The following is a 72089-nucleotide window of genomic DNA, read 5'->3' as shown; positions in this document are numbered from 1 at the left end:
AAAAAATCCTATCCTAAGTTAAAATCCTAATTTAAATAGACAAGTAGTTTTAAACTAAATAAAATTTTATTTGCTAATAAATTTTATAAATTTTAATAAAATGCAATTAAGTTACAAATTTAATTGTACAACTGTGCACCTTAAAAAAATAAAAAGAAATCCTATCCTAAGTTAACATGTTAATTCAAATAAACAAGTGATTTTAAACCAAATAAAATTCTATTTATAATAATAAATTTTATCAATTTAAATTTAGATGATATCATATCTATTAGCTCAAGGAGTAATAAGGACGAGTCCGCCTCTCAGGAGAAATAAGGATGCCGTGTTTTTAGGCTTGAGTAAAGGAGTGATAAGGTGAATTCTGTAAATATTGTATATTTGAATGAGTCTTTGTGGTTGAGATTCTTTGGGTAATTCGTTCCCTTCCAAGTGATAGTCTTCATTATTTTTCTCCTCCTTTTCAGCAACCTCTGTTATTATTCTTTTTATTTAAGCTGAATGTATACTGTCAATTGGATTAATTGAGGTTTCACATTAATAAAATTACATCTTCTTCACTTTGTTATCTTGGTATCAGAGCCTCAACGATCTGCTCACCATGGCTTCTTCTCTGAATGTAGCCAATTTTGTTACCTTAAAGCTCAAACAATCAAACTATCCTCTGTGGAGAGAACAACTTTTGAGTTTAGCTGAAAGTCAGGAATTGTCGGATCATTTGGTTAATGGCTTTCCTGAAGATCAGAAATTCGTTACCCCTCCCAATCCAATTCCAAACTATCAACCACAAACATCTTCAAGGCGTGGCAAAAGTCCGATAGATTACTTCGTGGGTGGATCTATGGCACCCTTAGTGAGGAATCACTCGGACTTGTCATCGGACTAGAAAGCAGTTCATCGTTTGGAGTGCATTAAAAGATGCATATGCACAAGATTCTCAAGAGAGGGAATTTACCCTCGGCAGATGAATTGACCTATTTTCGCAAAGATGAAAATCGGTCCATCAAACATCTGCGTTTGTTTAAAGAACTCGCGACAGTTTAGCCGCTATCGGAAAAAAGTACCCGATGAAGAAAAAGTCTTTTGTCTCCTTACGACCGGGACCCCAAGAAACGTTTACTACGACGATGCTTAAACCACCGCGACCCAATTTTAATGAACTGGTCTCTCAACTTAAGAATTTAGACCAGCGACGAGTGTGGTTTTCCACACGTAACGAATCGGTCTTGATCAAATTTCGCATGTGGCTTTTTATGGAAATCAACAAAATTCATCCAAGAATTCCTCGGCGCCCTAGATTTAATTCCCAAGGCGTGATTTTCAAGCCCAACGCAAAACCCTTTTCCAAACAAAGAGTCGTATTCTTCCTAACGGCGACCTCCCTCGTAGAAGAATGACACCACCAACGAGATAAGAACGGCGTGTCAATCTTTCAACAGAGATGGTCACATCGCGAAGATTTGCCGTGGATTCCACAAGAAAAACAAAGCGACTCGCCAAGCTCTTTCGGCACTCACATTGGATACCGATGTTGTAGATGTGCATCGAATCATATGACAGGTAACAAAAATCTATTCCATAAACTTACTGACTATTATGGACCTGATTCCATAACCATCGGCGATGGAACGTTTCTATCCATCGATGGTGTTGGAATGACGTCTATAGAACATAAGCAAAAATTATCACTTTCAAATGTCCTTTCTGTTCCTGCTCTAAAAAAGAATTTACTTTCTGTAGGCCAATTAACAGATGATTATCCTGTGAATTGTGAATTTTCTAATGTTTCTATTTAAGGATCGAGGGTCACGGAAAAATAACCTTTATATCTTGTCGTGAATCCAAAGCATATTTTTCCAATCGATTTAGGTCCGGAGCGGACATATGGCATCAACGATTAGGACACCCTCAACCTTCTGCGATTTCTATTTTGTTCAATAAGAACCTTATTGATGTTAAAGGTTCCTTGCATTCTAAATTTTTATGTGATAGCTGCCAATTAGGCAAATTGAGCAAATTTCCATTTAGTTTGTCTTCCAATAAAAGTACCCGTATTTGAAAAAGTTTATTGTGATTTATGGGGACCACTGCTTTATCTTTTGCCAAATTTAAATATTATGCTTGCTTGGTAGATGACTATTCTAAATACTCTTGGCTTATACCACTAAAGAAAAAAACGGATTTCTTTGTTGCTTATAAAGCTTTTGAACAGTTTGTGCTAAGATAATTTGGGAAGACCATCAAGGTTTTCCATTCCGATGGAGGAGGTGAGTTTTTGAATAATGCTTTATCTTCACATTTTCTTTCACAAGGTATTAAACATCAAGTGTCGTGTCCTCATACACACCGAGCAAGCAGTCTTTGTCGAGCAGCGACAGTTTTATTCGTGAATTAGGATTGTGATGATGTATCATAGTCATGTGCCATTGTCTATGTGGGTCGATGCTTTTCAAATCTGTTTTTTTAATAAATAGGTTGCCTACTTCTGTGCTAGGGAATGAAACACCATATTTTAAATTGCATGGAACTCATTTTGATTATAGCTCCCTACGTGTCTTTGGTTCTAAGTGTTTTCCATATATATGGGACACAAGAGGTCATAAGTTTGATCCTAAGTCTTGTTTATGTGTTTTTATAGGGTATAGTGAAAAACACAAAGGTTACAAATGTTTCAATCCCAAAACTAAGAAAATAATAATATCTCGACATGTGAGCTTTGATGAAAATGTTTTTCGTATAAATCTGCATCTCCTAATAAAATGTTTGTTGACAAGCTTATGGATTCTTGGTTACCATCTCTTGAGATTACGATTTTCCACTAAGTTCTCAAGAAAGTGCAGTCCGGATGTATTACGGTTCCTATACCAACACATGACAATCGGACTATAGGAGATCATGAAACAGAATCGATCCTACAAGTGAGTCTCCACTAGCAGCTCATCATTCACACTCGATCTTGTTCAAGATGACGGATGCATCTAGAACAGTGAGCAGGCATGTCTCCACCTCCATTGTTTTTGTCAAATAGAGTTGAAGACAGTTCAAAATTCCTTAGCAAGAGAGGCGTTGTTGGTAAACAAGTTGCTGCAATTGAATCGAACTGTTTTTGTCATCTCCAACTAATACTCATGTACGTACTTCTATGATTGATGGAATCAGTCTACCAACAGTTCATACGGATCAAGAAGAGTTGCTTCACGAAATCATTCATCATCTTTGGCTGAAATATCACCGAACAAGTTCAGGACGAAGCATTGCAGCCTCGACATTCGATGGTCACCAGGTCACAGTCCGGAATAGTTAAGCCAAACCCAAAGTATGCTTTACATGTGTCTATATCTCCTGATATACCTCCTGAGCCTAAAACTGTTAAGAGTGCTCTTGCACATCCAGGTTGGAAATATGATAGAGGAGTATCAAGCTTTACTCAAACCACACTTGGGAACTTGTTCCTAGACCAGCGCATGTAAATATAATAGGGTGTAAGTGGGTTTTTAAAGCTAAAATAAATTCTGATGGGCATTTGGATAGATTGAAAGCTAGACTAGTTGCCAAGGGGTTTCATCAACTAGATGGTGTTGATTACACCGAAACCTACTCCCCTGTTATTAAACCAGGAACCATACGCTTAGTTCTTTCTGTGGCTTTAGTGAAAAATTGGCCAATTCGCCAATTAGACGTGAAAAATGCATTTTTGCATGGATTTATAACAGAAGATTTATATATGGATCAGCCACCTGGAATGAAAGATCCTAATTATCCTAATCATGTTTGCAAATTACAGCGAGCATTGTATGGTTTAAAACAGGCTCCGAGAGCCTGGTTTAATAGGTTGAGTATGTTTTTAATTGATTATGGTTTTTTTTGCAGTTTAGCTGATCCATCCTTGTTTGTCATGCATACATCGACAGGTGTATTGGTTTTATTAATTTACGTGGATGATATGTTGTTAACAGGATCGTCTATGGCTCTAGTTCAGAATTTTTGCGTCTTAAGCAAGGAGTTTTCCATGAAATACCTTGGACCATTGCATCATTTTATATGGATTCTAATTCAATCGTCTGACTCTGGGTTACTATTTAATCAAACCCTTTATGCCTTTTAATTTTTGTAAAGATCTCATTTGGTGGTTTGTCAACCTATTCCCACTCCACTTGTTCATCGAAACGATGTCTGACCCGACACCGATGGGATCCCACCTGCTGTCGAGGGCTTGTGGGTTCGTTACAGTATTTGACACTAACCCGACCGGATTTGTCCTATAGTGTCAACTATATTTCTCAATTCATGCACAGTCCAACTTTGTCTCACTTAAAATATGTTCGTCGTATATTACGATATCTCAAAGGAACAATACATTTTGGCTTATTTTTTAAAAAAGATACCTCACTTGTTCTTAGTGCATTTTCTGATGGATGTCCAACCACACGACGGTCTACTACAAAGCACTTTTCTTGGTTGCAATATCATTTCTGGTGTGCCAAGAAACAACACAGCGTTCTAGCACCGAGGCGAGTATCGTTCCATGGCTCACATCGCCGAGCTTACTTGGCTTGGATATCTCTTACAGGACTTGCAAATCTATCCCAAGCGCCTATTTTATATGGTGATAATCTTAGTGCACTACATTTAATACCAATCCGATTACATTCACGCAGAAGCATGTTGCTCTTGACTATCACTATGTTAGAGAGCGTGTTGCTCAAGGGGTTTTGATCACAAGATACATTCCTCAAAGATATCAAATCGATATATTTTCGAAGTCCATGACAAAGGCTCGCCTAGCACAATTTCGACGCAAACTATGTCTCCACCCTGGACATAGTTTGAGGGGGGATATTAGCTCAAGGAGTAATAAGGACGAGTCCGCCTCTCAGGAGAAATAAGGATGCCGTGTTTTTAGGCTTGAGTAAAGGAGTGATAAGGTGAATTCTGTAAATATTGTATATTTGAATGAGTCTTTGTGGTTGAGATTCTTTGGGTAATTCGTTCCCTTCCAAGTGATAGTCTTCATTATTTTTCTCCTCCTTTTCAGCAACCTCTGTTATTATTCTTTTTATTTAAGCTGAATGTATACTGTCAATTGGATTAATTGAGGTTTCACATTAATAAAATTACATCTTCTTCACTTTGTTATCTATATCCATCTATAATGTATGATTTATCTATTTATATCTATAATTTATATAATATATAAAGGTAAGAGGGGATATTAGGTTTGACCTAAATACCCATAGTAATTTACCATAATGACTATAAAAAATTAAATTTAATTGGTTATTAAAAATTAATATATTTCAAGTTTTATTATTTAAATTGATTTTAAAGTTTGTATGAATTCAAAATTTGAAGTCCTACTTATATTTAAATTTTAGAATTTTTTCACAATAATTGCACTTATATGAGAATTCTATTATAATTTTTATATAATAATTTTATCTTTTATTAATTAATTTTATATATCGAATTGTTTTAATCTTCAAATTAACGTGCCAAAGAATTGTTTTCCCATGACTAGAATGCCATCCTCCTCTCTCCTTTGTTAATGATTGGTTTTGAGCCCAGTATTTCTACCAGCGGCGATGGCTATTTCTTTGTTTGTGCGTTTCTTTTATGTCCTTTAAAGGTCCTGCTCAAGCTAGTAAGACTTTGACAGAAGAAACCCTCCTTTCTGGTCTTCGGTGACCTCTTCCAGTTGATCTTAGTAGTGGCGGCTCGGTAAGGTCAGGCCTCATGGTTTTGGCTCTCTTAGGGTTCAGGGTTAGGGTTGGTTGTTTAGGTTATGAGCTCTAAGGGAGGGCCTGCAATTCAAAAAAAAAAAACAGTATCATAGCACTTACTGGAGAGGCGAAAACTATGCTTCAGGCTATCCAATTGGCAACAAGTATGGGAGCCACTTCCATTGTCCTTGAATCTGATTCAACAATCGTTATCTTTGCTCTTAAGAGAATTGAGAGTGATTGTAACTAGGAATAGGAAATACAAGCTACTGTCAAAGCCATTAAAGACCTAGCATCCTATTTTGCTTATGTTGAATTCTCTTATGTAAGCAAAGGCAAATTTAGCGGCTTACCAATCAACCAAGCTTTGTTTTAGGAATTAGTTACCTTGTAATTGGTTAGTAGCGAGTCTTAATTTCCATGATCTTATCTGTAATCTTAATGTCTATAGAGCCTTGTAATGCATTTGTAATTAAAAAAAAAAAAAAAAAAAAAAAAAAACACAAAACCTTCTAAGAAAATTTTTTCCCTCTTTTTTCATTCGCATGTTTATTTCTTTAATCTCTTTATTTTCTTATAACAAATTGTTATTTTTCTGAGTAAAGTGACTAATTTGGAAGATTTTCTTCCATTAGTATCCAAATGAAATGGTTTGTAACTAATTGTTTGAGTTCTAAAAGAATAATTTGACTAGAAAACAAGAAAATATTAGAAATTCAATACTTGCAAATTCCTTTTAACAATAATAATAATAATAATAATAATAAATCAATTAAAAGAAAAAAAATGATGAAAGAAGGGCGTAGATGCATTTTGTTCTTTCTCATTTTCAACTAATTAATAATTAAAGAGAGAATGGACAATTTATTCAACGGGGAAAATTATAAAATACAAGAGAAAAAATGCCACACGCTGCTCTATAACACAAGGACGTGGGTGCACACTTATGTGCACTGTTAAGCTGGTGGACATGATGGATTCCACAATAATTCACCAACAATAATTCATTGGTGAAATGATATTGATAAGGATGATAATGGGTAGGGTACAGATGATAATTTTTTTATTTAAATTTAAATTTAATTAATATTTTTAATATTTTAATTTATTTTAAATTAAAAATGATAATAAATTGAGTATTTTTTGATATTTAATAGGATATGTCTCGCCTGAAAAAATAATGCTCAAATTGAGTTTGAATTTTATATATTAAATGTTTATTATTTAAATTTATTTATATAAATAATTAATTATATATATATATTTTTTAATAATATTTATAAGTATTTTTATGTGTTATATTTTAAATAAATAAAATTTAAATATTTTATAAAGTTATTAAATTTTAAAATATAAATTATTATTAAAATATATTATTAATTAAAATATATAAAGTGAAATGGGTTTGATATTAATAATCGAATTTGAAATAAGTTTAAGTATCTTAGACTTAAATTTTAATCAAGATTTAGGTAATAAAAATAATAATCGAGTTTGAATTTAGGTACAGTGATTTTTATAGATACTATCTCTATTCCAAACACAATTAAAATTCATTTTATACTATCCATATCAATTTAATTTAGTTTTTAATTTTATTTTTTTAATTTATTCAATTTATTTTTTATTAATTTTAGAAATTTTTAATTTATCATTTCAATTTAGTTATTAAAATCAAAATAATCGAAATAGGAGAGGACTGAATTTTATTTTGCTATATACATTGGTTATGCCGTACCCAAGGCCACGACCGAAATCCCTAAAGGCCTAAATGCAATTTCCATTCTTCATTTTGTGCTCTATTCTCCGGACGCAGCCTCAGTGAATCGCTGAGATCCCAAGTCCGAAGCCTCTCCCTCGACCTCGACTTTCTGTTGTGCTCCTCCCTTGCCCTTGATGTGCAACCTGCGGTCATCCCTCACCTTACCTGGGACTCATGGCCTTCTTTCTCCATAGGCAACAGCCGCGGTAGTGAGCTCACAACTTCAAATTTGAAAAATGTATTGGAAGATCAAGTGAATGCGAGTCGATTGAATATATTTTTTACAAATTTTATAAATTTATTTGCAGGTGAAGGTGAGACTCATTTGTTTGGATCTGGTTTTATTCAATTAAGAGATTTTGAATATTAGGGATATTTGGCCAGCAGCGAACTCTAAATAATATACTTGAGAAAGAGCAAGAAACCATCATTTGTTGCACCACCAAGGAAAAAACTTAGTAACCTTTTAAAGTCACCGAGAATACAAGCCTACTGGACTGGGATCAACGTTCCAATGAAAACCAAGACCAAGATATGCACAAGAGATATCCTTTCCTCTTTCACTTAGCAAGAACTCAAAATACAAATTAATCTGGTTCCAGTAAAAATAATTAGACCTGGTCTATAAATTCAGTTCAATTGCATTTAAGGAGTAATATGGAAGTCCCACGCGGTCAATTATAATAATTGAAAGAAATTATATAATAAGAGAGCCAAACTAAAAATTGAAGCCATTTTTATGTAAGCAAGCTCGATAATTACACTTTACCAATACTTTTTACTTTTCAGTACTCTCCAAATAAGAAAAATTTTTGTTTTCACAAGGAACCCAAGTTTTTCCTCTCTCTAAAACCATGCAAATGTGGCCACTTAATTAATCCTCATGTAGAGATCACACACTGAACACCATTATGCCTCTTTTGTGTTGTATCACTTTCTTAGGTGGTTTTCTTACCAACTTTTGATATTGATGGCCACCTTTCATGCAGAATGCGGGGGCATTTCACGTTAAGTTGGTGGACTCGTAGGATCCTACAATGATTCTCGCGTGAAATGCTGTTGATAGGAATGATAGCAAATAGATATATACTGAGAAATTCTATAGTTATTTGATTTTATATAAAATATAATTATTTTGTTATAAAAAATAAGATAATTTATATAAATTTACCACTCATTTTATTATATTATCATAAAATGATTCTTTTACTATAAATTAGTTAATTATGAAAATTTTATTAATTTAATAAAAAAATAAAATTTCCTTAAATAAAAAAGCACATATAACATTTTAAAAAAAAATCTAAGAGATGAATTATGTATAGTAAATTTTGTTAAAAAATTATAGGAACAAGGTTAGGTTTATTAAATATTATTTATTAGATTTTTAAAAAATATTATAAGTGTTTTTTTATATGAAGAAGATTTTTTTTTTTTTAAGTTAACAAAATTTCCATGGAAAAAATAATCATTCTATAAAAATTTAATAATATAAATTGTAAATTTATGTAAAATTATCTTATTTTTTGTAACAAAATAATTATACTTTTTATGAAATCAAGTCACCATAGAAAGCACCATACTCATAAAAATCATTTTATTTAAACTTAAATTTAATTAAATTGTTTTAATTTATGAATTTTTTAAAATTATTCTTAATTATTTAAATTTATTTCAAATTCAAATACCCTTAACTATTTAATTTTACATATTCTAATTAATAATTTATATAGAAATATATTTTTATTAATATTTATATTTTAAAATTTAATAATTCTATAAAATATTTAAATTCTTCTTTAAATATAATATATAAAAATTATGAATATTAATTATTTATATAAATATATTTAAATAATAGATACCAAACACATAAAATTTAAATTCAACACGAATATTATTTTTTAAATCTAAATCCATCATAAACTCAATCATATGTTATTTAAATTAATTTCAATTGGGTCTAGTAAGAACACATACCTTAAAATATTTGACTCTTTGTTATTCTTAATATTCATATTTGGCATGGATTAGAGTGAGTAAAATTTGAAATTTTAAATTAAATTAATTTAAGCTATTTTTATTATTTTTTTAAATTTTAAATTTTGTTTAGTCATAAAGATCAAAATAATCAAAATAACCGATCACCAATTTTATTTTGCTATTAACATGGGCTCTGTCGCTTTTAATAGATGAGGCCCAATCCAAGAGCCAAGAGGCTCAAGACCAAAATGATTAATGCTATGTTTGGATTGTGAGCTTTTGATTTTATGAATTTGAATTTAAATTAAATATATTATTTGAATATTTTAAATAAAAATATATATTCATAATAAATTTAAAAGCTAAATATTTAAAATAAGTATTTTTACCTTGTTATTTTAAATTTATTTCACTATAATTAAATGTATTAATTTTGACTCCATTTATTTCACAGAAAATAATTTATGTATGAAAAATATATTCTATAAAAATATCTTTCATTATTTAGTTATAATATTAAATTAATAATATGTGTTTATATCATATATGTATAAATATTTTCACTTTTTAATAAAATTATCAAAATTTAAAAAATAACTTAAAAAAAAAGTTATTTTTCTTTAAAATGACTTATTTTTCACCTTGATCATAAAAATATTTTTTTATTAATTCATTTTTTTTAATATTTCAAATACTAAATAAATACAAAAATATTTATCGTGAAACAAATAAAGTCTAAATAATGTTATAATTTATATGCATTTTCATGCAAATTCCTTTTATTAATCAAATAAAAGATTTTTTTAATTTATGAATTTTAAATTATACATTTTAAATTTGATATTTAGATTTTAAATCCAAATCGTAGAATCCAAACCCTAAAGTCGAACAAAACTTAGCAACCCTTTAAAGCCAACAAGCCTGAAACATTACAAGGTATATCCTTTCCTCTTTCACTTAGCAAGAACTCATCAGAAAGCGGATTATTGGCCACAAAATTGGCAGCTCGCGAAAACCACCAGAGAAGAGTTTCCTCTCTCTAAAACCATAAAAATGTGCCCTCTCAATCCACACGTAGAGATCACACACTAAGCCCCATTATGCCTTTTTGTTTTGTATCAGTTTCTTGGTTAGTTGTCTAACCAACTTTTGATATTGATGGCCACCTTTCAGGGGAAGGGAGTGACTCCCACGTCCTGCAGCCAGCATCGGTAGGGAAGGTTACTTCCCCCTACACCAGCAGCTAGATGGGTTCTCCGCATGAGGCTTGGGTCTAAACCCAACATGGGTGGACCCGACCATTTCCTTTAGTGCGAAATGGTGATGCGGCAAAGTATATTAGACCCAAACTGAAAAATGAATCCAATCAAAATTATCAATTTTTATTTGGTTAAATTTAATTAAAATTTTATATTCTATTCAGTTTAATAGTAATATTTAAAAATTTTAATTTTTTAATTAATTAATTATTTATTTATTTTAATTAATTTAATTTAAATTAATTTAAAACTAAACCGATTGAATATTCAATCATTAATAGCTCCATATCGCAAGTATTGTGATTTATTTTTTATTTAAAATAATTATATATTTTAAAAATATGAAAAATTATGTAATTCAGTATATGATTATTGAATTTTTTAATATAACTATTTCTGCAAAACTATAATATAATAAATATTGGAATTTTTTAAAAAATATTTAAAAAAAAAAACAATTTAATCAACTTCAGCAAAACGTTTAAAAAACTCTAAGGTTGTCTAAGAAATTAACATATCTCTTCAGAGTCTAAAAGAAGCAATAAAAAATTAGTTTAAGTATAAATTAGACAAGTTGATTAAATATTAAAAAGACATATTTATGATGTAAAAATTAATATACTAAAACTAATTTATTTAATTTAATATTAATATATTAATATTAATTTATAAAATTACATAATATAAAATTAATATTTATTAAATAATATTCAGAATATATAGTATACTAGTTCAATTTGAATTTTTTGGTTTGAATAAAGGATAAATTATGAAATGAATATAATTTTTAAAATAGAAAAGTGTATATTAATTCTTCCCAACTTAATTTGCGAGCATAATGCAATTACTTATTGTCTAACCAAGTTTAAGCGCACCTCATGATTAATCTATTATTTAGAAATTGTTTTTTAGCATAATTTTTAGTAATAACTTTAATATTAATTTATCAGGTGAGTGATACAGACTAAACCTTTAACATTCAATTTAAGAGTTAAACCCTAATCAATAAAATAGGAAAATATTTGTTGCCAAAATTAATTTAATTTAAAATTATATTCTTAAATAAAATAAATAATTTTATTTAAAATTAATCATCTTATTTAAAATATTATAATAAAATTATTTTCTCATACTATCAATAACAATTTGAAATTGTTTTAAATTTCATTGTTTCGATAACATCATATCATTTTTATAGATGATATATTCATATTTCAAATTTGCAATAGATATTAAAGCATTTTAAGAGTTTAAATCCACATCTATTGCATAATAGAATGACTTTAAAAAAGTGCACCTAATTTTAGAAGATATCATTAAATAAGGATTAGTATTCAATTAATTAAATCAAATTTTTTTATTAACTTTAAAAATACTAATAAATTTGAATTAAAATCGAGTAAAAAAATTAAATTTAATTAAAATTAAAAAATATTTCATTATCGATTATAATTAAATTAATAAAAAAATATTTTATATTATTAATTAATTAATTATATTTATAATATTTTTTATAAAAATAACAAATATAATTTTTTGTTAATAACATAATACTAAAAAAAAAATGTCATCGAGGATGGTCTGATTTGTCCTCTTTCATTTTTAGGGTGTAAGAAGTTAAAATATCAGAATTCGAGATTTTTCAATTATCTATTATAAAATAATTTATTTTTATTGTAAAAGAAAAATGATTATCTCCCATTATATAATTCATCCATTATTATTCAATTCATTAGATCTTTATTAAATCTTAAAAAAAAACTCTTATAAAGATAATAAAGTCTTACTAAACAAGATAAAATAAATAATAAATAATACAAGAATCAGACAAATTAAGTATAGAAATACCATATTTTATTAAGAAAAATAAAAGAAAAATGAGTTTATTCCAGAGAAAATGATGGGGACAGTCTTACAAAATTTTGAAAAAAAGGCAGAAAAGAAAAAAAAGAGAGGCCGCCAAGCATAATCTTTTACTGGAAAGGAGCCTTGGGATTCCGTTCAATGAACTTGAAGCATCTCAACTTGCCACCTTCTGGAATAATAATAATATCAATAATCCTAAGAGCAAAAACTGACAGGATTAATAAATACGTTGGCACCTTTCCAGAATGTTGAAAACTGAGAAAATCGTGAACGCTAGCAAGGAAAGTTCAAGGAAAGCACGTATGCGCTGACTCGAGGCCTCGCCATATTTACTGCTCTACTGCAACGGATGCTACGGTGAACTCTGTTTTGGTCATCACATTTCAAATCATCCAGGGCTATCTATCTTATGCTTACAAGGAAGTGACAGGCAAAGACTCTCCTATCACAATTCATATTTATATGATCCCTGCCATTGTCACCAGTTTTTTTTATTTCTTTCTTTCGATTAATTCATCATTAAGAAAACCTAAATTTCTTTGTGATTAATTTTATAATTATAGTATTTAATATATATATATAATAAAAAAAACTCGGTTTTAAAGCAATTTGAATATTATTATTCAAACTGACTATTCTATGAAGCCAAGTTGTAAATGCATGTGGATCTTCTTCAATCAACATCATGAATTACAAGGATCTTTTGACCTTCCAATACCAAAAAATTCTGCTAGAAGACATAGGACATGGAGAGGATTAGAATGACAAAAATTCACTCCATCTTAATGTCTTTAATTTTAAATTCGTTTTAAATTTAATTAAAAATTATTTTAAATTATTTAGAATGATATTAAATTTATTTAATTTTATATATTTTTATTAATAATATATATTTATTAACAAATTATATTTTAAAATTTAAATAATTTTAAAATATTTATATTTTGTTTATTTAAAATATAATATATAAAAAAAATTAATAAATATTATTAAAAAATATATATTATATTTAATTAATTATTAATATAAATAAATTTAAATATTTAATTTATAAAATCTAAACTTTACATAAGTATTATTTTAAGAACTTAAATTTATTCCAAATCCAATTAGATATAATGCAAATTTATTCTATTAAAATTAATTAAATTGGGCATTGAAAATAATTACTATACCTAGAAGATGCTTATGGATCCTAGAAGACGATTATTCTTTGCAAAAACGACAAGTCTAAATAATACTTGTTAATTAATTAATGTTATATTATATTATATTTGTGAACGTATTTAATGGGACATTTATAATTATGATTATTATCAGTCAAATCTACTGTTTAGTGACTTAAATGGTGCGGCCGACCCTACAAAATGAGCGCAGAAATTACCTTCCCAAGAGGATATGATGATGAACGGTGCAACTCCAAGGTCGAGCCAACAAATAGAGACTGTCCCAATTAAAAACAGCTAATGGGTGAAATGAAAGATCAATACTGCCTTAGAATAAGACTCCACTGATTCAGCTACCATAAGATCAGCTTGGCCAATATTGTAGAAAAAAAAAAAAAGGCAACAGCCGAGAACCATCATTGTTGCACTAATGTCGCTTCTTTGGCATTTATTTGTTAGTCTAAAGATTACACTTCTCCAAGGTAATAATAGCTATTGATAACTTCATTACAAAAAACAAAATTACCTTAGAAATTAACTCTCCTTCTACAAAATAGCTTTGCAATTATTATTTATTATTATTTTGTTCAATATTTTCATGCTAAAGTAGCGTTTCTTGATTCAATTCAATCTACTTGAAGAATTTTAACCTTTTGAAACACTAAATTTACAATTATGAAATGTTAATTGATTATCTCTACATAACTCTAGTCAAATAATTAGAATTTTGTACAGGTAGCCTATATATCGAGCCATGCGATTAACTATTACCAGCTAGGCAGTAGGCACCACCTCATTCTTATACCATAAACACAATTTTAATTATGACATTGTTGTTATCACCTTCTTAGTATAATTGTGATTTTTTTATTGTATATATGCAATGATTTTATTGTATAATTTTTTTTTATGAGTATTCCTCCAATAAATTAAACTACAAGCTTGGAACGGATTAGCTTAACTAAGGCACCAAACAATTTGATCTTTTAAGTAAATTAATTTTCAAATTATAATTGGGGTTGGTTATATATATATTGCGACCAAAGTGGGGCACACAGGCTCAAACCAACTATAGAGAACCATTTCTAGTATAAGCCATACCACACTGGTCATGCAGCAACCAGTTGGCAAGAACCGAAGGAGGCTGCTGCAACTCATGAAAACCGATCAAGAAAGCTTCCACATAGTTTGCAAGCAATCAGCAACAAAGTTATCTTCCCTCCAAATGTGATTAACAGTAGCATTCCAGTCCTCAGCAAGCAAAGACCTAATTGCATCAACAAGATGCAGGGCGCCCCTTGGGCTTGGAGGCACAGCAGAAGCTGTAATACATTGACTTGCCAACAAATTGTCACATTTCACAGCAACTTTAGTAATACCCAGCCGTTGGGCCAGTTTCAACCCTTTGAAGAGAGCCCAAAGTTCTGCCATCAGGACATAGCAACTTCCCCAATTCCCTAAAAACCCCACAATCCATCTTTCACAACGAACCCTGATAGCACCACCCCACACGCGAACCAACCGTCCCCCTTTACAGCTCCATCACAATTGAATTTCAACCCTTCCTGTTTAGGAGGATACCATTGAACGCAGTAACTCCGAATCCTATTACTTCAGTATCGAGTGCTATTAATTTTTTTTTTTTTCTATTATTGATGCTATGGTTAGATTGAGGAATTTGACCCTTTGAATTTAAACTAAATATATTGTTTAGATATTCTTAATGAAAATGAATTTAAATTAGGCCCAAATCCGCGTATTCATAACAAGTTTAATAATTAAAATTTTAAAATAATTACTTTTTTCATGTTAATTTAAATCCATTCTACTATAATCAAATTTATATATCACAACTTCTAGCCACTTTTATAGAAATTATTTTTATTAGGCAAACAAAAAATTTTTAAATTTATGAATTTTAAATTCTAAATTTTAAATAAAAATCTAAATTTCAAATCTAAATCTTAGAATCCAAAGCCAACCTAAATTCTTTTTGAAATCCATTTTAAATCTCTCCATTTTTCTTCCCACTCATTCTATCACTAATTTATCATACTTTTATAATGGATTGAGGTCCATTTATTTTGCAAAAAATATTTTCTAGAAAATAATTTTTTATACATTTTAGGCACTTATAAAATGGATCAGTGAAAAATATGATAAAAAAATTAAGTTATTTTTTAAGAAAAATGATTTTTTCTTTACAAAAGAGGAAATTATTATATCAAAAAATGATTTTTTTTTACAAAAGAGGAAATTATTATATCAACTTTGATAATCTTATTAAAATGTAAAAATATTTATATATGTATAATATAAATATATACTATTAATTTAATATTACAATTAAAGAATAAAAAATATTTTTATAGAAAATATTTTCTTAAAAAATATTTTTTATAAAAAATATTTTTTTATATATAAATTATTTTCTATAAAACAAATCAAACCAAAATAATTAAATCGGGAAAGCATTTTCTATAGTCTTGTTAATTATTAGGTCTATACATATATATTGTCTTTCATGTTATGCATTTCGCCGGGCTTCTTATGATCACTTCCACTTACTACTTACAAGGGAAAATATATGAACATTCGTAGAATTAAAGAGTAAATAGTAAGGCAACGATATATTGTGATGACTCTTTTAAAACCAGTTTCTTAGAAAAACCACAGGTAGTCAAAGGATGGTTATTATCAAGAAGGGGTACATTTTCTTCATCTTTGAATCGGATAGCCCATATTGCAATAACTTTCGTTACCACTGACTAGTCAGAACCAAAAACAAACTTTGATGACTCCATCTCCCATTCGTGAACATTTCACCCAAATCATTTAAAACTTTCAACTAAATGAGGCTCCCACTCACCAAAGTTGCCAAGTTAAAGCTAATTACATAGAGTATACAATAAAGGTCGGTTTTAGATAAAAGGAGATTTGCAATTGATTGGCTAAACGTAAATTATTTTTTAAAATTATATCGAGTTTGAATTCAATCAGAGATAAATAAATTAAAAAAAAAAATACACACCCACATAATGACTCGTTCACTCTGCAATTTGAATCATAATTATATTAATATTTCAACAGTTCCAATATAAAATACAAACCACATCAACCTTCTTCTTCTTTCACTTAACTATTATTTTAAAGTATTGGGTTTGTAACACAGAAAAAATTTATGCATTATATTAGTGTTTAGAACTGTTAGCTAGCCAGATGACTAGCTAGGGGACGGAAGGTGATTATTAATTGTTACCCAAAAAAGGAGCAACTTCAGTACTATATTTTCCTTGAAAAATAAGGTCATTATTAAGCAGCTCGCAAGGGAACTCAAATCCATAGTCTTGTAGAAGAATTCCTCCTTCTTTTACAAGGCTTCCATTGACGGAGCTTATGGAATGGTTGTTGTCCAAAGGCACTAGGCTTGAAGCTTCTTGATGAGATGATGATACGCTGTAACTGTTACATCCATATGTCCCCAAATTTGGAACTTCCGTAAATGTTGAAAGGGGAAATTGGCTCTGGTCCAAAATTAGCCCTGGAAGTTGTAGATCGCAATATTGTTGGAAACCCATCTCCATGAGCGGTGTCAAGGTGCTAGAATATGCGCTAAAGCAAGGTGATGAATTTCCAGGATTATAGGTTTCCGCTTCACCTGTGGAGACCGAAAATTGTACCATAGGATGACTAGAGTTATTAATGGTTATATCACTAATGTTACTGATTTTGCTGCTTCTCTTGACATCAATCTTTCCTTCCAACATTTTTTTCTTTAACTTAGTGTTCCAGTAGTTCTTCACATCGTTGTCTGTTCTTCCTGGCAGCTGCGATGCTATAACAGACCACCTAAGTAATCCAAGAGAGAGAAATCTTTAATTAATTGTATACATAAATTAATATACCCACAAGATCAATTATCAATCAATACCATCACTATGTATTCAGAAGTTGTAAATGAATTTATATATACTTGCCTACTTCCCATGCTATTGTAGAGGGTACAGATAATGTTATCTTCTTCTTCGGTAAAACCTCCATGCTTGATGTCTGGTCTCAGATAATTCAGCCATCTCAAACGACAACTCTTGCCACATCGCGTAAGGCCTAAAGCATAAAACAGCCTTCTAGCAATTAATCCAAAATTGCGAGGTTTACAGCAGGGGAAAAGAAGCATGAAAAGAAGAAAGAATTATATACAGTTTTCATGTTTTGAAAACAAGAAACCGATTGAAAGATGAGAATTAAAAGAGGGAGAGGGAGCGGGAGAGGGACCTGCTTTTCGAGGCAAAGAAATCCAATTGCCACCAGTGCCATGTTTTTGAAGATAGTTCTTGAGGGTGGCGTCTTCCTCAGGCGACCAAGGCCCTCTCTTCACGTTAGCTTTGTCACAACATGGAGCTCTTCCCATGGAAAACTTAACTGATATCTAAGCCCAAGTACACTTCAGCCAAAGAGGATAGAGGCGGAAATTTCTTTTCTGTGAATAAAACCAGCGAGCATGCATTATGGCTTTTAAAGATCAACACACGACTTTAAAAGCTTGACTTCGTCTGACGCCCAGCTTTATCTTTAAATTTTTGGAATAGTTGTCGGAAAAAAAAAATGAATTTACATTTAATAATTAATCAAGTCTAATTTTTTTAGAGCAAAATATTATTAATTTAAATCGATCAAATTAAAAGTATTGGTTTGAAATATAATTGAAAGCAAAATTTAGATTTTTTTTTATAATTAAGCCTTAAATTAAAATGAAAATATTTGATAAACTGAAATAGTTTAGAAAATATATATTTAACTCATATATAGTAACTAATGAAACAAAATAATTTTTTAAATTACTAATTAAATCAATTAATTTATTTTTATTTATATAGGTTCAAGAAAGAGAAAAATAGAGCAATTAATCAACTCTACTTGGCACTGTAGACTTTAAACTAAATGAATTTTTTTGCAATATTGGAAAAATGAAAGGAAATTTACTCAGTACGAAACATTGTCACTAATATTTAAAATGTTATCTTCTGAAACTTTAATAATTTATTTTACTTATAAAAATTAATGGGCTTATACAGTGAAATGTAATCCTTCTTTTTTTATATTGAATAATTTTAAGAGGTAGATTGAGAGATTAAAACTCAAAATCTTCTAAAAAACTAATTAAAATATTTATGATTGGCTTAAAATTTTATATACAATAAAAATTATTAAAAAAAGAAATCTCTCATTTTAATAACTAAATATCTTCAAGATAAATTAATTTTATATTCAATACAAATTAAAATTAATTGCACTTTAAAATTTTGTCATAAAATTCAATTGTCTGATGTGAGTCTATATATATATATATATAAAATAAAATTTTGATGTTGAGTCAAAGTCAATGTGAGTGATTGAAGAAGCACGGAGATTCCCTGCAAATGGCGTCAATTTGTTGCCTAAAAAGGTAAAAATGGCAGACTTTCATACATCTGTATAGTTGTGATTTGTGAAGTTTACCTCTTTTCTAAAAATTTTAACCGCGTTAGTTTCTTACTTTTCTTTTACGCGCTTTCCACTTGACCTCTGCGTAATCCATTGCTTGCTTCGGTCACTGCATGTGTATTTTTCAGGAAGCAACCAGGCAAGCTTTACGCTTCTGCTTCGGTTGATTTTTTCACACCCCATGTGGGAATTTCTAGCAACCTAGTGTGAAAATGTACACATTCTTCGTGTTGAGTCCATTTCACAAATTTATATTAAAAATTGGGAAAGTTTATTCACTGCTTATGCGAAGAAGTTTCTTAATCATAAAATAAAGACAATTTATTTTTTTATTTGAAAATTTTTATTATATTAAATATCTATCATACTTGGTTTGATTAACTTGAGATGGGGAATTGGAGGCTAATTTCTACCTACGTCTACAGGAATCAAGTATTGAATCCATGTTTCCTGTAGATTGCCTAGAAGAGTGGACAAGCACCAGCTTGAGTACGAGAGGATGTGACCGAGTTGGTATAACTATTGGCATTAGAAATGAATTTGGTCATCTGTCTAGAGCATTCATTGCTATTGGCATTTGTATGAATCTGATTTTCGGTTTTTGAATAAATTGATGTTGTTTGATTCTGTTATCTTTGCTTTATTGTCGTTTGAGTTTGGATTTAGTTATTAGGGAGGGAGAGACAGAAATAAAGTGAGTAATGAAGGATGGGAAGGGAAAGAGAAATTGATAAAAAAATGAGGATAATGGTATAATTGTAAATAAAAATGTAAAAGAAATCTCATATGAACGAACTTAAAATTAATTTATTAATAGGAAAAAAAGTTTTTATAAGATGGAACGCTTATCACTGCATCAAAAATTTTAACTATTAACAGAAGCACATAACATAGCAACTCAAACATCACGAGTCAAAGAAATCTGGATAGGATGTTACCCACTGGACTATCTCATACAGTGCCAATAGTTTTGATTTTGAATAAAAGAAATTTTTAATAGATGGAACTAAAACTTATAATCTTTTTTATTATAAATATTAAAAATATAAAGATGGATGAAATGATGAATAATGGCATAATTATGTAAGATTTTAGCCTTTACTATGATTTTATTTGGGCTAAAACCAGAGTCATTGTGACCAAATTAATAGACATTTATTTTAATTAAAATAAATCCTGATCAAACAGAAGTAACTTTAAATATGTCCTAAATTAAGTCTTAAAGATATATACATAAATTGGTATTCTTTCTATTCATAAGTTAAACAATTTTTCATAAAATCAAAGATATTATGGTCATTTTTAAAAAGATTTTCCATCACTGAAATTTGCATGTAAATTAATAATAATCAAGAGAAAGAAATAAGTTTATTAAATCAAATTTTCTCTTAATTATTAATATTATTTAAATGAACTTTGCATCATGTACATTTTCTAGTAATTTATCAAGAAATTTTACAAATTAAGCACTTCAAATTAATCTACTTGTTGACCCTGTGTAGCTCAAAATGAGCATTGATTTTGATGATAACAAAATTCAAATAGAATCTATCTAACTCAATTTTAAGTGATGTGTAGATTCTTTTTCTTATTCGTGAAGAATCCTTAAGGTTGCATCTAAGGAGGAAGAGCACTCAAAGGCATCTCAAGATAAATCAAAGTTGAGAAAGAAATAGATTATGAAAGCTAAAACTCAAAGTAAATGTATGAAAGTCATAGAGTTAGGAATTGAGTCTTAGGACTTGTGTAAAAAAAATAGATGAAAGTTTTAGTCAAATAGAGCTCAAAATTAATTTTTCTTTCAATTACCTTATAAAATTTTCTCTTATCATGACCTTGGATATTGCTATTGGAATATATATTTTTCTTAATGTCTAAATTAGATTTTTAAATATTACAATTTGAAATAGGCATCTGGTAAATTAGTTTGCTAACTTGTTTGCAAAAATATTAGTTTGCTAATGTGTTTGCTAAAATTATAGTTTGCTAACTAGTTTACTACTATCGCCAAAAATTTCATTAGTTTGCTAAATGATCAGAGTTACTCAATTTCGTATAAAAAGACAAAATAACGGCTATTTTACCTAGAACAGAGTGTATAATATTTCAAAAAGGTTTCAAACAGTTTAAAATGGTTTGGGACTATAAATACTCCTTCTTTACTTCATTTTACATTTGATGAAAGCTTACAATTGCACTCCAATCTTGATTTTTCATTTATTGCTTTCATTCAAGAGCTTTAAAGTGTTTGAGCTACCATTGGCAAATCAACTCATCTCTTCTTTATAGTTTGATTTGTATTGAGTGAGAGTGAGTGTTAAAACATTAAATTGCATTTAAGAGAGGTTGTACAAGCACCTATTGAAGCTTGAGAGTGTGAGTGCTTGAGATAGCACTTGTCTAAGGGTTCAAGCTACCTTGGTAAAAGCTTGGTGTTAAAAAAGTTGTAAAGGGCTTTTGATCTCTTGCCTTTTAAAGAGAAAATAGCGGAGAGAAGATTCAAAGAGGGTTCTTTGAGAGAGTAGATGTAGGCTAGTTAAGCCGAACCACTATAAGAATCATTGTGTTTGATTTCTCTAACCTTAATCTCTTTACTCTTGTGTAATTTAAATTCTATGCATGTTATGTTAAAAATTGCTATAAATATTGATTGAGGCTCGAATTGCAATTTAGAGACATATTCTTGAAATATCACTTTCACTATATGTATATAGGAGCACCTAGTTGAACAAAGCCACAATTTTTCATTAGGCTACAAGCAAGGGCCGAAAAATTAGTTAAGTCTAATTCACCCCCCTCTTGGACTATTTTGGGACAACAAATTGGTATTAGAGCTTATCTCTCTTGCTTAAGGTGTCACAACCTTAGAGTGATCCCCAATGGTTGGTTCATCTAGCAACACTGCAGGTATACCCGCACCACTAGCTGAAGGCTACTCAATTACTAGACCACCACTCTTCAATGGCACTAATTACTCATTTTGGAAAGTTAGAATGAGAAATTTCATACAATCTGTAGATATTGATACATGGAGAATTATTAAAAATGGTCCATATGTTCCTCAAAAGAATGGTCAAGGAAATACTAAAGTTCCTAAAAATGAAGATGAATATGATGACAATGATTTGAAGAAATTTTCTGTAAATGCTAAAGGTATTAATATTTTGCATTACTCACTTGACCTTAATGAATACAATCATGTTTCAGGATGTCAAACTGCTAAGGAAATTTGGGATAAGCTTGAGGTCACTTATGAAGGAACGGATGTCGTGAAGGAATCCAAAGCAAACCTCCTTATCCGAGATTATGAGCTATTTGAAATGAATCCAGGAGAATCAATTGCGGATATGAGCACGAGGTTTACCAATCTTGTCAATCTTCTCAAAGCACTTGGTAAAAGATTTGAGGAAGCTGAACTTGTAAAGAAAATTCTTATATCACTTCCAAAATCTTGGGAAGCAAAGACTACAGTTATCCAAGATACCAAGGATTTTAAAACATTCACCTATGATGAACTCATTGGATCTCTTATTGCACATGAGATGGTATATAAGAAAGATGAAGTTGAAAATGAGAAAAAGAAGAAGAAAAGCATTACTCTCAAGTCAAATAAGGATGAAGATAAGAAGAAAGGAGTTACACTTAAAGTTGACTCAAGTGACAACTCAAGTGCTTCAAGTGATGATGATGATGAAATGGCTATGCTTGCAAGGAAATTCAAAAGAGCTTTTAAGAAGGGAGGAAGTAAATACAAGAAATTCTTGAAAAAGTATACTCCCAAGGATAAACGTTTCAAGGATTCAAAAGAAAAAAATTATATGTTATGAGTGTCACAAACCAGGACATATCAAGCCCAAATGTCCATTGCTCAAAAAGAAGAAAGGAAAAGAAGACAGGAGCAAGAAAGCTATGAAAGTAGTATGGAGCAACAGTGAAGAATCTTCAAATGATGAATCAAGTGACAAGGAGACTGCTCATCTTTGTATGATGGCATTTGAAGAGAAAGTCGAAACTTCACAAAAGGAAGAAGAAAGTGATAATGAGGTAAACTCTCTTGAACCTCCTAATATAGAGGAACTTGAACTTGCATTTGCTAAAGTATATGATGAGTATAGAAACTATAAGAGAAAGTACACTTAAATGAATTTAGAAATTGAATTATTGAGATCACAAAATATTGCCATGTCCAATGCATATAAAGAAAATGAATTTTACAAAGGACAAATTGCTTTGTTTAAAGAGCTAGATTTGGAGTTGAAAAACTCAAAAGAAACTTGTGAAAAGCTCATTGAGAAAAATAAGGTTCTTGAAGCTAAAATAGAATCCTTGACAAATGATTTGGCAAAATTTACAAAAGGAAAATAAACTCTATATGTACTTCTTGGAAACCAAAGAATTTCAAATGAAAAAAATGGAATTGGTTTTAACGGTTTCATGAACTATAGTAAATACAAGAATCATTTCATTAAAGCATCTACATCCTCCTTGCCTAATGTCACATGTTATTAGTGCAATCAAAGAGGTCATATGATTAGCTCTTGTGCACTTGGGAAGGGTTTCCTTAAGGAAAAGAAGGTATGGGTGCCAAAGGGAACCTTACCTAAAGTCACTAACCCCCAAGGACCCAAAGTTGCTTGGGTACCTAAAGCTAAATGATTAACTTTCAGGTTTGTTTCAAAGGAATGAAGGAAAGTGAAAAATGGTATATAGATAGTGGTTGTTCAAAACACATGACCGGTGAAAATGACAAGTTTTCAAAAATCACAATGGTAGATGGAGGACATGTGAAATTTGGAGATAAAGGAAAAGGAGAAATAATTAGAAATGTCACAATTGGAACCAAACCTTACATTGAAGATGTGTCACTTGTTGAAGGGCTGAAATACAACTTGCTAAGTGTAAGCCAACTTTATGATAAAGGTTTTGAGGTAAAGTTCACTTCTTCTCATTGTACAATTAATAACTTAGATAATGACACATTGTTCATTGCCAATAGATCTAATAATGTTTACTTGCTTGACATGAATAAATTTGAAACTAATCATGGTACATGTCTAGTATCTTTTGATAATTTTAGTTATTTATGGCATAAAAGATTAGGACATACAAGCATGCATACACTCTCTAAATTGTCTAAGAAAGAACTTGTTAAAGGTCTTCCTAAGATTAACTATGAAAATGAATTTCAATGTAGGGCATGTGCACTAAGAAAGCATACTAGAGCATCTTTTAAATCTAAAAATATTGTTTCTATCACTAGACTATTAGAATTGCTTCATCTTGATTTATTTGGACCCGTGTCTCCTGCTAGTCTTGGTGGGGAGACATATGCTTTAGTTATTGTTGATGACTATTCAAGATATACATAGACATTCTTCCTTGCTCACAAAGATGAAACTTTTGAGAAATTCACCTTTTTTAGTAAAATGGTTCAAAATGAAAAAGGTTTTTGCATTACATCTATAAGGAGTGATCATGAAACTGAATTTGAAAATCATTTATTTGAGAAATATTGTGATAAACATGGAATCAACCATAACTTTTCAGCTCCTAGAACTCCACAACAAAATGGGGTTGTAGAAAGGAAAAATAGGACCTTGCAAGAAATGACTAGAACCATGTTAAATGAAAATAATTTGCCAAAATATTTTTGGGTTGAAACTATTAATACTTCTTGCTATGTGTTGAATAGAATTTTGATTAGACCAATTTTGAAAAAAAAAACCCTTATGAGCTTTGGAAAGGAAGAAAACCAAATATTTCATATTTCAGAGCATTTGGATATAAGTGCTATATCTTAAATAACAAGAATGATAACTTGAAGAAATTTGATGCTAAATCCGATGAAGGAATCTTTCTTGAGTATTCAACAAAGAGTAAAGCATATAGGGTGTTTAATAGAAGAACATTAGTTATTGAGGAAACTATTCATGTTTTGTTTGATGAGGCTAACCCTTCTATTAGAAGGAAAGATGTTTTTAATGACAATAATGAGCAGGTGTTTGGAAAAGAAAATGTAAAATCAAGTCAAGAAATGGAACATATTGATGACAAAGATGAAGAAACTCAAGGAGATACCATAATAGATGTCCATAATGCCAATAATGATCAAATCAATGAAGAAATGCCAAATTTAAAAGAATTATAAGTAAATGAACCCCAACATAAAGATTTACCTAAAGAATGGAGATTCCATAGAAATCATCCCCAAGAAGATATCATTGATGATCCATCTCAAAGGATAATGACTAGAGCACAATTTAAAGGTATGAAAATCATAGAGTTGGGAATTGAGTCTAAGACTGTGTAAAAAGCTACTATCGCCAAAAATTTCATAGTTTTTAAAAATGATCGAGTTACTCAATTTTTCATAAAAGTTGGGACTATAAATACACATTATTTACTATTTTACATTTCTTTATAGTTTGATTTGTATTGAGTGAGAGTGAGTGTTAAAACATTAAATTGCATTCAAGAGAGGTTGTACAAGCACCTATTGAAGCTTGAGAGTGTGAGTGCTTGAGATAGCACTTGTCTAAGGGTTCAAGCTACCTTGGTAAAAGCTTGGTGTTGAAAAAATTGTAAAGAGTATTTGGTCTCTTGCCTTTAAAAGAGAAAATAGTAGAGAGAAGACTCAAAGAGGGTTCTTTGAAAAAGTGGATGTAGGCTAGTTAAGTTGAACTATTATAAAAATCATTGTGTTTGATTTCTCTAACCTTAATCTCTTTACTCTTGTGTAATTTAAATTCTATGCATGATATGTTACAAATTGCTATAAATATTAATTGAGGCTCGAATTGTAATTTAGAGACACATTCTTGAAACACATATCACTTTCACTATATGTATATAGGAGCACCTAGTTGAATAAAGTTACAATTTTTTATTAAGCTACAAGCAAGGGTCAAAAAATTGGTTAAGTCCAATTCACCCCTCTCTTAGACTATTTTGGGACAACACTACTCTCTGAAAAAAGAAGTTAAGATAATTGAAAACATGGAAGATAGCATAGGGTGGGGAATGTTGGGTTCCTTGTCAATGAAGCTACATACTTTTCTTTGAAGAACTAATTCTCCATTAGAGGAGGCAGTTCGAAGTGTTAATGATTTAGTTTCCATTTCCATTATCAAGATTCAAGACCAAACAAACATGACCTTGGTGGAATGAAATGCATGAAAACTGAAAAGTGAACATTACTGTATATGGCACGTAGTAGACTACTACTTAAAGTGAAAAACGTACAATAATTTGATATATATATATATATATAGGTACGAGTACAGTAATTAAGAAATTATTGTTGTGAAAAGGCTGATAGATACTGTAGGACTTGAAAGGACAATAAAAGTGCATATCTGCTTAAAGCTTTAAAGGTTCTTGAGAACACCAGCGCTTTGAGCTTTCCTGCTCTTAATATTAGTGGGCAATGAGGAAGCACTTCAATGGCGCTTTCCAGCTGTATATAAGCAAATTTAAGGCGAAGATGAACCCATCAACCACAAATCATTTGACAAAGGAAAAATTTAAACTTCGTTTTGAATAAATTATATGTAAGAAAAAAGAATTTAATCGCATGCTTACTTTTTATTTCTTTTAAAATAAATTGAAATTTGTAAAAAAATTAATTCAATTGATTTTATTAATTTTTATATTTGAAATGAAAAAATTTTATTTTATTTTAACTTAAAAAATTTTTCATTTTTAAAAAAAATAAAATTCATACATGATTATGTGAGGATTCTTTTAAATTCTTTTTTTATAAATAATTTATTTTAAATGAATCATTTTAAATTAAAAAGAATCAAATTCTTCAACTCAATTGACTAAAAAAATCAATGAAATTAAATTTTTGTACAATTCTTTATTCTAAATAGGGGATAGTATCATTTGATTTGCTAATAACACCATACCAATTTAATTAATCTAATTTGAAATTTAAAATTTAAACTTAACATCTTACAGTTGAATATAATTTTAATATCATAAATATAAAACTATTTCATTGTTTAATTTTATTATTTTTCACTAATTATGTTGGATAAGTTAATTGCATAAACCATACAATTTAAGGCGTAAGTTAGCAGTTGCTGGACCTTTTGAGGAAATGCAATCGGGGCATGGATATTGTAACTGAAAAGCCCACATTACTCACTCAACCCATGATCTTGTTTATGTCTTAGTTTTCTGTTTAGTGCTAGCAAACCATACTCACCCAAGTGTGACTTGCGAGCCCGTTTGTGCTTAATTTTCATAATATTACTGAAATTAAGTTTTATTTATTATTTTTTGAATTTTTTTTTTGAATTTTTATTTTTATAAGAATTGTTTTAATTATGTTTGTTACAATTATATATATATATATATATATAATTTTAAAATTGTATAAATATATTTATGAAAGAATTTATTGAATTAATTTAATTAAATTTTATTTATTAAATTAACATGTAATTAATTTAAAATTAAATTGAGTTAAAATTATTAAATTAATGATGTGGTAAAAATGTAATATTATCTTAATTTTACTATATATAAAAAATTTCAAATTAAAATTTTATTTAAATTAAATATAAAAAAGTCACGGTTTAAAAAAAAGATAATTTAACAAAAATTTATAATTTATTTTATAAAATTTTTAAAATTTAATATTTTTTCATAAAATAATTAATTAAATTTTTTATTAATTAATAAAAAAATAAAATTTATACACAAAAAAATACATATAATATTTAAAAAATTAATAAATAAATTATATACATTAAATTTTATTAAAAAAATTATAAAAACAGGTTATAAATTCATCTTGGATCCTACATGTTTATAAATTGAGTTCATTATAAATTAAATTTAGGTAAAAAATTTTCATACATTTATCTTTTTCTTATCATATTTTTTTATATTAATTAAATACAAAAGTATTTTAATTAATTATTAATTTTTTTATAAAAATAAAGTTATTTAGCCATGTCCTTAATCTTATGGAAAACCTTAAAATGAGACGGGGGAGCATTAATTTTCCTAATCAGCCTTAGGCCTTTCTTGAACTTAATGGATAGGATAACCGGTGAATAAAGGACTATTGAACCGAGAGAGAATATTTAGAATCCATATAAAAATAAATAAATAAATGAATCCCACATACATCTTCATTGGTAAATTGTATTTGTATTACCTATTCAACTGTGGTTAAGCCCATGTTCAACTTATAATTTTGATGGACTTGATCTTTCCCAAAGGCCGAGGCTCACCACCTATAAGTTTTATCCCATTTTCTTTATGATTTGTGCATGTAATTGCGTAAGAAATGTTAAGCCACTATACATTCAATCGATAAATTTACTATGTGAATTTTTTTAATTGAAATAAATCATATAACACAATAAAAAAATTAATGGGCTTAATAAATAAAAATTTGTCTATTTTACCACTTGATTCTACCTTTTTTTTTTTAAAAAACAGTAACTTGATTCTACTTACTATTTTAAGCAAACATAGACCCAAGTCCGTTGGAAACTTGGAGTAATACCTAACAGTCTGCCTTAAATCCTCGCTGGGATAAGCTAGAAACAAACACAGCCGAGAGAGAGAGAGAGAAGCTGCATTGGGCTAATTAATTATTAGACCATTAAACTCGTGATAGCGACATAATCCACCCAAAATTTACATTGATAATTGATAATCGCTCAAGTTGACGGTAACCTCATTTTGTTGCTTGAAGAGGCATGCTACGACAAATAAATCCATTTCCTTTCTGATCACATTTGCTTGTCAATGATAACATGTGTATTATTATTACCCTTTTGCATGGATAAATGGGCATTTTTTTTTTCTTTTTCATTTATCTCTTCCAAAATTGAAATGGAAAATAACACTAAAGTTAAAAAATTATTACCCAAAATCAAGACTTTCCATGGCTATTTAGCTTTATGTCCACAACTTATATGATAAAAAAGATATTTAGTCAAAGAAAGGACACCAGACAATTTGTCTATCAAATGCCCTTCACTTAATGTGATTATAATTAATTAGTAATACATCTTGTCGAAGATGGGACTTGATGGCTTTTGTCTGCTAGCTTGTTTCTCTTCAAAAGCTTCTGAACAAGTGATGGCCCTCCTTCTTATCTCTTTATCTTTTAAAATTAAGAAGAAGAAAAATGTTTTCACCTTCATCGCAACATACATTTTGATGCAGACCGATTTGATAGATGTCAAGTTGTCAATTCACCTAAAAAAATTTGTCATAAAAATGACTAGCGTAAAATTTGGTGTGACGTTATTTTTTAATAAAAAATAAACGTATACATGTACACGAGTTAACGACGAGAATAAACATCCCCAATACTCAAGTTCTTATTTTGAAGGTCTTTCCTTCTTCTTTGCTTACAGCTTCTAGGGTTTTAGACCCTTAATATAGTCACTCTAGTTGCTTCTTCTATCCTTCCGAGCAAAGGAAGGCCCCTTTATCCCTGCTTGGTTGGTCCTTACAATAAGATAGGGTAGTAAATATTTTTTATTTTGGTGGACTTAAGCAGCTAGTTTGCAAGCATAGTGATTCTTTAACAATCTATTTAGATAAATTATTAAAAAAAATAATAAATAAAAAATTTTTTTCTTATTTTTCATCACTTATTTTTTTATATTTAAATAAATAAAAATAGAAGATGAAAATAAAAAATTAAAAAAAATAAGTTATTTTTATTATTTAATTTTTTTATTTTTTCTTCAAATTAAAAAATAATAATAATTAGATAAAAATAAGATAAAATTTTCTCTTCCTCTTTATTTTTCTTTCTTCTGCCAAATAAGAAAAAATACATTTTTATCTTTATTTTTTCTCTTTTTCCACTGTCCAAACAAGGTGTAACAGCTATTAGGGTTTTACTATCCTCTTGCCACGTGTGTTACTTGAGTTTTTCTCGTAGGTATCTATGTTAAAAGAAGTTTTATCTATTGCCTGGTAGCGTGGGTAGATGCAAGTGAAACGCTTGGCAATCGAAGTTATTGTCGCCTTATAAGCTTTAACAGTGCATATTGTTGTTACTCAGTTCTTGCGACCTCTGGCTTCTTGGCTCTTTTGCCGTCGCTTATCCACAATTCTTTGGTTTTTATGGGATGTCTTCAGTCGTAGCCTGGCTCAATCCATCACTGTGGATGCTACCTTTGGGCCTCTTTAAACGGCTTACGCCTTCTTTGGCTTCCTTTGGCAACCAAAATTTTCGGCGATGGCAGCAGGGGAGACGACAGCGCTACAAGTAAAATTCTTTTATTGTGTTTTCTGTCCTAGCTAAGGTTTGATTGAGCGTCGGACTTGAACCCTTTTGAGAGCTTATTTTTAGAATTGTGAATAAATTTTATTATGGATTTGAGTTTCAATTCTAAAGCATGTTCATCGGGCATTTTTAAGCCATTTGTGTTTAGACTCAAGCCTACGTGCTGCATCAATCTTAATGAATATCATGCTTTTGATTAAAAAAATTTATTTTAAAGAGAAAATAAGGAGGCAAAATAATAGCTCGTATCTATTTAGATATTAGAGAGATACATATACCTAAATAAATGGACTTTTATATGTATATATTGATTCTCCAGAGCCTATTTTGATAAAGTCATTTTTGGCTATCCTTTTAATTATAGCAAGCTTATCTTCTGTTAAAGACAAACATAATCTGACACATTTGACTTTCTTTTTATTATTCAAAAGCAGGGAAAAAAAACTCAAAGAACAGGAAACAGCAAACTCATCTAGAAGTCTTCAACAAAGGAGGCTGGACAATTCCTCGCCCATACTATTAGATAATACCCTTACTCTATGTTTGCATAAATTTTGAGGGAGAGAGAAAAATAAATGAAGAAGATTTTTTTTTTTTTTGTATTTAAATGTGTAAAAAATAAAAAAAAAAGTAAAAATTAACACAAAAAATAAAGAGTAAATAATATAAATTTAGTTTTTTTATTTTTTTTAATTTAAAAAAATAATTAAAAAAAATAAACTTTATTTTTTTTCCCTTTTTTTTCTCTTATCTAAATACGAAAAAATATTTTTTAAAAATATATATTTTTTAATTATTTTCTTTCCTCTTTTTTTCACCTTTTCAAATATGGTGTTATTCTCGTCATGAAGCAGATGCAAACTCAACTCCATATCAATAGCCAAATTAGAAAGCTTATTTGCCTCCTTATTCGCCTCAACGAAAACAATATTTTAATCGATAAATATATCATTTTTATTAAGATTTTAATAAAAAAATTCTCTGGTTCTAATTAGTCGATATGAACTCAACATAAAGGAGTTAGTCATTTCTTTACAATTTAAGGCTAATTTGTTGTTGTTGTTCTCTCGATTAGATTTTTTTTTATTAAAAATAAATATGCTCTTATAAATTTAGAAAAAAATGCGCTTCTTAAACAGTCTAATTATAATAAATTCTCATATTCATCATTGATTCTCTCTGGTCCTTAACTTTTCACGTGCCTTTATATTAGTGGCGCGATTTTCTTCCTTCATCAATATTTACTAATTTACGAAAAAATATTTCATTACTAGCCTTTATACCTAGAATTAGAGTCGAGCAGAATTCAATTCAAATCGAAAAATTGAATTGAGTCAATTTGATTTAATTAATTTAATTTTAAAATTTAATCAGTTCGATTCGATTTTAATTTATAAAAATTTTAATTATTTCGATTCGGTTTATTTTTTAAGAGAAAAAATCAGTTAAACCGAATCGAATCGAATAATGATTTATATAGTCAAATCAAACCTAATCGATTTTTGAATTAATTTATTTTTATGAAAAATTTATGAATTATATTTAATTTTATATATATTAATTGTTTAATTTCATTGATTAATGGTTATTAGGTTCAAACCAAAGTTAAAATTAGACCAAATAACTTGAAAATCAAGTCTAAATTAAAAAATTAATTAAAAATCAAACCGATCGGTTTAAACCGAATCGAACCAAAATAAAGCGATTTGGTTCGATTCAGTTTTTCACAAATTTCAGTTCGGTTCGGTTTCTAAAATTGACGGTTCAATTTTTATAATTTAATTCAGTTCGATTCAGTTCGATTCAGTTTGAACCGATTGCTCACCCCTACCTCGAATTATAATCCTCAACCATTATAATTGTAGGCAATCAACCATAACTGTTAATTTAAATTTGAAAAATAAAAATGAATTTTACAAGATTTCGTGAAATTCATTTATGATTTAAAAGATTATCTATAATTCTACATCATTAATTTACTATTTTATATAATATTAAAATGTCAAATATAAAAGTTCATTAAGAAATAAATTAACTTATTTACATATATAAAATAAAATTTATAAATTCTACCTGAAAATTACTATCATTAAATATAATGCCAAACATAGTCTTATTTAAATGAATAGTTTTAACATTTGGTAAAAGACTCATTTTATTCTTTTAATTATTGTTGGATTGATTGTTATTTTAGTCTTTTCAAAAAAAAATTACAATCGGTTATATTTTGTAGAGTATAATATAATGCAATGTAATCAATTATGTAATACAATCAAAATTATAATGTAATATAATTATCATTACATTCTTATATTTGATTGTAAAATAAAAGTATAAGTAGTGTAATATAATGATAATTTTTATTTTAATATTTAATTTATTTATATTATTAATAATAAGTGATAATAGTTATAGTAATTAGTAGTCGAGCGATAGTGATGACTAAGTGATATTGGTTGTGGTGACAGAGGTAATTAGATGATGGTGATGGTGTTAAAGTGAAGTAATAGTGGTGATAGTAATCAGATGGTGTAGAGGTGACAGTGGTTGAATGGTAATAGTGGTGGTGGTTATAGTAATGATGGTAATAGAATAGTGATGGTAGTTGTAGTGGTGATGATAGTGTTGACAGAGTAGTTTTAGCGGTAATAATAATAGTGTTAATCGAGTAGTGGTTGTGGTGGAAGTATTGATAATAAATAAAAAAATCAAAATAAAATAATGATGATTATATTAATTTTTATATATAATAATTATTATATTACTTTAAATATAATTTATTATATTATATAATTATCATTCCATTAGGGTAAATTTTTTTAATCAAATATGCAATAACTATTACATCATAACTTTGATTACACTATACCAAATCATAACTTAAAGTTATTCAAATTTCAATTGGGTGAATTAAACACTTTATATTTCAATTTTAATTCAATTAAATTCAATTTTAGTCACGTGCTCTCGCGTGATGAAAGAGGTGTCCATTTTAATTTAAAAATGTTAAAAATTTACCTCTTTATTTTAGCCTGATTAAGCCACTGATTTTTATTTTCAGTCAATTAAACCTTGCACAATTTAATTTCTTATATTTTTATAATATTAGTTAACGTGATTAATTTTAAATTATTTAATTGTAATGAAAAATTAAATGATTTATTTGACTGTAATTAAAAGAAAATAAAATAACTATTAAATATTAATTAAAAAGTTAAAATAGACCTTTCATTTAACAGTTGAAAGGGTAAAGTCGCTTTAAATGGTTGGCGGGGCTAACCTCTAACTCGAGTTCCAGTTCCAGGTCCAGGCTCCAGGGTTCCAATGCCAACCTCAATAATGCACTCTTATATTGATTACTTCCTTTTCCCAAAGAAAAAGTCCTGGAAGATCTTTTCCATAAAGTCAGAATTTTCAAGAATTGGGCACCATTTGTTTAAATCCTCTACTAATTCACGTTCTCATTTTAAATTATTCTTCAATTTTTTTCAATCTTCTTTCACGAAAATAAACTATCAATTTTCTAATTTTGAATGAGAGGAATTCTAATTAAAGACTAAAATTGCCTAGTAAAACACATTGAAATTAAAAAAAGGGAAAAACAATTCCCAAGTCGCACAATACTTAGAAAAGGGAAACAAATTCCATTCAATTCAAATGATGCTTTGACGTATAAACCAGGGTCACAAATCTGGACTTGAATGTGTGTGCGTATATATGTTAGCTTTTGATAAATGTGGTCATATATTCCATATTTCTATAGAAAATTATAGCTATTAATGATGACTTTGATTTTGTGATGAAAAAAAAAAACTAGCATATATTAAAAAAAACAACAAATTTTAGATTTTATTTAAATTTTCATAGTGATATAGTTGGCGTCAAAGTCCTATTTTAAGTGGATTGGATCCATCAAATCTGAGTTGAAGTGAGTCGGATCCAATAATAAATTGATTTAAGTTTGATGAACTGGTCTCATAAATATTCTGCCGTTGCCAAGCCCAAAGAGATTGTTCAAGATAAAATGCTCTTGCCAAGGTACATTTTTCACTCTCCGGAGCATTTTACTTTTTTGTTGCTTGAGAATCCTCAAAAAAATTCTTTACCTTATGTAGAGACCCCATTCTCACTTGGTGATAAGACATCTAGCCTGAGAGATGAGCACATGCGCCATAAAATTTGCACATGCTAGGTGCTCAATAATTTGCCATTTCACGGTAGCTAGAATAGTTATGACTCTTATAAGGGACATTTTATGACATCTCTAAAACCTAAGAAGGCCAATTATACTAACTCTCACACATGATGATGCTCCATTGGATAGAAGTTAAAATATAAACATTAACTATAGTAAGTACTGACATTCTTTGAAACCTTATTATCTATATTACTTCTCTTTATTTTATGAGACATTTTTTTTTTTAAAAATTTCAAGCTAATTGAGATTTTTTTTTTTTTTTCGATATACTTATCAAAAAATGCCACTTATCATTATATATCAACGTCTAAAAACTAATAATATAATTATAGTTTTTTTTTTTTAATTTTAATACAACAATTTTTCCAATCATAAGTAATTAATAATTATTAAATTATTATATAATATAAAAGGCTAGTAAACCGCCCTAGTTAAAAGCTTTTCAAGCTAGCTTTAAAAAAATGAAACCATTCCAGCTCACTAGCTCTAGCTCAAAGCCCAGCCAAGGCTCAAGAAGAGAGAAGAAGAAGAAGATCATCTCACAGCACACCGCTTTAGAGTTCAGACAGAACTAGGATTGCGCTACCAACCACACCATTGATCAAGCCTGATTTTCAGCATAATTAGAGGACGATTACCGTTACAACTTAAATAGAGTATCGACGAAGATCAAATCAAAATTTTATCTCGATCGCTATATAAACAAAGCAAAGTTTTAGAACCAGATATGCAAATAAAACCTTCATTCTCATTATACTAATATTTAATTTATTATCAAATTATTGACTTGAGCGTCAGAGTGATTGTCAACCACCATCAACCCTAACCCGTTATTTGGCTTTTAGGAATCCATCAACCCGATCAAACCCAGTATTCAGAAATTCCATGACCATATCATTACAAATAATAATTAAATCATTATAATATAAATAAATTTATTTATCATAACTATATACGTAAAAAACAAATATAATTTCCAAACGACTAGTAATTACCCTTCAACTATTACCGATAGTTATCAAATATAACCAGGGTAGAAAAACCCTAAAAAAAAATTGTATGGGTAATATACCTCATCATTTAAATAAGAAAAAAATATTTATTTAAACTCAATTCATTACAAATCATAAAATATATCATATTTGTAAAATATATCATACATATAATGAGACATTTAAAATAATTAAAATTCATACACTAATTTTTTAAATTCAAAATAAATAGTGTAAATAATTTTTTTTATAAATAACAATAATTATGCCAAAATTGAATTTTTATGAGAATTTATAATTCAATATTTTTTCAGTTAATATGATTTAATTAATTAAAATTAAAATTAATTAAATAACCAATTAATCGTAAAAATTTAAAAGTTTTAATATAGTTAGAGATTAAAGTGATGGTTAGTACAAATACATTAATTATCATCAACGTCCAAATCAAGGAAGTGGAAAATCCCTGTATCTATCAGGATTACGTCTGAACGCCCCCTTCACCACACAAGATAGATGAAAAAGTAAATTATCAAAAGAAAATCAAGCGGTGGAGGCAAGGGATAGACATGATCAAAAAGGGACATCAAAAAATATCCAAACAAAACCCAATCAAAGAACTTTTAGGTAGGGATGGGAGATGATGATGTTGCGTGTTGGAAGGGGTTAATTAATGGAAAAGGAAATGTCCAAAACCAAGCGATTCGATTCTCACCACCATCATCACCATTGCTCTGTTTTGTCAGAGACACTTCCCCCTTTAAAGCTTAATATCCCCCAAGCCCAAGCACTGATTGGCTTCGAAAATGAAGTAACTAGAAGCTCCAAGAAATTCATTCTTAAAATTTTATTAATTCAAAAAATAAATCAGAAAAATACGGAACCAAGATGACAGGACCTCAAATTGAAAGCAACTTGTCATAAATGACCCAAAGGGCAAAAGCAGTGAAAAAAAGAAAGAAAGAAAGAAAGTAAAGATCTCCTGATATCCTGCACAGTGCCTCCACTGTAGGGTACAAGTTTTCACTCTCTATACCAAAAACCTAAGTTACCTAACCTGCTCTTTTCTGTCGCATTAAACAGAGACATATTCTAATTTTGACTGTCCTCAAAGTCTACCCTCGACAGGAGAGGATCTCTCATGTTTATCATCTCACCTCCCAACTCATCATTTTATAATACAATCAAAATTACAAATGCCACCATCCAGCGTATAATATTTTCAAGTCCATACAAAAAAACAAAACCAGGCAATGACAATCCCAAGCCCAGTACATACGAGAAACACTTGAGCAAATAAGATGTACAATGCATTAACTTGCATACCATTACATGGCCAGGAAAATTTTTACAATAATAATAATAATAATAATAAGATCAGCAGCTTCCGTGACCATGATTTAACACTACTAATAAAGATAAATCAACCACTTCAAACAAAAAGGATACAAGGAGAAAATGGGAATAATTCATCTTCTACCTATACAAATTCTCCTCACACCTTCAATAGCCTGGTGAATTCTCAACTTGCTCAGAAAATTCCCCAAAAAAGGGATTCTTAACTCATCACCCACAGTTTATACTAATATTGTAGCTATATTTTTTAAGATGAAACATATACATTGACAGAATTTTCAATTTGTTGCCACAGAAGCCTGATTCCCATCTTACCTCAATTCTTCTAAGCGCTATTCACAGTGAGAGGGGAAACCAAAATAGACTCCAAATAAATAATTAAACAATTCTAAGAGCCACTTGGCTCTCTTCACTTCAACAGCTCCGACACCCATCCAACATCCGGACCATTTGAAGACTGCCCCGGATCTTGGTCGACCTGGCCTAGAGAGTAATCCTTGCTCAATTTCTCAAACATCTTTGCACGCAGGCCCCTTCCTGATTCCACTCTCTCCATCGCAGGCTCCTCCTCGCAAACATTTTCCCAGACATCACAATAACTCAGTCCAGAACGGGTAGGACCACAGGTCGGAGTTGACGGCAAGCTACAGAACCCGGGTCGGACCATTGACCCTCTTGGAGATCCGAACCCGGATCCACCAATCTGGGCATTCCAAGATAGCGGCAAGGAGTTTACCTTGCCAAGTTGCAAGTTCCTTAGTGAAGCCACCATTTCATTGATCGAGTTAGACCCAAGAGACCGACTTAAGGACTGTGTCATCGGAGACATGGGAGGGGACTCCACCGGCGGCGTGGCAGGAGGGGAAATTGAGCCAGGGCTAGCCAAAAATGGAAGACTTTTGGCGCAAGAAGCATCTCTAGCCTGTCTCAGGGGTGATCCATCGTAAGAATCTACAGAGTTGACGCTCCTGGGACTTTGTTGAGGCAAAACCCTGAGTTGCTCTGCCGTGTGAGCAAAAAAGCAGACCCTCCTTCTACAGTTTGGACCATCCTTACAAGGCTGAGTTCTGTAACGCGCAGGGTGCAGCCAGCACTCGAACACGCCATGGGCGAACTCACACGCATCACCCTTTTTGCAATTCCCCTTTCGAAAATCAGGACACGCAGTACCCGAGTAATGATACTTTCTCGGGTCCCTTCTCCTCGCCTTCTCACCTGGATGAGCATAAGGGCACTCGGTCCAGTCGTGCGACCTGCCACGTGCACACCGCCTCACCTTGAACTCAAACATCCGGAAATGATCGCAAGAATAGGCGTCCACCGGAGAGCCCGGTTCCAGACCTGATAACTCGGAGTCAGAGTCCAGCTCCGGCTCATTCGACGGCAGATAACGCTGCAGCGCGGCCAGCGCTTCCTGAAGATAGTACGGGTTGTAGTCAGAGGCTGTAGCAGCATTGCTAGAATGGGAGCTCAACGGTGATGAGGGATAAACGTCAGGATTTGCATCGTCAACAAGGGCCCACGGCGGGACGTGGATGGTCGGATTAGGACGGTGTCGTTCACCGAGCATCATCTTTTTGGCAGGGCTGATACGGTTGCTTTGGGTTTGGGATTTTGTATGCAGATTCACCGGCATAGTTTGCTTCACTATATAAACTGATTTGAATAACCCTTGTTGGGTTAAGACTAACCCTGGTTAGGTTAAATTCCCGGAGCTTATTTACTATGGCGGTTAAAAATATTGGAAAGTTCCAGAGTTACAAAGCATTTGATATTAGAGTATTACAAAGCGAAATGGTGTTAGTACACGTGTTCTGATACTGGTTTTATTACAACGTGCCGGAGATGGTGTGGCCTGTGACAACTGTCCGTGAGAACCCGGATAGTTATAGGATAAAATTGATGATTTGCTGTTTATATTTTTTAAAAATATATAATTTATTTTTTATATTTTATTTTTATTAATTATTTGATCTCTTTTTTAGTAAGGAAACAAAATATTAATAATAGCAAAAATTTATAAATAAAAATATTTATAATGATAAAATTAATAAAAATTTAATAACAAAGTTAAAAAATACATGTCGAAATCAAAACATAAACATTTAATATATTTTTTTAAAATTTTAAAATTAAATAATTAATTTCATTATGATACAAAAATTAAGCAATAAATTTTCAGATAATTTACATAAAGCAATAAAATAGCAAATTAATATAATATAAATGTATATTTAAATAAATTTTATAATAAATTTCATATAATACTAATAATTTAATATTTATTTACATCAATTTTATAATTATAATAATATGTTTAATTGACTTAACGTTTGTTTGATATTATTAATATTAAAATATTAAAAAAAAAGTTATTTAAAGCATAGTAATAAACATAATTTAAATTTAATTTATTTTGGTTACAATATTTTACAATAATTAAATAAAATTTTAAATTATATCTTTAACATTTTTTATATTTCTTTTGGAAAATTTAATAGATGAATTGATTTTTTTAAGAAAATAGATGAGTTGTTAATATAATTAATAATCAATAATTAATTAGTAAATTACTAAAAAAAAATTAAATCTCATGTTTATTAATATAATTAATTAAATTTTAGGGTTAAACTTTCAATCTGATTATCTTATAACTAAATTTTAAATAATAAAAAATTCTGAATAAAATATATTCATTTTATAAAATATTTAAATATTTTTATTATAATTTAAAACTTAAAATTTTTAACATTTTACAGTATAAGATATATCCAATTAATTTTAATTTTTATAACAATAAATATAATTTTAATATATTGTATGTATAATAATTTAATTTATGTAAAATAATTTTTAAAAAATTTATTAAGATTTTTTAAACAAAAATGTATAAGTATTAAATTTTTTTTATTGATTATAAATTTAAAGAACTCTCTTGAAACTTAATTATATTAATCCATGGAGCCATACAAATTAATGGAAACATCTACTAACAAAAAATAAATGGAGAACTCAAGAGGGGTGAGTCTACGAGTATCTCGATATAGCTCTGATTAAAGTTTATATATTGGATGAATATATCTATGAGTCAATCTTTTAAAATTTTACGTTAGTTATAAAGAGTGCATATATAATACTTATATAAAATAAAAAATTTTAATAAAATTATCATAATTTTATTAAAATATTAAATTTTATATTTTTTTATATATATATATATATGTCTACTGATTAAAAAAAAAGAAAATCAATTAAATTATTTAATTTTTCTGAAAGTTTAATAATAGTGATATTTATAAAAATACAAATTTTCTGAAAAAACATATTTGAGTCACATGCAAAACAAGCAGTGCGCGGTGATTATGGCCATTGAATTTTTGTAGAATCTACAGCCCTAGAGTCCCAAATGCGGTGGACAAGGAGATAAGCATGGATAAAGATGAAAGTCTTGCCTTTTCTTTTTGGCAAAATGCAACCCAGTCCCTAAACTATTTTATTTTTTCAAAATATTACATCTCATATTTTTTAGTTAATATTAAAGATAAAAAAAATTATATTAAAATTTCCTAAGACTAAAAAGTTAATTTTCAAAATATGAGTAAAATGTTTAATATATAAAAGGAGATTTCAATCTCATCCTAGACCTTCTAATCAGATCAAATATTCAGCTCTTAACATTTTTAAACATTTATAATTAAATTTTATCTTTTAAATTTCCATAAATTTACCTGGATTTTAAAATTTAATTATTCAATAATCAAAATTAAAATTATAAAATAAAATTATATTTTTTATTTATGCAATTCACAATTATGATTTATAATACTTTTAAAAAATAATATTATAATTATAAATATTAAATTTTATAGTTTAAAAAATTTTCATTCTATTATTATTAAATAAATTTACAATTATTTTTAAAAATAAAAATAATTTTTATCATTTTGATTTTATTAAAAGCTGAATACACAATTTTACATTTGAATTTTATTTTAACTCTTAAAAGTGAAATTAAAATATTTTTTAAGTTTCAGTTAATAAATTAAAAAATATTTTAATTTTATTCTATAAGAATTGAAATATAATATAATACCCTTATAAAAATTAAAGAATATCAAAAAATATTTAAAAAATTCAGAGATCGTAAAAATTTTTAAAATTTAAGAATTAATACTATTTAAATTAAATTATTCAAAGGGTGAATCCAAATTTTCACCCAACCACTTGTCTTGCTTTGCAGTCATGTTTCACTTTTGCTGTCCCCATTTATATCTTCCTTCTTTAAAGCTTTTGTAGGGTTTACGTTTAACTTGATCCATATATTTAATGTGAATTAATAAAAATAATGATACAATATTACTTTTTTTTTAATTTTTATAATTAATACAAATTTTAAATTTTAAAATAAAAAAATTTCACATAATAAATATTATTTTCTTTTATTTTTATTTATTATTTAAAATTTTTATCCAGTAATTAAGATATCCAATTGGCTCTCAGCACATAAACGTTCCTCCAATTTTATTTTTTTTTTTCCTTATATATTTGGACTTGCTATTATTGACAGTTTTTCTATTTGCGTACCATTTTTTTGAGCCATTGTCTTTATTTGCGGACCTTTTAATTTTGGGCCACAGAAGCATTATTTGCCTGGCGAAGGAAGAAGAAATTAAGCCCTTGTCCTCAGGCCTAGTCACCGGTCCAGTCTGGACCGGTTTTGGGTTAAAGTCAATGATTCAAATCTTGAGGAATGAGTGAATTAGAATTGGATTGGATCAGTCTGATTTCAATCCATATGACTCCTACCCTATTTCTGTTTTAATTTTTCATCAAATCGAAAATGAATTAATCCATGCAATGCCCTCTAAAACCACCATTTAAAAAAAAATAATTTAAATTGACAGTTCAAACTGTCGTTTCAATTCAAACTCATGAACCATTAACTCAAATTAGTCCTGATTCGATTTATGGCCTAAACTGACCCCTAGCAGTATCTACACGTCCTATGAGATTCATATTAATCTTAAAATAAAATAAAAAAATTATATTTTTTGGAAATTCAATATTTGTTAAAAAAAATTATCAATTCTTATATTTAAAAATTCAATATTTTATTTAATTTTTAAAAAATTAAATATAATTGTGTGAATTAAATTCTCACATTTCTAATAAAAGAAACCACGTAAATCAAACCATGACCCACTGCTGAGAAACGTGGAGGAACATTGACATCATTTATCTCCGACGTGTATCCTAATTCTTATCCGCCATTATTGTGACAGCAAAATTGGTGCTCCTTTTTTGGTGAAGGTAGATCAGTGGACATATCATTTTCCACATTGAAGCAATACCCAAAATTGCCAATAATATTTCCAGCCATGACAATGTTCCCTTGGAAGAATCAAACCCATATTCGTGTTGACATGTACTTAATTTCCACTCTGCCTCTTTTCTACTTCCCTTGTTATGGAAGTACACAAAGATTACTTCACTTGCTATGGAAGGCTGATATATATATAAGTGTATATCAAAGATTCTCAACTTCGTGTTTATTTCAAGGGCTATAAACGTAATTCCACCTCAAAATAAAAAATGTAAACTGCAAATTAACGATAATTAAGATTTTTTTAATGAATTCATAATGAATAGGGTAATTAAATTATACTGTGAAAGATAATTATATCTCTTTCTCCTTATAAATATAAATAATTTCAGAATAAATAAATAAAAAGATTTGAATTCAAGACATTCATATTTCTTATAACTGTTTGTTTAGAAGAAAATTTATAGAGATAAGGGAAGGACATTTGAATTTCCATACTTATTTGAAAGAAAAATTTTCTAAAAAAGATAAGAATTTTAAAGGATTTAAAACTTTTAAAATTTAATTTTTTTAACCCATTGAATTATTAAGTTAAAAATATTTTGTTACTTATTTTATATTATTTTACCTTATTTTATAATTTTTTTTTATTTTATTAAAAAATAAAAATATATCAATCAGACTATCTTTTAATTAATAATTAATAATAATTAAGATGTATTCATGTTTGTCCATCTCTCCAACCTATCACGAGGCTAATTCTTGGGGTGGATTATACTAGAGACAGTGTAATGTAGCTTTTTTTTTCCTCTTATTTTTACAAAAAAAAAAAAAAAAAAAAACTCGAATACAAAGATATTTACACACTTCATATTTTAAAAGTAAAGTAAAACCGATCAGTGATAATTAATGAACCTATGTTTATCCACGTTCTTGTTTTAAGAGGCAAGGGCAGCTCATGATAATTAAGATGAATCCATGTTTATCCACATTGTTGTTTTAAGAAACAAAGAACAGACGGAAAGTTGTTATTTCCAATTTAAACAATAGCACAGTGGGAGTATTGCATATCTCTGATTAAACAAAAAAAGAAAAAGGTGGGAGTAATGCATATCTGTTTCTTGGTAAGACTGTACAAGAGAAGAGCATTATTATTTCATTGAATTATTGCGTGTACTGTATGCATGATTTGGCATACACGTGGAGTTTGATCTAGGGTTAGAAATGAAGTAGCCCATGTGCAATACAATAGTGCATTTCAGGCCAAGCATCAAAAGTTCCGCCAACTTTGGCAGCAAAATTCAAAAAAAGAAAAAGAAAAAAAATCTTCTGATAATATATCTTGGAGAGAAAACAACAGCAACAACGACTGGATGGCTGTCCTTTTGTGTCCTCCAAGCCTGCTTTGCTCTACACTTGGCGGGGATCAAGACCTTGCGAGTCCCTTCCCTGCGGCACGTATGTACATCGTGCGCATTCTAGAAAATTATCAGTCTAACGTGCGCTCATATGATCTGATGTTTTTCTATTTATTTTTCACTAAACTCCTCAAATTTTAGAAAAGAATTTCGATATTACTAAATGAACGATATTAACATCAATTTTCCAATGAAATCAAACAGTCGATCGTCTCTTAGGTTAAAAGGAGAGGGCGTTATCGTTGAGCCGAGTGACTAAATAGTCCCACAGTTTCTTCCAAGAAGAAGGCTGGTCGATCGGAATACTCTCTTTCTTCTCTTTATTGAATTATTTCCTCCTGAAGATGGTCCCTCAGCTGGCCAATGTATGGTCTCTGTCATTGGCCAAGGATTTCAGTGTGTCCATTATCTGCAATCTTTAATTTCTATGTTTAACAGAATGTAACCTGATAAAAGATAAAACATCAATACTCCTTCGACCCACTAATCTATTAGGTTGAAAGGAATAAAACTTTTAAAAATTTTAAAATCTCTCTTATTATTTGTTTGAATATAGCATCATGGATAACCATCATTGGCTATAAGTTATGGAAAATGAGGAGGAATTCCCGCTTGGGAAGGGATGGGGAAATAAAGGATGAATTTGAAGAGAAAATAATAAAAACTGAAAGATTTTGCATTGAATGTGTGAAATCATATTTATTATTTATTTTAATTTTTTACTTTTGTTTTTATGAGATAAAAATTTAAATATAATTATAAATGGGTGTTTATAAAGAATTGAAATTTATACGAGGATGAATGTATTCAATTAAATTTTTATACAGAGATTTATATATTTTATATATTTTTTGGTATAATTATTTAAATTAATGATAATTAAATTTATTTTTATATAAATTTAAATTTATATTAAACATATTTAATTATAAAATAAAATTAAAATGAAAATTTTAACTCATTTTTTTTCACTCTTTTTTTCTCTAAATAAAGTAAAATAAATTTATATTTCTTTTATCTAAAAAAAATTCCTATGTTATTTTTCATTATATCCAAACAAGGGCTAGGTGTTGCAACCTTTGTTTCTAACAACCATCAATCCCTTAGCTCTCGAGATTGTTATCGGGGTAAGCGTGTTTGCATCTTTTGGATTTGTGATTGGACTTGTCAGTTTCTCTTTATTTGTTAATCTTTTTGTCTCCTTTTATCTTGTCCTTTTTTCTACTCCTCGTTCCTTGGAGCAAAGCAACTTGCATTCCAAGCATCATTTTTTCAACTACTTTGTAAGTCAAATTTAAATAATTTACAAGTAATTTGATTTATTCAACCTGATAGATCGTAAATCCCTGAAAATTATTTCAAAAAAAAAAAAAATAAGTTGTCAATAATCCATTTATTTTGGGAAAGCGACATGGTTTTGTGTGTTCCATCTACTCCCTGCACCGGCTTCCACCTGCCCCCCCGCATGGCTACGGCATGCAAGAAGCTGAAGCTGCCTGGGATTGGTGAGGAGTAACTAATGAATATAAAATTAAAACTTTTTAATTTAGGGAATGAATAAATATGATCGCAAATAAAAATATAGATTTAATCTGATTATTTGAAAAATAAATAATTTTATTGGATTCTCTCTATAAATGTGAAAAATTCCTAAGTGGGATATATAGAGACAAAAGAAGATTCAGAGAAAGGATGGAATATGCGTGTGCCATGGATTGAAAGCCAATATCCTCATTTTATTTATTCTCAACCCTTAAAATATTTTAGTTTAAAATCAGAATATCCACAATAGAAATGAGATGATCTAGCTCCTTCTCCTATACCATCTATAATCTTTTTTTATATTTTATTAGAAAACTTATAAATTAGTGTTTGAACTAAAAAAAAATACTTAGACAAAAAAAATAAGTTAAAATTTTTATTTTTAAGAGAAAATAAATTAATTCTCAAAATATATATATATATAAAAGAGAATTATTTAGTTTAATTTATAAGTTCGAACTTATAAATATTTAAAATTATAAATAGTTACATATTTAGTTATAGTATAATTTATATGTATATTTATTATTAAAATAATTAAAATATATTAAATTATTTTTTCAAATAATAAATTATATTAACTTAATATTTTATTATTATTAAAATATATTTTAATAATATTACAATAATATATTAATTTTAAATTAATTAAATAAATATTTTATAAACAAATATTTCATTAAAATTAATAAAAATAATTTTATATTATTTGTCATACAGGCTCTTGTACCAAGATTATAGACTGTTTTTCTGTTCAAGAATATATGCACTCTTGTTGGTTTCTTTTTTTTCTGTCTCGGTAGGGTCTTGAGAATCTTGTCATATTAGATTAGAATAATCAGGAAGAAAATATGAAACTTTAATAACTCCTGAGCAATGTGGAGTAAGGGTATGCAAATGGTCGGTTTGGTTTCGAATCGAACTGAAACGAAAAAATTAAAAATTAAAAATAAAAAATTTTAAAAACTGAACCAAACCGATTAATAAGAAAAAACTAAACCAAACTAAATCGATAAATATCAGTTCGGTTCGATTTTAAACTGATCAAACCGAATTTTATAAAATTTCATATTTTCAACATTAAATATCAATAACAAAAATAAAAAAATAAAAAAAATTAGAAATCAAAACTCAAAAATCTTAGGATTCGGTTCAATTTTCTTTGATTTTCCTTTATATATATATATATATAATTTCTGTTCGGTTCGATTTTTTTTTATGAAAATAACCGAACTGATTAACTAAAATTATCAAAAATTATAAATCGAACCGAACCAAAATTATTTTAAAATCAAACTGATTGAACCGAATTGACTTGATTGAGTTCTGTTTTTCGATTTAAACCGAATTCTGCTCTCTCCTAATGTGGGGTTCAAAATGGTACTTTCTATCTTCAAATTGCATTTTAAAAAATTCAATGTTGATTTGAGCCAAGTGACTCTTCTTTTTAGATAACATGATCCCATAAAATCTGAGTTGATAAAGTATTAACCTTGATTTCTGTTAACTGAGTTTGATTTGCTGGACAGGAAACTCATATTTAGAAAATTAATTTTTTAATTTTAAAAGATATTATTTGAAAAGACTTTTATTTTTAAAGTTTAACACTCTAAAAAAATTCAAGTTATCTATGATAGATTAAAAAACAGTATTTTATGAGATGAAATTTAAAATTTTTTATTATTGTTAGGATATTAAAAATAATGTAGATAATTTATTTAATTATTACAAGAAATAAATTATTAACATGAATAAAAGAATAAATATAATAAAACTATAAAATTAAGTGAAAATAACGTCCAATAAATTTATGCTTCAATTTTTTATTTATAAAAATATTTTAAATAAATAAATTAATTTAAAATTATAATTTACCAATTAATTTAATTGATTTATAAATTAAGATAATTAAATATGCTGTTGAAGTCACGTGAAGATGTAGTACAAAGAGGTGGAAGTGGGAGTGGGACGGTGCCACGAAAACAGTCTCATGGGATAAACCCAACAAAACAAAACCAGCACGCCGGACGAGGATGATCAAACTTCCCTCTCCTACACTCCATCAAACGTTGTACGGACTTCCTCTACGTGTCCCTTTGCTTTTCATTTGACCTTACGCGTGGCCTTGTCTATTTCCTCTAACATGACACCACAGTTCTTCATTGACTAGCTTGTGCCTTTTGTTTGACACATGGTTATATGTACGTGTTTCTTCACTGGAGATTCCCGTGATTTTAATTCTTTTTACTTCCTTTTATTTTCTTTTTCGATTTTAAGTAAAAATTAAAATATTATCATGGAATGTATATTCTCATATTATGGTCGTTTTTATCACGTGCTTGTAGGTTTCAAATCAAATTTACTTGTTCACATTGTTTATCAATTTTTATTGTTCTTTTTATATTTTTTTGTTAAGAATGATAATTGATTTAATTTTTATAACACTATGTTTGGGAAGGGGGAAGGAAAATAAAAGAGGGAAGAAAAATAAAGAATGAAAAATAAAGAAAGAAAATAAAAGTAATGTAAAAATTATTTTCCTTTCCTTGTTTGGATATTAGGAAGGAAAATAAGGAGGGAAAATAACTTTTTAAATAGTAAAATATTCACTTTGTCCCTTTTATTTAAAATTAAAATAAATAATTATAGAGATAAAAAGGTAATTTTATGATTTTTCCATCTACTTTCTCTCCAAAATGGAGAGAAAATGAATAGTAAATACATTGATTATTTTCCACCTTTATTTTCCACTCTTTTCAATTTTCCCTCATTCCCAAACAAAGAGAAGAGAGAAAATATATTTATTTTTCTTCATAATTTTTCTTCCTTCCTTATTTTCTGTAACACCCCAAAATTTTATTAATTATGAGTATTTTTGATATTTAAATTTTATTTAAATTTTAGAAATTTTTTTGAGATTTTTCGGATTTTAAAAATCGGGTTCGATTTTTCGAAAATATAAACTTTGATAATTTTTAAAAATTAATTTAAAGACCACGTGGCAAAACTAAAAATATATTTGGAGTCTACGTATTTTTCTGAGTTTTCGGGAATTTATTCGGAATTTTTGGACCTCGTTTTCGGTCCCGAGGCAGAGTAAAAATTCAAAATTTTGTATTTCGAATCGAACCGGCCGAATCGAACCGGACCGGATCGGACCGGTCGAATCGGACCGGTCTCTTCTCTTTTTCTTCCTCTTCCTCCCGCGCGCGACGCCCTCTCCTCTCTTCTCTCTCGTTTCTCTCTCCTCCCCTGCCGCCACCGCCTCCCTCCTCCCCTCGCGGCGGCCGCCCCACCGGCCCCACCCGGCCAGCGCCCGAGCAGGCGGAAACGCCGCGCGAAAGTCCCTGCGCGGCTCAGCTTCCTCGGCCAACCGGCCGATCCGGTCACCGATTGGACCGGTCTTGTGTCCAAAACCATCTACTGGCGAGAGCTTTCCATAGACACCAAGAACGCCAAATCCATCGAGCGGATTGTCCGATTTTAGCTCGGGAAGATTTTAGCCCATTTCGACTTTTGGGCTAGATTTCTAAACCGTGAATCCCACGAGAAAACCGAGGCCACCAAAGACTCTCCATTCGTCGAGAGCTTCGCAACGACATAAATTTCAAATTTTTCGACACCTTTTTACGGTGGGTCCCACGGAACTTTGAACAGTATTATCGAGAACAAAATGAGCTTACAAAATTCTGAAAAATTTATGTAATAAACACCGTGTTATGGCCTAAGTGTAGGTAACCTCGATTCGCGAAATTCGGCGATTGGCCAAGTTCGCAAATTTCGCCGCATGCACTGCACGAAAAGTCTCCGAATTGGACCGAGGTTTTGGCTAGCCCCATTGTCGACGCCCCAGCGCTTCCAAGTCGAAATCGGCAAAGGTAAACCCTAACCTATTTTTTACGTAATTTTCTAGTGCTTAAATTGTTTTAAAAATCCATAAAATATTCGTGGTAGATTAGAAAATTACGATACTATTTCCAATAGCTTAGTAAAATTGCGAATGACCCAGGGGCAAAGATATATAATTTATCGAGATTGTTTGGGCAGTTTTTGAAAAAATGACCAATAATAAGGACTAAATTGAAATTTTGCGACAGATTGATGATCGATTTGATGGGCCCAGGAGGGGCTGTGTGATATGATTGATCTGTTGTTATATTGATTTTGAATTTAGAAGTGCGTTTTTAGCCCTTTGCAGGTCGGGTAGGTCCTAGGTATAGGGAGACTCACGGATTTTCTACGACTTAGGACGTACTTGATATTTTTCTTTGTTGCATTGAGTCAAATTTATTAAATAGATGTAATGTAATTGTCAGGTGAGCCGGGACAGCCTTCTTCCTCCGCCCAGCCGCCACAGTAATTTGTCGTCAAGTCTGTGAGTAAAATATTAATTTTAACTGTAATTTCAATATTATTATATGTTCAGCATGCCCATGCATCACTTATATGCATATATTTATGTAGTTAAACTCTAGGCACCAAATATGGTGCATTCATAACTCATAATCTGCCATGAGTGTTGTTGTGGTAATTTGGAGCAGTGTGCGTGCGTTGGCGTGCGTGTGATGTGGTGTGGACTATGGATAGGACGGGTAGACACGGCTTGAGTTCTTCGCTGGGACCCGGTCCTTCGGGGTAGACACGGCTTGAGTTCTTCGCTGGGACCCCGATTTGGTATTTAAGTGGAAGTCCGAGCTGAGTTCTTCGCTGGCACCAGGTTGGATTTAAGAGAGTCAGATAGGGATCGGCTCCATATATTATGAATGATGTTACAGTGCGTGAGTGCTCCAAATTACCTGTTTGATGTTATGATGTGAAAATGTTGTGTATGTTGCATTTCACTCCACAGGTTGCATTAGTACTAGACAGTTATAGAGATTATAGTTAAGATTGATATTTTACTCTCTGAGTCGAACGCTCACTCCTGTTCAAAAATTTTTACAGGCCACAGGAGGATATTTTGTTCTGGGTTAATCTGCTTTTCTACCTCGCAGGTTGTTTATCAATATTGTATAATTTTAATTACTCCTAGAATTTCCGCATGTGTTAGCAGTATTTATTTGAATTTGGTCTGTAATATTTTTATCATGTTGGACCTGTAAACTTAAATATGTTATGCATGTTGATGGATTGGATGAGGGAGCTGAGCTCCCATTTATTTTATGTTGATGAGTATGTGGAGGGTGAGCTGAGCTCCCCAATTGAGTATTTATTGTGTTTACAGGTCGGGTGAGTCAAAAACTCCCCGTTGGAAAGTCCATTTTATGGCCGGACTCTGTCCGTTTGTTTTCTTGAAATTGGGCCCAAATGGGCCTTAGAGTTGGGTTAATGAATAGTTAAGGCTTACTACGGGCCTCGGGGGCTTTAGGTCGCCTGTGTCCTAGTCTTGGTCCGGCCCATAGGTTGGGTCGTGACAAATGTGGTATCAGAGCTTAGGCTCCAGATTCTTAGGGAATGTTGTCTAAAGTGTTGGGAAGAGTCTAATAGGAGTCACATGCGGAAATATAGGGTCCACATTCGTCTTGCATTGTCATCTTTGCTTCTAGTTTCTGCTCCATATGTTATGTATAAATATGAGTCTATAGAGCTGTATAATGTGCAGTTTTGAATTTTGTGGGCTAATGCTGCTGAATTTCAGGAAAATGCGTAGAAGCAGGAGAGCTGCCACTGCACCAGAACCAGATGTGCCCGACGAGGTGTCGGCACAGGATGAGGCGCCTGCCCCGAGGAGGCGGGGTAGGAGGCCTAGAGCTGCTCAAGTAGAGGAGCAGCCAACCCCAGTACAGGAACAGTCCTTTATGGCACAGGGTCCCATGGACCCCATGGCAGCTACTCTAGCTGGTCTGCAGAGAACCATCGACATGATGGCTCAGTATATGGTCCATCCTCCACAGCAGCAGCAGTCCACCGCACCAAGAGAGGAATCTTACAAACAGATCATAAACTTCAAGAAGTTGGTGCCCGGTACTTATGATGTGTCAGACGACGCATATCGGTTTTTGGATTCCTGCAGACAGGCAGGAACAGAATTACAGTTGACTGATAGAAGATTGATAGAGTGTATGCAGCACGTCATGGGGCCCATGCCTAGGCAATGGATGAATGACTACGTGTTACCTAGGATGGAGGGTTTGACATGGGTTCGTGCCAGAAAGCTTCAGAGATCAGAAACAGTGGGCCTTTGAGGCCTTAAGACAGAATGGCAGGTCTGTAGATGAATATGCTACAGAATTTCTGGAATTGAGCAGATATGCCCCTGCAGCAGTAGCTACAGAAAAGATGAAGGTGAAAAGATTCCTAAAGGGGCTTGACAGGAGGTATGCGAACCTGGCCATGATGTCTGATCAGTCTTTTGATGTGGTGGTGGATCGAGCCAGACAGATTGAGGTTAGCTATGCTGTGGATGACAGCGGAAGAGCAAAGAAAAACAGAGCAGAGGGTTCTTCAGGTGTTCCCCACATGGGTACTATGGATAGTGGTGGCCAAACTACTTACAGAGGAAGAAGCAGAAATAAGAGGAGTGGTTTTAGACACAAATCCCGAGGGTCTGCACTGTGGTACGGATCCAGAAGTGGTAATAGTTCAGGCAAGGCGCCTGCTCGTTCAGATCCTCTTGGCACCGTGTGCACAGTGTGGAAGAGGACATTCAGACCTTGTTTGATGGGGTCGAGTATGCTTGTGTGTGGCCAACCGGCCACTTTGCTAGAGATCGCCGTTTTGATGAGCCACGGATGGGGTCACAAGGTTCTCATGCAAATGTTCCTCGACAATTGTATCCAGTGCTTCCAACATGGCAGTGCCAATACAACAGGCCGAGGACAAGGGGGACGTGGATTTGGAGGCGGTCAGAGGTAGAAGTCGATCGTGGTTCGCCACTCGGGGTAGGGGACAAGCTCGGGTTTTCACCCCGACCCACCAGATGCTCGAGCTTCCAATGCGGTTGTGGCGGTATTCTTCAGTCCTGCTCTTATGAGGCTCGTGTTTTGATAGATCCGGGTGCTACGCACTCATTTGTCTCCCCTGTGTTTGCCATGAGGTTGGGTAGAAATCCCACAACTTTAGAGTGCCCTTTGTCAGTAGCTACCCCACTTAGTGACAACATAGATGTAGATATGGTTTTTCCGGGTAGCCCAGTGATAGTGGATGGAAAGATCCTCCCAGCAGACTTGGTTCCTCTACCAGTAATGGATTTCGATGTAATCCTGGGGATGGATTGGTTGGCAACTCATTATGCCACCTTAGACTGCAGGAACAAAAAGGTGTATTTCCACATACCTGGTGTGGAAGAGTTTAGCTTTGATGGTGACAGGAGCGTGGCTCCATATAATTTGGTGTCAGCAATTAGTGCCAGAAAAATGTTGAGGCGTGGATGCCAAGGGTATTTGGCATTGGTGAGAGATACATCTGTAGAAGGTGTCAGCATGGAAAATGTTCCTGTTGTCAGAGAATTCATGGATGTCTTCCCTGAAGAGCTTCTAGGGTTGCCACCAGAAAGGGGAATAGAGTTCTGCATTGATGTTATTCCGGGTACAAACCCCATATCCATGCCACCTTACAGGATGGCACCAGCAGAATTGAAAGAGCTGAAGGAGCAACTACAGGAGCTTTTGGACAAGGGTTTCATACGTCCGAGCACTTCACCCTGGGGTGCTCCTGTTCTATTTGTGAGAAAGAAAGATGGGTCATTGAGGTTGTGTATTGACTATAGACAATTTGAACAAGGTGATCGTGAAGAACAAGTATCCACTTCCTCGGATCGATGACCGCTTGATCGGGCCCAAGGAGCTAGATTCTTTTCCAAGATAGACCTGCGGTCAGGCTACCATCAATTGAGAATCAGGAATGAGGACGTGTCCAAAACGGCTTTCAGGACAAGATATGGTCATTATGAGTTCTTGGTGATGTCTTTTGGACTCACTAATGCACCAGCAGTCTTCATGGACTTGATGAACAGGGTGTTCAAGCCATTTTTGGACCATTTTGTCATCGTATTCATAGATGACATTCTGGTATACTCTCGGACCGAGGAAGAACACGTGTGGCACTTGAGGATGGTGTTGCAAACTTTGAGGGAGCACCAGCTATACGCCAAATTTTCGAAATGTGAATTTTGGCTAGAAAGCATCTCATTCTTGGGACACGTGGTTTCAAGTGACGGTATTCAAGTGGATCCCAAGAAAATTGAAGTCAGAATCGATTGGCTTAGGCCTACAACAGTCACTGAGGTGCGAAGTTTTCTGGGTTTAGCTGGCTACTATAGGCGCTTTGTACAAGATTTTTCCAGGATAACAGCTCCCTTAACTAAGTTGACCAGGAAGAATGTTCCATTCATTTGGACAGATGACTGTGAGGTGAGTTTCCAGAAGCTTAAGGAGTGTCTAACCACTGCCCCTGTGTTGACACTACCTGTGAATGGTGAAGGATACACCGTGTATTGTGACGCCTCCAGAGTTGGCCTAGGGTGTGTTTTGATGCAGAATGGAAAGGTAGTGGCTTATGCTTCAAGGCAGCTGAAGAGGCATGAGCAGAACTACCCCACCCATGATTTGGAAATGGCGGCTGTAATCTTTGCACTAAAAATCTGGAGACACTACCTGTATGGCAAAGTGTGCGAGATATACACCGACCACAAGAGTTTAAAGTACATCTTCCAACAGAGGGACTTAAACTTGAGACAGAGGAGATGGATGGAGCTTCTGAAAGACTATGATTGCACCATCCAAGACCACCTGGGAAGGCCAATGTTGTAGCAGATGCCTTGAGCGTAAAATCTTCCGCGCTTTGGCGCACATTTCGAGAGAAGAGACCATTGATTCAGAGGTACATGAGTTGATGGATCAAGGTTTAATCCTAGATCTTTCAGATGAGGGTATTGTTGGCTCACTTTTCGGTGAGGCGGACTTGAGGGATAGAGTTAGAGTTTCCCAAAGACAGAGACCAACAATTGATGAAGATCATAGAAAGAGTACAAAGAAGGTGAAGGTGGTGAGTTTGGGTTTGCCAATGATGGCGCCCTAGTGCAAGGTTATAGGATATGTGTTCCCGATGTGGACAATCTCTGAAATTAAATCATGCAAGATGCACACTACACACTGTACAGTGTCCATCCAGTTCCACCAAGATGTACCATGATGTGAAAGATAGCTATTGGTGGAATGGCATGAAGAGAGACATCGCACTTTGTGTCCAAGTGCTTGACTTGTCGAAGGTGAAGTTTAAACACTGGAGACCGTCGTGAAGCCGCAAGAGCTCCCTATCCCAGAATGGAAGTGGGAAATGATCACTATGGATTTTGTGACTGGGTTGCCTCGTACCACGCGAGGATATGATTCGATATGGGTAATTGTAGACCGCTTGACCAAATCAGCTCACTTCTTACCTGTAAAGACTACATACTTTGTGGCACAAGATGCCGCTCTATATTCGAGAAATAGTCGATTGCATGGAGTTCCGGCCCATAATATCCGATGAGGGCCCCAGTTCACTTCTCGATTTTGGAGAAAGTTGCAGGAGGCACTTGGCACACAATTGAACTTCAAGATGCCTTTCCACCCTCGCATGACGGACAAATTGAAAGGACAATCCAAACACTGGAAGACATGCTTCGCATGAGTGTTTTGGATTTTGGAGGTCAATGGGATGAGCAGCTAGCTTTGGTGGAATTTGCCTACAACAACAGTTACCATTCCAGCATAGGGATGGCACCCTATGAGGCACTATATGGAAGAAAGTATAGGTCTCCTCTGTGTTGGACAGAAATGGGGGAAGCGAAGGTGCATGATGTAGACCTAGTGCAAGACACTTGAGAGGTAGTTCCTTTAATCGTGGAACGACCGAGGACATTTTCAAGAGATGTAAAAGTTATGCAGACCCCAGACGGAGGGATGTGGAGTTTGCAGTGGGCGACTATGTATTCCTGAAGGTTTCTCCAATGAAGGGAGTCATGAGATTTGGAAAGAAGGGCAAGTTGGCACCTCGGTATATTGGACCTTTTGAGGTTACTGATAGAGTTGAGCAGCTTGCTCACGGTTGGAGCTACCACCCAACCTCTCTCACGTTCATCCCGTGTTTCACATCTCCATGCTCAGGAAATACATTCCCGATCCTTCTCATGTACTGCAGCCGGATGTGATAGAACTAAATGAGAACTTGACATTTGAGGAGCAACCTGTAGCCATAGTGGACTACCAAGTAAGACAGCTAAGATCCAAACAGATCCCTATGGTTAAGGTTTTGTGGAGGAGTCAGTCAGTGGAAGAATGCACCTGGGAGTCAGAACGGGACATGCGTAGCAAGTACCCATATTTGTTCAATGTATAGTCATGTGCTTTATTCTGCCTTGTGTAAAATTCGAGGACGAATTTTCTGTAAGGGGGGAAGAATGTAACACCCCAAAATTTTATTAATTATGAGTATTTTTGATATTTAAATTTTATTTAAATTTTAGGAATTTTTTTGAGATTTTTCGGATTTTAAAAATCGGGTTCGATTTTCCGAAAATATAAACTTTGATGATTTTTAAAAAATAATTTAAAGACCACGTGGTAAAACTAAAAATATATTTGGAGTCTACGTATTTTTCTGAGTTTTCGGGAATTTATTCGGAATTTTTGGACCTCGTTTTCGGTCCCGAGGCAGAGTAAAAATTCAAAATTTTGTATTTCGAATCGAATCGGCCGAATCGAACCGGACCGGATCGGACCGGTCGAATCGGACGGTCTCTTCTCTTTTTCTTCCTCTTCCTCCCGCGCGCGACGCCCTCTCCTCTCTTCTCTCTCGTTTCTCTCTCCTCCCGCCACGGCCAGCAGCCTCCCTGCGTCCTCCTCGCCGGCTGGCCTCCCGGCCCCCAATGGCGCCCGTAACGCGGAAAACGCCGCGCGAAAGTCCCCTGCGCGCACCGCGCCGCTTCAGCTTCCTCGGCCAAATCCGGCCGATCCGGTCACCGATTGGACCGGGTCTTGTGTCCAAAACCATCTACTCGGCGAGAGCTTTCTATAGACACCAAGAACGCCGAAATCCATCGAGCGGATTGTCCGATTTTAGCTCGGGAAGATTTTAGCCCATTTTGACTTTTGGGCTAGATTTCTCGAAAACCGTGAATCCCACGAGAAACCGAGGCCACCAAAGACGCTCCATTCGCCGAGAGCTTCGCAACGACATAAATTTCGAATTTTTCCGACACCGCTTTGGTGGGTCCCACGAACTTGCGCAGTATTTTCGAGCACTAAATGAGCTTAGAAAATTCTGAAAAATTTATGTACTAACCCCCGTGTTATGGGCTTCGTGTAGGTATCCTCGATTCGCGGAAATTCGACAGTTGACCGGTTCGCAAATTTCGCCGCATGCACTGACATCTAAAAGTCTCCGAATTGGACCGAGGTTTTGGCTAGCCCCCATTGTCGACGCCCCGAGCTGCCTCAAGTCGAAATCGGCAAAGGTAAACCCGAACCTTGTTTTTACGTAATTTTCTAGTGCTTAAATAGGATTAAAAATCCATAAAATATTCGTGGTAGCTTAGAAAATTACGATTCTTTTTGCAATAGCTTAGTAATATTGCTAAGGACCGCGGGGCAAAGTTTTATAATTTTTAGAGCTTGTTTGGCGCTTTTGCAAAAATGATCAATAATAAGGACTAAATTGAAATTTTGCGTATTGTGATTGATGATCGATTTGATGGGCCAGAGGGGCTGTGTGATATGATTGAACTGTTGATATATGGATTGTGAATATAGAAGTGCGTTTTTAGCCCTTTTGCAGGTCGGGTAGGTCCTAGGTATAGGGGAGACTCTGCCGAATTTTCGGCATGACTTAGGACGTACTTGATATTTTTCTTTGTTGCATTGAGTCAAATTTATTAAATAGATGTAATGTAATTGTCAGTGAGCCGATGCCTTTCTTCCTCCGCCACCGCCACAGTAATTTGTCACAAGTCCGTGAGTAAAATATTAATTTTAATCGTAATTTCGATATTATTATATGTTCAAGATGCCCATGCATCACCTATATGCATATATTTATGTAGTTAAACTCTAGGCACGAATTATGTTGCATTGATAATCATAATGTGCCATGAGTGTTGTTGTGGTAATTTGGAGCAAGCAGCGTATGCTGGCGTGCGTGTGATGTGGTGTGGACTATGGATAGGACGGGTAGACACGGCTTGAGTTCTTCGCTGGGACCCGGTCCTTCGGGGTAGACACGGCTTGAGTTCTTCGCTGGGACCCCGATTTGGTATTTAAGTGGAAGTCCGAGCTGAGTTCTTCGCTGGCACCAAGTTGGATTTAAGAGAGTCAGATAGGGATCACTCCATATATTATGAATGATGTTACAGGTGCGTGAGTGCTCCAAATTACCTTTTGATGTTATGATGTGAAAATGTTGTGTATGTTGCATTTCACTCCACAGGTTGCATTAGTACTAGACAGTTATAAAGATTATAGTTAAGATTGATATTTTACTCTCTGAGTCGAACGCTCATTCCTGTTCAAAAATTTTTATAGGCCACAGGAGGATATTTTGTTCTGCGTTAACCTGCTTTTCTACCTCGCAGGTTGTTTATCAATATTGTGTAATTTTAATTACTCCTAGAATTTTCGCATGTGTTAGCAGTATTTATTTGAATTTGGTCTGTAATATTTTTATCATGTTGGACCTGTAAACTTAAATATGTTATGCATGTTGATGGATTGGATGAGGGAGCTGAGCTCCCATTTATTTTATGTTGATGAGTATGTGGAGGGTGAGCTGAGCTCCCCAATTGAGTATTTATTGTGTTTACAGGTCGGGTGAGTCAAAAACTCCCCGTTGGAAAGTCCATTTTATGGCCGGACTCTGTCCGTTTGTTTTCTTGAAATTGGGCCCAAATGGGCCTTAGAGTTGGGTTAATGAATAGTTAAGGCTTACTACGGGCCTCGGGGGCTTTAGGCTGGTCCAGGTCCTAGTGCCGGTCCGGCCCATAGGTTGGGTCGTGACATTTTCCTCCAATCCAAACATAGTGTAAATATTCAATTTGATTGAATTTTAATAAGTTATATTTGATTATTATATAATCGTATTTGAGACGAATTTAGATTTAAAAAATAAAATTTATGACGAATTTATATCAGATTTAAAATTTATATATTGAATATTCGTTACCTGAATTTATTTATATAAATACTTAATTAAATATAAAATATATATTTTTATAATAATATTTATAAATTTTTATATTTTTTATTTAATATAAAATAGAATTTAAAATATTTTATAAAATTTTAAAATATAAATTATTAATTAAAATAATTTTTTTATACAAAATATTAATTAAAATATATAAAATTAAACGGGTTCGAATTTTTTTTGGATAATAATAATTGAATTTGGGACGGATTCGAATAATTGAGAATAAATTTTAAACGAATTTGGGACGAGTTTGAGTTTTGGTAATATTAATTAGATTTGAGTTTGAGTAGGATGATTTTCGCGGATACCCTACTCATTATCATCCCTAATTTTTATTAACGACCTGAATTTTATGTTCAATCTGTTACTACAACATTGCCCCATGTCACGTATTTGTTAGTTTCACATTAAATTTTAATTTCATGATATCTTTGTTATGTAATTTTTTTTTATAAAGAACCTAACAATTCATCAATAAGAATTATAAGTTAAATATAATTTAATTTAAAAAAAAATATAGATGATTAAAAATTTTACTCAGAGATATTTTGATATAAAAAAAAGATCTTTTAAATAATGACCGATCATTTAAACTTTTTGTAATATTGTCAGGGATTTATTATTTTTGTATCTCACATAAGAAATTAAGTCACTAAATATTAATAGAAAAATAGATTGCTAACTTCATTAATGAAATATTAAAATCCGTTCATAAAAATTTAAAGTCTCAAATTAAAAAAAATTAATTATTTACGTTGTATTTTAAATTGCTAAAAATCTTATTCAAATATTATAAAAAAAAATAAAATCTCATTAATGGGAGAAAATAAAACCTTAATTATTAATGGGATAATAGGACCTAATATTGGGGAAGCAATCTCAGATTTATTCATAACAAAAATAAATACAAAGAAAGAAACATAAATTTATTTCAAATGGATACAAAGTGTTTGTAGGAAAAACTAACAAAAAATAACAAAACAAATAAAGATAAATAAATAAAATCGTTTGGAGATAATTACGTTGAGAAACACACTTGTGGCCGTTCAAGAAGAGATTTAAAGAGAGAGAGAGAGAGAAAAAAAAAAAAAAAAGGAGGGAATAAAATATGATTCAGTTATGTAAGTCTTAACTAGCGTGTGCTTGATATAATACGCTTCAAAAGTCTAAATGAGTTTTCAGAGAGTTTGAATTTTTTAGATCAGTTGAAAATTGGTTTTGTCATTAAGAATATCTAAGTAAGGTATTTGGGCAAGATATAGAGTATTCGAATAAGGTATAAGGTATTCTCATAACACATGAGGTGTTCAGATAAAGTATAACATATTCTAATAAAATATGAGGTATTTAAATGAAACATAAAATATTCACAAGTCAGATATATATTGTAGGATATGCTATTTTCCTACTGAGAATGCTGCTTGATAATAAGTTGTGTTTTCACAGTATATTGAAAAAGACAGTTGGACATGAGTTTGCAAGATTCCAAATATTGTAAAAAGACGTTATCCCTTACCTTACAAATTGGAGTCATGATAATAATTAAGATATATAATTTATTCCTTTCATATTTTTAATATTCACTTTTTTCTAAATATTTATTAATTTGAGTGTCAGAATGATCCTGCTCAGACTATTAATCTTATATCTTTCTTTATTATAAGCTACACAGAAATCATTGATTGGCTTGAAAATCACAAACAACATCAGTGCTAATCTAAACTAGCAACAAAATTAAGATAAAATTACTGTCTATTAAAATCAAGGCATATTAATTGAGTATTCATTGTATAATTGGTTCTATAAAGCATGTTGATTAAGTGGACTAAAGTAATTATGTTAGTTTTGACCCTATTATTATGGTATTGTTTATGGTTTGTTAACGATATTTTATGGTTGGTGCATGGTTTTGCAAGGAATTTAAAATAATTTTAATTAAAACAATGCAATTTTAATACCATTTAAAATTACAATATCAATCAAATAAAAGAAAAAAAAAAGAGTGAGATGGAGGAAATTAGAAGAAATTGATATAAGTGGAGGAGGGTACTGTCATAATTCATGCGCAAGGCAAGACTTTTCAAAAGTCCCAACAATCACTCAAGTGGGCAAGTCTAAGATGGAGGGTTTAAAATGAGATGATTGAAAGTGAAAGCTTTGGAAAAATTATAGAAATGCCTCAGCCCGGCCATGGGAGATGATAATCTTCTTGTTCTGTCACTTAGTGAAATGCCTAATTATATGTTCCTTATCCAATTAGTTTCAGGAATTGTGCTTGGTGGCCACGTTAGTGGGTGGGCTTGAAATTACAACCATCAAAGTAAAACATTTTACTGTTGATATTGTCAACATCATTGGGATTTTCAGGATCCTGTGACATGTTCATCTGAAAATGATTGCTAGTTTTTCTTTCTTTCTTTATTAAAAAAAAAATATATTATTTTTAATATATTCCTATGTCTATTAAGGACTTCTCAAATAGAAAGTTTTTTCTTTTTTCAAAGGCAGATATTTTATTGGATTAAAAGAAGTTTTAGTTAATATATAAAAGTTTAAAAAAGATTGATCGTAAAAGGTGCATTGGCCTAAAACAACAAAACCCTATAACTAATTTGTAATCCAAACTCATCAAATCAAACCCACACCTGATAAATATCTAACCCTATCCCAGAAGAATAAATATCAACAGTTCATCCTCGCTGTCGTTCAACATTCCAGCGCTATTAGAATTGATCATCAATTGCAAACAAGGTAGGGAAGTCATCTTCGTAACAAAACAAAGAGTTACAAATTAGATGAGGTAATAGACGAGTGAAGAGAACAGAGTCATACCTCGAGAAAAGTGTTGAAGCTATGGAGCCTAAGAGAGTAGCACCTGTACTGACAAGACAGAGGGCGACAGTGACAAGGACTGTCGGCGTTTGACTTGCGCCATACCCTCATGCCGACTAGTAAAAGGAGCAATGACCCCATGCCTCTAAGCCGACTGCATCATTTGCAGGAGCCATCGTTGGGATGTCAAGGAGAAATAGGAGATTCATATCGATGCTTGAAGGCTTCCAAAATAATTACACACACAAATGAGCAAAGAACAGAAAAACACAATAAAATAGTAGCCCAAACATCCTCAACATTAATGATTTGATTGTCGCTAAAACAAAAAACAATATCTACAACCTACTTTAAAGATGAGGAGGGAGCCCATGATCGGGTCAAGGGAAGAGAGGCTCTCCCCTGCCCAGAGTGGTAGAGGAAGGCCGATGGAAATGATAAAAAAAAGAACTTGAACCCTAAAATAAAAAAGAGAAAAAAGAGAGCTTAAAGATGCAATGGACAACTATTATTAAAATAGAAGCTTTTGAAATTAGGAAATTTAATTTCATTATTGTTGATTTGAATTATTGTAATTTTATTATTTATTTTATATTGTAACTATATTATATTTGTAATAAAATATTAATATTCAAAATTTATTATTTAACCTTATAAATTAAGGTAAATTTTTAAAAATATTTTATTGGATCTTTTCAGCACGAGTCTTGAATTATTTTGATAACTTAATTAAAAATAAATAAAAGAAATAGCAATAGTCTTAAACTAAATTTAGAATTAAAATGTCACGACCCAACCTATGGGCCGGACCGGCACTAGGACCTGGGCCAGCCTAAAGCCCCCGAGGCTCGTAGTAAGCCTAACTGTTCATTTACCCAATTCTAAGACCCATTTGGGCCCAATTTCAAGAAACCAAACGGACAGAGTTCGGCCATAAAATGGACTTTCCAACGGGGAGTTTTCGACTCACCCGACCTGTAAACACAATAAATACTCAATTGGGGAGCTCAGCTCACCCTCCACATACTCATCAGCATAAAAATAAACTCATCAGCATAAAAATAAATGGGACCTCAGCTCCCTCATCAAATCCATCAAACATGCATAGAATATTAAGTTTACAGGTCCAAAATAATAATTTAGTTTACAGACCCAAATCAAATAAACATTTCTAACACATGTGAAAATTCTAAGATTTAACAAGTTTATACAAACATTAGTAATCGACCTGCGAGGGAGAAAGCAGGTTAACCTCAAAAATATCCTCCTGTGGCCTGGAAAAATTTTTGAACAGGAGTGAGCGTTCGACTCAGAGAGTAAAATATCAATTTTAACCATAATCTCTATAACTATCTAAAACTAATGCACCCTGTAGAGTGAAATGCAACATCAATAATATTTTCACATCATAACATCAAAAAGGTAATTTGGAGCACTCACACACCCTGTAGTATCAGTCATAATGTATGGGAGCTGATCCCCTATACAGCTCTCTTAAATCCAACCTGGTGCCAGCGAAGAACTCAAGCCGGACTTTCGCTTAATAAACCAAATCGAGGGTCCCAGCAAAGAACTCAAGCCGTGACTACCCCTCGAAGGATCGGGTCCCAGCGAAGAACTCAAGCCGTGACTACCTGTCCTATCCATAGTCCACACCACATCACACGCACGCCAACGCACGCACACTGCTCCAAATTACCACAACAACATCCATGGCACTTTAACAGTTATCAATGCAACATAAATCGTGCCTAGAGTTTAACTACATAAATATATGCATATAAGTGATGCATGGGCATGCTTGAACATATAATAATATCGAAATTACAGTTAAAATTAATATTTTACTCACAGACTTGACGACAATCATTGTGGCGGCTGGGCGGAGGAAGAAGGCTGTCCCGGCTCACCTGACAATTTTATTACAATCATTTAATAAATTTGACTCAATACAAACAAAGAAAAAGACCAATACGTCCTAAGTCGTCTTTGAAAATCCGGCAGTCTCCCCTATACCTAGGACCTACCCAACCTGCAAAAGGGCTCAAAACACACTTCTATATTCACAATCCATATGTCCACAACTCAATCACATCACACAGCCCCTCCTGGGCCCACCAAATCAATCATCCATCACAACATGTAAAATTTCAATTTAGTACCTATAATTGATAATTTTTGCAAAAACTGTCCAAATTAGCTCTAAAAATTCTAAAACTTTGCCCCGCGGTCCTTAGCAATATTACTAGGCTATTGCAAAAAGAATCATAATTTTCTAAGCTACCACGAATATTTTATGGATTTTTTAATCCTATTTAAGCACTAAAAAATTACGAAAAAGCAAGGTTCGGGTTTACCTTTGCCGATTCCGACTTTGGGGACGCGCTCGGGACGTATGACAATGGGGGGATAGCCAAAATCTCGATCCAATTCGGAGACTTTTCCGGTGAAGGGTCGATCTGGCCGGAAATTCACAGACCCGGTCAACTGTCGAATTTTCGCGAATTGAGGATACCTACACGAAGCCCACAACACGGGGGTTAGTACATAAATTTTTCAGAATTTTCTAAGCTCATTTAATGCTCGGAAAAACACTGCGAAGTTCCGTGAGACCCACCGAAAAACGGTGTCGGAAAATTTTGAAATTTATATCCCCGCGAAGCTCTCGACGTGTGGAGCGCTCTGGTACTCTCGGTTTTCTCGTGGGATTCACGGTTTTCGAGAAATCTAGCCCAAAAGTCGAAATGGGCTAAAAACTTCCCGAGCAAAAATTGGACAAATCGCTCGATGGATTTCGGCGTTCTTGGTGTCTATGGAAAGCTCTCACCGAGTAGATGATTTTAGATACAAGACCCGGTCCAATTGGTGGCCGGATCGGCCGGATTTTGGTCGGGGAAGCCGAAACGCCGCGCGCGCGAGGGAGGGAGTTCACGTGCGTTTTTCGGCCGTTTGAGGCGGTGGTCGACTGGCTGGGGAGGCTGGGTGGCGGCGCCGGTCGGCTGGGGTGGCAGGGGGAGGTGGCTGGCCGGCGGTAGGGGCAGGAGGAGAGAGAAAACGGTAGGAAGAGAGAAGGGGGAAGGGACGCGCGCGGGAGGAAGAAAAAGGGAAGGGAGCCGATCCAATTCGATCGGTTCGATCCGGTCCGGTTCGATTCGGCCGGTTCGATTCAAAATACAAAATGTTGAATTTTTACTCTGCCTCGGGATCGAAAACGAGGTCCAAAAATTCAGAAAAAATTCCAGAAAACTCAGAAAAATACGTAGACTCCAAATATAATTTTAGTTTTGCCACGTGGTCTTTAAATTAATTTTTTAAAATTATCAAAGTTTATATTTTTGGAAAATCGAACCCGATTTTTAAAATCCGAAAAATCTCAAAAAAATTTCTAAAATTTAAATAAAATTAAAATATCAAAAATGCTCATAAATTTAAAATTTTTGGGGTATTACATAAAAAATTTAATTAGTAAGAGTAAATTGGAAGATGGAAAAAAGTAGAAAGAGAGGAGTAATTTTAAATCAGTGGAAAAAGAATTAGAATAATATGTATATTATTATTATTATTATTATTATTATTATTATTATTATTATTATTATTATATTTTTTTTCCACGATGATATGTTGAAATGGGCTGCTATTATATTTTTGTGACAATGAAAAGATGGATGGAAATGTTAAATGAAATTGAAATGAAACAAAAGCCATGGAGTGATAACGATGTGATGAATGTCTTCCACCGTAACCGTCTTGTTCAAATATAAAGTAAACTATTATAAATTCACGTATTCCGGTGATATATTTTTTTAACAAAAAAAATAATTATTTTTAAAAATTATGAAAATTATTTAGTTTATTATATATTTAGTAATACCAATCACTTTATACGATTTTAATCCAATTTAATGTAAAATTTTATTATTTTTATTTAGTTTTAAATTAATAGATCATTCATCCATATTTTACATCACAAGTAAAGAAATAGAGATGACAATTGTTCCTTATCACTGACAATATCCACTTTGTATCTGACTAATTTTCTTTAATTTTGCTCACTTTTGATATTACATGAGATGGGGCCGAAGAATTCTTAAAATTTATTTTAATAATAGTATATTATTCCAGCACTTAAATATTATAATTTTAATAAGAACTATAGATATATATTATTAGAATCATGTTTAAAATTTAAATTTATAATTTATAATTTATATTCTAATAAATATATTTATATTTTTCATTAAAAAGTTTATTTGTTTTTTTTAATATTCATAGGATGAGGAAACAAATAGTATTTTTCAAAAGGGGAGAACAAAAATTAAGAATCACCTTTACGCATGGTATTTAAAATATATTATAATTAGGGTTAGGTTTCTATATTATTAATTTTAATGATTTATAATTTAAAGTAAGAATATATTACTTTGAAATTTTGCTTAATAAGGTATAGAAGGGGAACATATAGCCAAGGCAACATTAGAAAACTACCTTTTGCAGAGTTTTTTAATCATTAATTAATTATCAAAAATAAAGAAGGTTGGTTAATTTCCTAGCTAGATGCTCAGGCAATTAGAGATTCATAAAAATATTTATAATAAAAAATTCAATTGAATCGAATCATTCTAATTTAGTTATTTAATTTAATTTTTTCTAATTAACCCGTTAGCATTTTCTAGAAAGTTTAATTTTCAATTTCAAAAGAAAAAATAAATTTAATTTTTAGTTGGGTTTTATTTAATTATTTTTATAAAAAATAAAAAAAAGAGTTGATTGATTTATCTAAATTATAATTATTTTTTATTGATCTTATTGACATTATGAAATATAATATGCAATTTATAAAATTTATAGTAGATTAAAAAAATAAAAATGTAAAAATTAAAAAAATCCAACAAGATAAATTTAAATATATAAATCAAATTATACCGAATCAAAACCATTTGATTGACTCAATTTGATTTAACTCCCACTTTAATTCAATTTGATTAATATTATTTTCTTAATTTAATTTTAATTATTTCGATTTAATTTAGTTAAAAATTAAACTGAGCGATTACACAATTGCCATGAACCGATGCCAAAAGGATAATATTCTAATTTATTTTATGTGGGAACATAATTGTTGGTAATGGGACCCAAATGCACCCCACAATTAGTGAGAGAAAGCATATGCCTAATGCACTCAGGCAGATAAGGTGGGTAATTGGAGTAAGATACAAGATTTTTTTTTTTTTTTTAATATTTGAGTTGATGGTAACAATAATAATGGGTTCCATGCCACTTGATCCTTCCATAATTTGATGAATGTAGCTTTTGAAGTTCCATTGCTTTATTTGTAAGGTTTTTGAGTCTGTGAACTGTAAAGTAGAAAAAAGCTTTCTTACATATTAATATAATTCTAAAAAATTATAAAATATTTATGGTGCATTAATTTCTAGTATTACATATCAGTTATCTTATGAATTACGAGATATGAATCCCATCTCATTGTAAGAGAAAGGGCATGTTCTCCTGAATTACCTAATAAAATATTTACAATTTTAATCTAAACAAATTTAAACGAATGGAACAACTTTTACTTAACCAATCACCAATTTCACAAATTTAATTTTTTTTTTCTAACTTATAATAATTTTTTAAGTTTATATGATATTATTATTGAAATTATTAAATAAATTAATAAATAATATTCGATAATTTCTCATGAATATGGAATAGTGTTGCATTTAGATGGACACTGGACTATATTTTCGCGGGCTGGGCCGAAGTTGAGGAGTTCTCGTGGATCAGTTATTGTGGACTAGTATGGCATGAAAACCACCGGCCCACAATGTGCCGGATAAAATCTTTATGTGCCTAACCCTAACGTTGCCCTTGCTGTAGGTATTATAATTGCCGCCCAAACCATAAATGCATTATTATAAAAAAAAAATAAAAGAGAAATTTCCAATTATAAAATTGAAAAATATAAGATTTAATTGACAATTTAATTCGTATAAAATATAATTGTAAAACAATTGAAAATACATAATTTTTTTTTCAATTTTGTTAAAAATTATTAATTATAAATATATTTTACGTAGATTATTAATTAAAATATATAAATTTAAATGAATTTAAATATTTTTTAAATATTTAAAATACTAGGATGATTTTTACAAATATTCATTAGACTCTTCCATAAACTTGCTTCACCTATAACGTCACTCTTCTCTAATTCAGATGAGTTCTTTCTAGAATGCCTATTTGCCATTTGAAAGTATTCTCCTGTGGGTAATCACCCATGGAACTACTGCTGGATTTAGAGGATGCTAGCTTATAAGTGCTCTTGGGATTGTTAAATCTTTCAGCCAATCCCGCCAAGTCATCTTGTTCATTTCGAAAACTCTGTTCATGATTCTTGCCAGAATTACTTCTACGAGGGTTGTTATTCACAGGATCTTTGGCAATATATATATATAAATATGTTGTTTCCTTATTTATCTTTTCTGATTAATGGAACAATTCACTTAGCGATGGATATATTTTAGTCGTAGTCTCTGCTTCCCCACATATGTAATACAAAAAAAATTTGAATAATCCACAGTAGCCATCTGACTAAAAGCTTCACAGTATTCTAATGCAGGGCAAATAATAAAATCATTGCTATGGTCTTACAAATCTATCTGTTGACCTTGCTATGGTTTTTAATGATAACCAAATAGATTTTATTGTTGATATTGCCATAGTTTTATCATTTTGTTAATAATGCCACCTCTAGAAATTTTGTTAGTAGAGAAAAACAATTGATATTTAATATACATCATAGAAAAGTTATGATATATTATGGTTTAAATATTTAAAACACATCATAAAAATTTTCAAATTTTTTAATTTTTAGATAAAATTTGACAATTCATTAATAAGAATAATAAGATGAATACAACATAATATTTTCATACTAGAAAATACAAATATAGATAATTAAAATATTATGTTCAAAATAATTTAAATAAAGTAGAATAATTTTACAAGTAGTAATTGATTCTTTTTAATTTTGAACAACAGAATGATCTCCAATACTACCAATTCAGGAATTTATTACCTATGTAGTTCATAAAAGATATTAAACCATCAAACGACAATGGAGGAATAAGCTATACCACCAATCTCCATTGATAGAAGATCATTATCTATATCTGAGTCTCTAACAAAAAAAAAAAAAATCAATGATTCACTTTGTATTTTAAATTGTTAAATAGCACATTCAAATATTAAAAAAAAAATTCTGCTAAAGAAAAAAGAACAAAACTCCAATAATGGGGAGAAATAGGACCCCAATATTGGCAAAAAATGTAACACCCCTAATTTTTAAATTTATTATTTTGTTGCTAAATATTAATATTTTATTTTATTTAAATTTTAGGAAATTATTTGAAATTTTTCAGATTTTAGAAATTGGGTTTGATTTTTCGAAAATATAAAATTTTGATGATTTTTAAAAATTAATTTAAAGACCATATGGCAAAATTAAAATTATATTTGGACTTTACGAATTTTTTTGAGTTTTCTGAAATTTTTTCGAAAATTTTGGGCCTCGTTTAAGGTTCCAATATAAAGTAAAAATTTAAAATTTTGTATCATAAATTAGATCGGCTGAATCGAACCCGATCAAGTCGGACCCGTCGAATCGGACCGGCCCTCTTTCCCTTCTCTTTTTCTTCCTTGCGCTCCCCGACACCCCCACTTCTTTTCCCTTCTTCTCTCTCTTCCCTCCACCCTCGCCGAAGAGCCACTTCCCCAGCCTCCCCCACATGCCGGCGCACCTCTAGGCTACCTCCCCGCCGCCGGCCGACACTCCAGGCGGCCGGAAAAGTCGCGCGAAGTTCCCCCTGCGTGCGCGCGTCGTTTCTTCTTCCCGGGCCGATCACCAATCGGACCGGGTCTTGTGCCAAAACCCATCTACACCTCGAGAGCTTTCCATAGACACAAAGAACACCAAAACACATTAAGCGGTTTGCCCAATTTTTGTCCGAAAAGTTTTAGCCAATTTCGATTTTTGAGCTAAATTTGTCGCAAACCGTGAAACCCACGAGAAAATCGAGAGTACAGCAGTGCTCCACTCGTCGAGAGCTTCGCGGTAATACCAATTTCAAAAATTTTCGACACCGTTTTTCAATGGGTCTCGCGAAATTTCGTAGTATTTTTTCGAGTACTAAATGAGCTTAGAAAATTCTGTAAAAATTATGTACTAACCCCCGTGTCGTGAGCTTCGTGTAGGTACCTTCAATTTGCGGAAATTCAATGGTTGCCTGGGTGTGTAGATTTCGGGCCAGGCAGACAGGCTATTGAAAAAGTCTTAGAATTGGGTCGACATTTTGGCTATCCCACTGTTGTTAGACGTCCCGAACGCGTTTCCGAGGTCGGAATCGGCATAGGTAAACCCAAACCTTACTTTTTCTTAATTATCTAGTGCTTAAATTGGATTAAAAATCCATAAAATATTCGTGATAGCTTAGAAAATTAAAATTCATTTTGCATTAGCTTAGTAATATTGCTAAAGACTGCGGGACAAAGTTTTAGAATTTTTAGAGCTCATTTGGGTAGTTTTTGCAAAAGGTTTAATTATAAGGACTAAATTGTGTTTTTCATATTGTGATAGTTGACTGTTTGGATGGGCCCAAGAGGAGCTATGTGATGTGTGATTTGTGGATATAGAAGTGCGTTTTAAGCTCTTTTGCAGGTTGGGTAGGTCCTAAGTATAGGGGAGACTTTATCAGATTTTCGGCATGACTTAGGACATCTTTGGTCTTTTCTTCATTTGTGTTGAGTCAAATGTATTAAATAATTGTAATAAAATTATCAGGTGAGCCGAGACAACTTTCCTCCTCTGCCCAACAACCATAGTGACTTCTACTAAGTCTGTGAGTAAAATATTAATTTTAATTGTAATTTCGATATTATTATATGTTTAAGCATGCTCATGTATCACTTATAAATATATATCTATGTAGTTAAATACTAAGCATGATTTATATTGCATTTTTAAATTGATGAAGTGTTATGGATATTGTTTGTGGTAATTTGGAACAGTGTGCGTGCGTTGGCGTGCGTGTGATATGGTATTGGATATGGATAGGATGGGTAGACATGGCTTGAGAGACACTCGCTGGGACCCTCATTTAGTTTATTAAGCGAAAGTCCACCTTGAGAGATACTCGCTGGCAGAAATTGGATTAAGAGGGCTGTATAAGGGATCAACTACCATATATGTATTGCTTGACAGTGTTGGGTGTGTGAGTGCTCCAAATTTACCTTTTTGCTGTTATTATGTGATTTGTATGAAAATTTTGAGGATGTTGCATATCACTCCACATGGTGCATTAGTTTTAGATAACTACATAGATTATGATTAAAATTGGTATTTTACTATCTGAGTCGAACGCTCACTCTTATTAATCTATTTTTCCATGTTACAGAAGGATTATTTGTTGTGGCTAACCTGCTTTTTTTCTCCGCAGGTCCATTGATAGTATTTAATGTACTTTGTACAATTGAGTTAAATTTTAGACTCCGCATGTGTTAGAAACACTTATTTTTATTTTGGACCTGTATTATAAAAGTTATGTTGAATCTGTAAAATTATTAACTGTATGCATGATGGGATTGGATGAGGGAGTTGAACTCTCATTTGAGTTATGACATTTTGATTATGTAGAGGGTGAGCTGAGCTCTCCAATTTATTATATATTGTGTTTACAGGTCGGGCAAGTTAAAAACTCCCATTGAATAGTCTATTTTATGGCCGAATTCTGTCCGGTTGAATTCTTGAAATTGGGCCCAAATGGGCTTTAGAGTTTGGTTGAGTAATAGTTAGGCTTACTACAGGCCTCAGTTGCTTTAGTCTGATCTAGGTCTTAGTGCCAGTCCGGCCCATAGGTTGGGTCGTGACAGAAAATCTGAGATTTGTTTTTACATGACACAAATATGAGAAGAGAAATTTAGATATATTTTAAACGGAGACATATCTGAGAGTTTATTAAAAAAATTAATAAAAAATAATAAAAGAAGAAAATTGATATAGGGATAGCCACCGATAAGAAACTCATCAATGACCGTCCAAAAAAAAATTGTTCTAAAAGAGAAAGGAAAAAAGAGAGGAGAGGGAAGAAGAGAGAGGAAGAGCAGTTCTGCTTTATAAAAAAGAGAAAAAAAAAAATCTCAAATTACAATTACGTAAAATCGGTAAATTACAATTGGATTGAATGTGTCATAATTAATAAGAATCAATAAATCAGAAATGAATCAAGATGAGTATTCATGAAATACTTAAAACACATCATGGTCGGTTAAAATCACAATTGAAACTTCCATAATTAATAAAAGTCAACAAATTACAATTGAATTATCACAAATATTTATGAAATACTTAAAACACTTTATACTGTGTTAAAATTATTATATTATTATGCGATAAAATCGCTAAAGGAGAAATTTTACCTAAACTCGATCTACCATAAAAATAAGGTATAAATATATGAGGTTTATATATTTAATGGATGAATTCTATCATATTTTTTATATTTTAAATTCATAATATATCGAATACCGATGAGTAAATTACAATTAGATTTGTGCTTACAATTAGATTGAATTTACCATAATAGCTGCAAATTAATAAATTATAAGTGAATCTGTATTTGTTTATATTTTGATGATATTATTTTGAAATATTTAAAAAATCCATCATAATTAGTCAAAATCATCAAATTACAA

General features: G+C 31.5%; 2 protein-coding genes across 2 annotated transcripts; both read right to left on the bottom strand.

The window, feature by feature from the left end:
* Positions 1–16809: 16809 nt before the first annotated feature.
* On the bottom strand, positions 16810–18263 carry LOC110663279 (transcription factor MYB36). Its single transcript, XM_021822542.2, has 3 exons — positions 18032–18263; positions 17734–17863; positions 16810–17605 (listed from the first exon to the last, which is right to left on the bottom strand). The coding sequence occupies exons 1-3, from the start codon at positions 18165–18167 to the stop codon at positions 17005–17007; spliced, it is 867 nt and encodes a 288-aa protein (XP_021678234.2). The 5' UTR covers positions 18168–18263; the 3' UTR covers positions 16810–17004.
* Positions 18264–36990: 18727 nt separating this feature from the next.
* LOC110651899 (zinc finger CCCH domain-containing protein 20) lies at positions 36991–38709 on the bottom strand. Its single transcript, XM_021807373.2, has one exon. The coding sequence runs from the start codon at positions 38692–38694 to the stop codon at positions 37468–37470; it is 1227 nt and encodes a 408-aa protein (XP_021663065.2). The 5' UTR covers positions 38695–38709; the 3' UTR covers positions 36991–37467.
* Between the last annotated feature and the right edge of the window lie 33380 nt (positions 38710–72089).

The sequence above is a fragment of the Hevea brasiliensis genome, chromosome 11, assembly GCF_030052815.1.
Source record: "Hevea brasiliensis isolate MT/VB/25A 57/8 chromosome 11, ASM3005281v1, whole genome shotgun sequence".
Taxonomy (NCBI): Eukaryota; Viridiplantae; Streptophyta; class Magnoliopsida; order Malpighiales; family Euphorbiaceae; genus Hevea; species Hevea brasiliensis.
This window is presented reverse-complemented; position numbering and strand designations above follow the sequence as displayed.

Excerpts from the sequence above, each read along its gene's own strand:
- LOC110663279 (XM_021822542.2), bottom strand. The coding sequence starts at position 18,167 with ATGGGAAGAGCTCCATGTTGTGACAAAGCTAACGTGAAGAGAGGGCCT. Across the intron at positions 17,864-18,031 it reads TTCTTTGCCTCGAAAAGCAG|GCCTTACGCGATGTGGCAAG; the intron begins GTCCCTCTCCCG and ends TTTATGCTTTAG. Across the intron at positions 17,606-17,733 it reads TACAATAGCATGGGAAGTAG|GTGGTCTGTTATAGCATCGC; the intron begins GCAAGTATATAT and ends TGGATTACTTAG.
- LOC110651899 (XM_021807373.2), bottom strand. The coding sequence starts at position 38,694 with ATGCCGGTGAATCTGCATACAAAATCCCAAACCCAAAGCAACCGTATC.